Genomic DNA, 71,017 nt, shown 5'->3' with positions numbered 1-71,017 from the left:
TATCTTTTTACCTCCATCTTTCTTTTTGTTTTTATGTTCTGGGTATTTCTGACCCATCAAATTTTACCTACCACCTACATTTAGTGTGCCAAATAATAAATTTAAAAGCAAAAAGTATGATATAGTAGCTCTATCTAATTCAGTTCAATCAGTTTGAATTTGCTAATTTTATTTCTGCACGTTCCTTGAAATTCATCTGATTAGCAATCTTTAGTCACTTTAAATTGAATCCCTTGGAGGGATTCCCTTTAGAGTAACAATTATTTCAGTCAACCAGTTCCTTCGACATCAATTGAATGCCATTATTTAGCCTCACTCAAAAAATGCCCCATTCCCTAGAAACACACCCACATACACACAGATTTACCTTTAAATTCATCTGATTAGCAATCTTTAGTCACTTTAAATTGAATCCCTTGGAGGGATTCCCTTTAGAGTAACAATTATTTCAGTCAATCAGTTCCTTCGACATCAATTGAATGCCATTATTTAGCCTCACTCAAAAAATGCCCCATTCCCCAGAAACACACCCAAATACACACAGATTTACGCCACAGAAGGATCATCTTGTATCAAAATCTTATTGTAAATCCTTTGAATTCTTGTCGGGCTAAATATTCAAAATTATTCAGATCACATCTTTCTATCAAACAGCCGGGACTTCCCTCCTTTGACAGCCATGCAATCCTGAAAGCAGAACAGGGAAAAATGGGCATAGGATCAGTCTACAATAGTACACACGGCGAAATTCATCGCAAGAAAAAAATCGCTTGGTCGCCGCGCGGCAGCCGCAAAATAAAAACCGTGCGGTTTTGGTGTGTCTAGGCCTTAAAACACCTCATTTAAGTTCTTCCCATAGGTTAATATGCTTAAATAATACTAAGCATAATAATGAGTGTTAATACTTGTTGTAGTCTGGGAAAATAGACATGCGAAATTCATCGCAAGAAAAAAATCGCTTGGTCGCCGCGCGGCAGCCGCAAAATAAAAACCGTGCGGTTTTGGTGTGTCTAGGCCTTTACTCTATACTCTAAACTCAAGGCAAAAACCCCCAAAACTTGAAACTTCCAAACAAAAATTTGTTTACAAGTAAAAAAACCTCTTAAAAAAAGAAAACCTCTTAAAAAGTCCTGTCCCAGATTCATAAGAGGTTTTCTAAGGTAGGTCCTAAACTCCTACATCCAGATCGATGGATGAAGATTTTTTTTTAGTTTTTTATCCAGAACAGTTTCCTAACTGAAGAATTTAGGTTTAACAAAATCAGGGAATATTGCATTCCTGATTCCTGTATAATAAAAACAAATCTCTAAACACTTCCCATTTTTCTGGATAGCGTTCCCGTGACGTCACCAAAAAAGTTGACCTTGAACTTGACAAACATCAGAACAGCTGATTTTAATTTATTGTTTGGATGTTTTTTGGTGTTTTAACTTTTGAATGAAATTTTTGCGTTTTGTGCGGATGCGGAATTTTGCAAAATTACTACTCGTTCAATGAAAGTGTGACGTCACCAAAAAAGTTGACCTTGAACTTGACAAACATCAGAACAGCTGATTTTAATTTATTGTTTGGATGTTTTTTGGTGTTTTGACTTTTGAATGAAATTTTTGCGTTTTGTGCGGAATTTTGCAAAATTACTACTCGTTCAATGAAAGCATTTATTGTTTGGATGTTTTTTGGTGTTTTGACTTTTGAATGAAATTTTTGCGTTTTGTGCGGAATTTTGCAAAATTACTACTCGTTCCATGAATGTTTAAAAGTTTGATGTTTGAAGATCGTCATGGGAATTTACGTTGTACTCACCGCCTTTTCAAGTTTTAAATCTCGCCCGTGCTTTCATTATTAACATGTCAGTTGTGCTTTTCGTTTAGTTCTCCCTCAAAGTTTATACCTACAATATGGCGGGAATACAAAGTTTAGATAAGCGGCTCTTTCCCTTAAAGGACATCCCAAGTATAATTGAAGTTTTCAAGAGTCAAATGGAAGGCCTTAAAGAGCCCGACTTAGCTTTACTGTCCATAGTAGTGGGTGCTGTAGAGGTGACAGCTGGTGGTAAGAGAGCTATGGTCAAGGCAAGAAGTGATGAAGATCAACCTAGTTCTGCATTTGAATGTTTGATGGAAGTCTTGATTTGAATGTTTGATGGAAAATGTTTAATAATCATGCAAAACTTACACAAGACAAGAGAGATCCTGCAATTGATCAATGAAGTCAAAGAGCTGACTGATATCATATGTGATGGATGGGGTGTTGGGATTCAACCTTTTCAGATGTTCTTCATAGATTTTACACACACCCTCCATACCTGTTGAAATCGATCCCACGACCAACGACTTGCAAGTCACCGCTGCTCCCGTCAAGGTAAGGATCTACATAGTTTCTAGATTTTTGAAATCATGAGAGTGTGGTAGGTACTCTATTTGGAAACTTACCATGGTTGTGATTGATGAAGGTAGCTGAGATTGTACTTAATATAGGTGTTTAAACACTAAGCAAAAAAAGTAAATAGGGGCTAACAGTGATCCAAATTCCAGATACTAAAAATAATGTTTCCTAGAGCTATCAGAGACTTGTCCAAGACTTCTATCATAGAAAATTATCTCAGGCTGATGCGCTGATGGTAATAAAACTGTTGGAGTGTCGGCGAGTGATTTATTCTAGAGATGAAGCTAGACTTTCTTTAATGGACCAAAAGTAGTCGTTCTTCACTGAAAAAAGGACAATTTTTTGGATTTCTTTAAAAAAAAATGATGAACTCTAAACTCAAGGCAAAAACCCCCAAAAAATGAAGTCTTGAAACTTTCAAACAAAAATTTGTTTACAAGTAAAAAAAACCTCTTCAAAAAAGAAAACCTCTTAAAAAGTCCTGTCCCAGATTCATAAGAGGTTTTCTAATGTAGGTCCTAAACTCCTACATCCAGATTCCAGATCGATGGATGAAGATTTTTTTTCCAGTAACTGAAGAATAAATTCAGGTTTAACAAAATCAGGGAATATTGCATTCCTGATTCCTGTATAATAAAAACTTAAATCTCTAAACACTTCCCATTTTTCTGGATAGCGTTCCCGTGACGTCACCAAAAAAGTTGACCTTGAACTTGACAAACATCAGAACAGCTGATTTTAATTTATTGTTTGGATGTTTTTTGCCATCTCGTTGCAACTGACGGCACAATCTCAGGTACGAAATAAGTATAGTGATTCCCAAATTGCGGTCCGCGTCCGCGGCCCCCTGAGAGGGCCGTAAAAGACTTCACGATCACGGGAAGATCACATAAAATATAGCAAAGGGACCACGTAGAAAAAAAGTTTGGGAACCGCTGGTATAGACCATGTAATCGTGACTTTATGGCCAAAAACATTGGCTTAGTGAAAGATTTTTTTTTTTTTTTAGAGATTTGATAGAGTGAACTGTAACTGCTAAGGTCTTATCGTCTCGAAAGTGAAGAGAAAAGGAAGACAGGATAGGAGAAAGCCAACCGTTCCGAGAACGAACATTTTCCGTTTAGGATAAAATACGCTACGAACGGGAATCGAACCCACGGCCTAGCACTTACAAGGTAGACGCGCTACCAACCAAGCTAACTAGGCTGGCAAAGGTGGGTAAATACTCTCTATTTGGTTTTCAGGTACAAGTGGGTGGAAAGAAGCCTCACCCTCGCTCCAATGATTTTGAAACTCCCATGGGGCTTATTGGGTGCCGGTCGAAACGTTCCCGGAGGTCATTGGAGTAAGCATATCCTACAGGCTCTAGGTAGTCCTGATTCTTAAAACCAGCAAGAATGAAAAACTTGTTGGTTTTATAAGAACTAGGAGTCACCTTGGCTTGTTTCTCAAAAATGCGAGTCATCATGTGTGAATTCTACCATTTTGGTCCTTGTTCATCAGAGTTCAAAATAAGATTTGAATCATAAGTGTATTTAATGCATAGACATGGAAAAATTTGGTTGAACTTCAACCATTCTTATGTAAGAATACACTTTTAGTTCGATTTTTACTACTTTGACAAATGACTAACCTTACCATTGTGAACAAGTTGCACTTCAACCATTCTTATGTAAGAATACACTTTTAGTTCGATTTTTACTACTTTGACAAATGACTAACCTTACCATTGTGAACAGCAATCATTAGATCTAAAATTCTAAACTGAATGCCTGGGTCCCGGGTTATGGTAACTTCATGTTGGTTCAAATTTGAATGTTTTTTGTCCCTGCACTTGCAGAAGTTAACAGTAATATTTTAACATTGACAACGGGATTTAGTTTTGGCAGACCAACTTTTGAATTTCACCCATGATCGGACTGAGTTGATTTTTGAGAAACAAGTTTCCTCCCCTGCCTCTAGGCTGAGAGTTCACTGAAGAAGACTGCTTGATATCAGGTATTTTATTTTTTAAATTTATTTATTCTCTTACTTTTTAGACGTAAGTTCTAAAATAAGGGGCGGGAGTTTTTGGGGTTGTCATCTCAATAAATATTCATAGATGTTTTATCATCAACACAGTCATATAAAATCATGTCTTTAGGTATTACACCTCCATCTGTTTTATGTTAACTAAAAAACTCTACTCTGATGCTCTCTCGTGGGATTAATCCCTAAATATCAAACGAAAAATATTGGGTCCCTTTAGAACTACCTTTAGAAGCAATAAATTTGATTCTTGTGTGACAAATATTTTTTTATCGTTAGGTTAAATTATTTTCGTAGTCGATAATTTTGTTTCCTATACATATTTTATGATGAACTCCTGAATTTCTATGTATACGCGACGACTTCTTTGTTATATCTTGACCGACTAGCTGTTATTTTACTGTAGTTACCGACTCGAAAATGCCGATCAAAAGTGTATGTTTTTTCTTCTATTTTTGTCGCTTTTTATTATATCTTATCGATCGTGTTTACTTTTTACTTCCCCTAAATCGAGCATGATTTAGAGTTATGTTGTGATCCCGTCGTATTTTTTCGCAATTTTAATATTGGAATTTTTTCTCGATATACTTTTTTCCTGCAAATGTTTCTTCATTTTACATATTAAGCTCCAATCGTTGAACTTTCGTGTTTTTTTTTTTGTGTTCGTGCTAGAACCACACACTATAACATAAATACTCCTTTCATGGTTTTATTTACTGTCACTTTTTTATCGTATTTACACCCTAATTTCCATTGGCCATATCGTATTTATTTGGTTTCTAATGGCTTTATTCCGAAAATACTCGTTTCACAACTCTATTTACAGTCACTATAATCTTTTATTGTCTTGGTCCTTAAGCTATGCTGTACAACTTTGGTAGCTTTAATTTTCATCTGCAATTAAGCAAATTTTGATTTACATATTCTATCATAACTTGAAGATAATTATATTATATGAGCCTTTTTTTATGTTATGTTATGTTTTTTTATGTTATAGTTTCCCTGTGGGCCATAACAATTTCCCTATAGTAGTATGATTATTTACAAGTATTTACTTTATATCTACATCTCCCTTTTTAAAAGAATGTTTAATTTTTTTACCAAGTAGATAGGTGTTTTATTTAGATCCTATTGATTTTACCTAGTTTATTGCTTTTTTGTACACATTCCACTAGATTCTTATTAAGTTTTAGGTTACCTGTGTATTGATTTGGTATTTAGTACTACATTTTGATAGGTGTTATTACTGTTGTTTGAGACGTTTATTTTCGTTAAAAATGGTTTCTGTCGTGAGATTTTGTTAAATAAAATAACCTTGTGTAGATTTACGAAAGGTGGAAAAGTTAAATTTTATCACAAGTTGAACTTGGTTTCAACAAATTTTTAGATTTTGTTAAATAAAATAACCTTGTGTAGATTTACGAAAGGTGGAAAAGTTAAATTTTATCACAAGTTGAACTTGGTTTCAACAAAAAAATTTTTATCAAAAAAATCAATCGTAAAAAAAAGTTCATCTTTAGTTTAAGAAAATTATTCTGTACTTAAAAACAATCTACATGTCAGGTCTTAGTTTCTAGTTTTACTTTAAAAAAATGCACAGATATCTTTCATTTTAACATTTTTTCTGTTAATTAAATACCTATTAAGTCTAATAATATTTAGGTTTGAAACATCTCAGTATTTCATATGACTTTCATCTTTAGTTTAAGAAAATTATTCTGTACTTAAAAACAATCTACATGTCAGGTCTTAGTTTCTAGTTTTACTTTAAAAAAATGCAGTTCATCTTTAGTTTAAGAAAATTATTCTGTACTTAAAAACAATCTACATGTCAGGTCTTAGTTTCTAGTTTTACTTTAAAAAAATGAATAGATATCTTTCATTTTAACATTTTTTCTGTTAATTAAATATTAAGTCTAATAATATTTAGGTTTGAAACATCTCAGTATTTCATATGACTTTCATAGTTATGGGAATACGAGTCATCTTGTGTTGTATGGGGAAGTCTATGTGTGTTACATATATTTAATATTACCTATTAAGTTAAGTTTAAATGCATCAAATGCAATAGTATCTATTTTATTAGTGTTTTACATTATTTTGACGAAGATATTAGATTTAAGTTTGTTTGTTTACCCTTATGTTTGATTTAAGAGATTATAAAAATTATTTTTGTTTATGAACAATAAAAAAGAACTAAAATTATTAACCATAACTACATTGACAAGTCTATGTTTTTCTTGTAGAACGATTCCAAATTGCTAACTCCTTCCGATCATCTAAAATTTCTACCCTAAAGTCTACTCCAATAATGAAAGAATAACAACTCAAAAAGAACTAAAATTATTAACCATAACTACATTGACAAGTCTATGTTTTTCTTGTAGAACGATTCCAAATTGCTAACTCCTTCCGATGATCTAAAATTTCTACCCTAAAGTCTACTCCAATATTGAAAGAATAACAACTTAAATAATTCAATGTTTTATGTACAAAATAGTAATTATTAACGAAAAATAGGTAATTTAGGTTAAAACAATGTTTTTCAAAATGAAATGTATAAAAAAGGAAAATTCCATCTCAGAAGATGTTTTTTAGTAAAGGAACATGAACTTGATATTTTTCCCTTCTTATCAAGAATATTTAAATTCACTTCAACCATTCTTATGTAAGAATACACTTTTAGTTCGATTTTTACTACTTTGACAAATGACTAACCTTACCATTGTGAACAACAATCATTAGATCTAAAATTCTAAACTGAATGCCTGGGTCCCGGGTTATGGTAACTTCATGTTGGTTCAAATTTGAATGTTTTTTGTCCCTGCACTTGCAGAAGTTAACAGTAATATTTTAACATTGACAACGGGATTTAGTTTTGGCAGACCAACTTTTGAATTTCACCCATGATCGGACTGAGTTGATTTTTGAGAAACAAGTTTCCTCCCCTGCCTCTAGGCTGAGAGTTCACTGAAGAAGACTGCTTGATATCAGGTATTTTATTTTTTAAATTTATTTATTCTCTTACTTTTTAGACGTAAGTTCTAAAATAAGGGGCGGGAGTTTTTGGGGTTGTCATCTCAATAAATATTCATAGATGTTTTATCATCAACACAGTCATATAAAATCATGTCTTTAGGTATTACACCTCCATCTGTTTTATGTTAACTAAAAAACTCTACTCTGATGCTCTCTCGTGGGATTAATCCCTAAATATCAAACGAAAAATATTGGGTCCCTTTAGAACTACCTTTAGAAGCAATAAATTTGATTCTTGTGTGACAAATATTTTTTTATCGTTAGGTTAAATTATTTTCGTAGTCGATAATTTTGTTTCCTATACATATTTTATGATGAACTCCTGAATTTCTATGTATACGCGACGACTTCTTTGTTATATCTTGACCGACTAGCTGTTATTTTACTGTAGTTACCAACTCGAAAATGCCGATCAAAAGTGTATGTTTTTTCTTCTATTTTTGTCGCTTTTTATTACCTACATCTTATCGATCGTGTTTTTTTACTTCCCCCAACGTATTTTATTAAATATAGCTGAAATCATCATCGAGTAATAATTATGTAGGGATATGAATGTCCGATAATAATTTAATTATTATTAAGTAGGTCGGGTAATAATAATAATAAGTCAACGGTAGAACGAACCTTATCTGTTCATAGCCCCCACACACTATCAATATTAGGTATTTGTCAATATATATTATGTTACATGATGTTGAAAATATTGATGTACAGTAATACTTTTTCATGGGAATGATATGTATTATATACCAATACCATTATTTACCTAGTTCTATTTAATTTTGTTTTGTTAGATAGGTGGTAGGTACTATTAACAAAAGTCACTTAAAACTCAAAACTAAAAATGGATACGATATCCGTAAATGTAAACGAAAATATACCTATTGACATTTGCCATTATTGTCAATAGTATTGATAATGTGCGGGCGAGAGAAACAATCAATAAAATTTATTCATGGACTGCCCAAAGTTTGGGTTGTCAAAACGAAGAAGCCCCCGCCCAATAGCAACACAGCAAGTGAGGCAAACAACAACGATATAATACCCACAAAACCAGCCAGGAACCTTTCTGATGGCAACTCCCCCGCTGTGGTAGAGCCCCCAGTAGGTGAGGCACCACATCCAGGTATAGTGGCCCTCACTGCAGCATGTGGCGAGAGAATACTCAACCGAGAGTTCCTACTGCAGGGAGGTGGGGAACCTTTTGTTGGTGAGTGATTTTTGTTTACTCTAGTAGAATTGAACTTGATGTGTCTAAAAATAACGACCCCACTTGAGTGGGAAGATGAAGAAAAATATTGAACTTGATGTGAAAATGTGAATCACAAAATCAGAGATTTGAAATGTTCACAGAGTAGGAAATTACTTGGTGAGTGATTTTTGTTTACTCTAGTAGAATTGAACTTGATGTGTCTAAAAATAACGACCCCACTTGAGTGGGAAGATGAAGAAAAATTGAACTTGATGTGAAAATGTGAATCACAAAATCAGAGATTTGAAATGTTCACAGAGTAGAAAATTAAGTACTTACTTCCATTATTTGCGCTCGATAGCCAGTTGCCGGATCAGTTATAACTTACTTACTTTCTTTCCGCGTCCATCTTCAACATCACCATTAGATTTTGTCCTCTCAGAACTCTGCTGTGCATAATGCTGTTTCATTATCATTTATAAGGTCATCCCGGATGCATGTCTGATCTACGAGGCTTACTTATCTTGTAGTATGACGCTCGTATCCTATGACGGCCATAACTTATATTGTTTGACACTGAATAAAGAGAGCCCTTTTTGGTCAAACTATTCGACTAATCAGGGCTTTGAAATTCGCCTTTTCAGGTACAACCGACATTCTCCCGCAGAGCCCTTGTTGGTCAAACTATTCGACTAATCAGGGCTTTGAAATTCGCCTTTTCAGGTACAACCGATATTCTCCCGCCCTCCTCCACGGACGTGATCGACTCTCCCCTCCCTGGAGATTCTCCTCCTTCCCCTCTCCCCCCTCCCGCAGAGGAAGAATCTGTGGGTAATAATCACAACAATGGGCACCCAAGCACACCCAAGCTGATTCTGCACAGTCAGAAGATGCGAGGACTCAAAACTCTTCTGCTCAGTGAGAAGCTGAACACGAGTGCCATCTCGTTGCAACTGACGGCACAATCTCAGGTACGAAATAAGTTTCGAATAAGTATAGAATAGTGATTCCCAAATTGGGGTCCGCGGCCCCCTGAGAGGGCCGTAAAGGACTTCACGATCACGGGAAGATCACAAAAAATATAGCAAAGGGGCCACGTAGAAAAAAAGCTTGGGAAACCGCTGGTATAGACCATGTAATTGTGACTTTGCGACGTTGAAATGAAAATTGGACAATTTCCTCACATTTTTTGTTGTATTGACATATCTGCATCTGGTCGGTTTTGTTGCCAACAAATGGTAGAACTGTAGGAAGTATTTGTATTTTGACTTCCGAGGCGCCTCTTGTTTACAAGATTTGTTCCAAAATATTTTACCTATACCTAGAAGTGTAAAGTAGAACACTAGCTGGAATATTTTTTCTTTTTTTACGGTAAGCTGGGGCAATAATTGTCCATCCCCACATTTACCTGTCGTTAAATATAGGAACTGGGAACAGCGTATATTTTTTACATGGCTTTTCTCCTTTATCGAATCTCTCTAATTTTCGTTTTTCTTAAATAGCCCCCATTTTCAACCTTTCTTTGATGTTAAACATAATCATACTCGTACAGCGTAGGTATATATTTTATTTATTTTTTCTTCTTAAACCATCTTCTTAATTTGGCTTTTCTTATTTTCTTAAATAGTTAAGTTTAAACTGAATGCCTGGGTCCCGGGTTATGGTAACTTCATGTTGGTTCAAATTTGAATGTTTTTTGTCCCTGCACTTGCAGAAGTTAACAGTAATATTTTAACATTGACAACGGGATTTAGTTTTGGCAGACCAACTTTTGAATTTCACCCATGATCGGACTGAGTTGATTTTTGAGAAACAAGTTTCCTCCCCTGCCTCTAGGCTGAGAGTTCACTGAAGAAGACTGCTTGATATCAGGTATTTTATTTTTTAAATTTATTTATTCTCTTACTTTTTAGACGTAAGTTCTAAAATAAGGGGCGGGAGTTTTTGGGGTTGTCATCTCAATAAATATTCATAGATGTTTTATCATCAACACAGTCATATAAAATCATGTCTTTAGGTATTACACCTCCATCTGTTTTTGAGAGTTCACTGAAGAAGACTGCTTGATATCAGGTATTTTATTTTTTAAATTTATTTATTCTCTTACTTTTTAGACGTAAGTTCTAATGAGGGGCGGCATCAGGTATTTTATTTTTTAAATTTATTTATTCTCTTACTTTTTAGACGTAAGTTCTAATGGAGGGGCGGCAGTTTTTGGGGTTGTCATCTCAATAAATATTCATAGATGTTTTATCATCAACACAGTCATATGAAATCATGTCTTTAGGTATTACACCTCCATCTGTTTCTTATCAAAGGAAATGCTTATCAGCTATCAGCTTATCACATTTGTTGATTCAAATATGTTTATTGTATATATGTATGTGTTGCTAAATTGTATCGAAATAAAATAATAAATAGGTATGTATGTATGTATGTAAAAATGTATTAAGGTAAAATATACACAACATGGCATGCGACATGCAACATGCAGAGCGTTCAAGTTGAATATGTAAAAGGAAATTAAAACCATGCAAATTGTCGGTAGGTACATAATTAACGGCAACAGTGTAGGGAAAGATGGCAATGGTAATTTTATGGATGCCCAATCGAGTAACTGGGTTCTGGAACTCTAATATTATATGTAATATTAGTAATATAGTATTTCATCAAATAAATAAATAAAATAGCATTCCATCAGGGCATCAGGGGAAATAAGCCAATAATAATGGAGTTCTTAGAAGTTTTAGATATTTTCAACATTAGATCTTTTTCTCAGATTCCTGTGTTGTGGTACTTACATTTCTTCAACTTTCTCTTTCTCTCCCTGCATTTTCCCCAGAATGGTCCCCTTCTTGCTATTCTTAACCCAGCCTCCCAAACCCAACATATTGGCCCGCTCCCGGCAATATTTGGTGAAGTATACGCCTGAAATCAGACCAACAAATTCCTCGAATAAATCAAAAAAATACAAAATAATCACGAGATTTCATCCAAACATAAGTACCTTTATAATTACAATATACAAAGATCAGAGATCCAAAGTTAAGTATGTATAAAAAATAAAACCGTAAATTGTCTAAACATAAACAGAAATGGTGAAGAAGTGTTTTAAATTCCATCCAAAATATAATGAATATCTCAAACAAAATACAAACCAATTCGGCCACCCTCTCTCTAGCATTTTGTTGAAGAGATCTTGTAGCAGAGCAGAATTTAGCATAATAGACAACGTAGGAAAAGGAAGGGGGCTCTTTTTCAGATTTAATTATGAGTTAACTATAACTAATAAGGTTTTTTTTTTTTATCTGATATTTGAATTTACATTTATTTTACTGCAGTGTCTTATTTTAAATACTTTGCAAAAAAAAAAAAAAATAATAATAATAATAATTACATAATTATGCAGTACTTACCGTAACATCATTAAACTGATATGGGAAATTGTGCATGAAAACGTATTTTATTAAATATAGCTGAAATCATCATCGAGTAATAATTATGTAGGGATATGAATGTCCGATAATAATTTAATTATTATTAGGTCGGGTAATAATAATAATAAGCCAACCGTAGAACGAACCTTATCTGTTCATAGCCCCCACACACTATCAATATTAGGTATTTGTCAATATTATGTTACAAACATGATGTTGAAAATATTGATGTACAGTAATACTTTTTCATGGGAATGATATGTATTATATAGCAATATATTTATTTACCTAGTTCTATTTAATTTTGTTTTGTTAGATAGGTGGTACTATCCTAGATACGTAGGTGATCTTAGTTTGGTAGGGTTGTCCGCGTATTGTGTAAAATTAATAGAATGGAATTGTTTATTGTATATAATGCCCAAGGGCTTCATAACAAAAGTCACTTAAAACTAAAAATGGATACGATATCCGTAAATGTAAACGAAAATATACCTATTGACATTTGCCATTATTGTCACTAGTATTGATAATGTGCGGGCGAGAGAAACAATCAATAAAATTTATTGATGGACTGCCCAAAGTTTGGGTTGCCAAAACGGCACAGCATACTTGCATAGGATTATAATCTTCCTTACCTTGTACGTTTCCGAAAACTTCGAACTCCACAGACACGGTGGAATTATGATGTACGTGTTCTGTGTCCGTCCCCATTTTCTACTCTGCCGTTCCAATATGATAACTTCAGTGAGAAATTCGACAGAGTCGATCTATTTCGAGCGTTCGTTTTGGTGACATGTGCTGGCGGGCGCCCCTTGCCCCGTCAAAAATTCGATTGTTGTGAACACTTTGTTTCGATCTGAGATTTTTCGACCCAAGTGGATTATCAAATACATTTCATGTAGGAGCCCCTTGCCCCGTCAAAAATTCGATTGTTGTGAACACTTTGTTTCGATCTGAGATTTTTCGACCCAAGTGGATTATCAAATGCATTTGATGTAGGACAATATTGAGACATGATCGTGTGCATAATCCGTACCAATGTATACGGTGCATACTAGTAATGATGTAGGACAATATTGAGACATGATCGTGTGCATAATCCGTACCAATGTATACGGTGCATACTAGTAAATTACGATATATTGATATACATACCTATGATGTTTTGTACAATACCAATCTCTGGTAGGTATTGGTAAGGGTGTAGTGGTTAGCGCGGTAGACTCCGGATCTGGAGGTTGGTTTGTCAAGCCCAAGTCAAGTCATAGAAATTTATAATTTATCGAGATGGCTAAGTAAGTGTGGACCGACATTTTGTGACAAGCATTCAAGTACTTTAGTTTGTTTATTTAACTAATTACCTGGTCTTGTAATCTTTGAAGTCTTTTGTCTCGCGTGATTTTGATGAGTTGTATTTTGATATTCTTTTCAATGAAACCATTGCGTCTCTGCCTTCATTAAATCCTTTGAATTCTTGTCGGGCTAAATATTCAAAATTATTCAGATCACATCTTTCTATCGAACAGCCGGGACTTCCCTCCTTTGACAGCCATGCAATCCTGAAAGCAGAACAGGGTAAAATGAATAAATTTAAAAGCAAAAAGTATGATATAGTAGCTCTATCTAATTCAGTTCAATCAGTTTGAATTTGCTAATTTTATTTCTGCACGTCAGTGTATTGAAATTAAAATGTAAAAAAAATCGGAAATACACATTGCGCTTGCGTAACTAGGAGAAGTTTAGGATCCACTGTGCATATGAATTTTAGGAAAGCACTGAAAGGAATCCCTCATCATTAAGGTACGACTGTGCATTCGGCCCTTACTCTTCCTACACTAATAACCAAGCTATTCTGACCAAGTGTAGAAAAAGGATGTTTGGCGGATAACGTTCCCAGCCTGAGCGTGGATAGCCCAAGACATCAAAATTTTTAAAACTTAATGTAATGTTCAGGTTGCAATCTTGCCGGATCTGTCAGAGAAGCCCCCAAACAATAACTAATGCTGTACTTTTTTTTCGATTATCTACCTTATTTGATATATGCCGTTATGTCTTGTGTAGTTGACAAAATAATACCTACTTTACTTTTACTTGAAGATAATAATTCTGACAGGGTGGCATTCATGAAATACAATTTTGGAAAAGAAATCCTTCATAGGAGAAAAAATTCGAAGAAAACACTGAATACCGTACTCCTATGAGGGTGTGTTTCCCACGACTTTCGATTTTTTTCTGCATGGTGTCTTCTGCAAAATTGTCTTGCCATCCATTCGAACGAAATCTGAACATCGTAACCCTTTTCTGTTCTCACATTCGACACTGTCATGTCGATAGAAACATGAACGAACGTATTTCCATGAGACACATTACAGCGATGTTAAAATTCGAAATGGCTCTCGCCGAATGACATTTTCATTGTATCGACATTCCTACTCTACAGGGTGAACACGAAATCGTTTTGCTATTGCCCGGAATCGAAGATAACGTTGAAATTAATGTGATTTTATTGTACACCCTGTTTGAGATCATCCTAGACCTGCATTCCTGTAGCAACTATCACCTCTGTCGACACATTCATATGTCAAGGATAATACACAAAATTGTCTGAGAGATTTCCCGTCTCACGAAAAATTATTTTCGATCACTGCAGCATGTGGCGAGAGAATACTCAACCGAGAGTTCCTACTGCAGGGAGGTGGGGAACCTTTTGTTGGTGAGTGATTTTTGTTTACTCTAGTAGAATTGAACTTGATGTGTCTAAAAATAACGACCCCACTTGAGTGGGAAGATGAAGAAAAATATTGAACTTGATGTGAAATTGTGAATCACAAAATCAGAGATTTGAAATGTTCACAGAGTAGGAAATTACTCAGAAGCCCCCGCCCAATAGCAACACAGCAAGTGAGGCAAACAACAACGATATAATACCCACAAAACCAGCCAGGAACCTTTCTGATGGTAACTCCCCCACTGTGGTAGAGCCCCCAGTAGGTGAGGCACCACATCCAGGTATAGTGGCCCTCACTGCAGCAATACAATTTTGGAAAAGAAATCCTTCATAGGAGAAAAAATTCGAATAAAACACTGAATACTGTACTCCTATGAGGGTGTGTTTCCCACAACTTTCGATTTTCTTCTGCAGGGCAGGGTGTCTTCTGCAAAATTGTCTTGCCATCCATTCGAACGAAATCTGAACATCGTAACCCTTTTCTGTTCTCACATTCGACACTGTCAGAAATTACTCCCATTATTTGCGCTCGATAGCCAGTTGCCGGATCAGTTATAACTTACTTACTTTCCGCGTCCATCTTCAACATCACCATTAGATTTTGTCCTCCCAGAACTCTGCTGTGCATAATGCTGTTTCATTATCATTTATAAGGTCATCCCGGATGCATGTCTGATCTAGGAGGCTTACTTATCTTGTATGACGCTCGTACCGTATGACGGCCATAACTTATATTGTTTGACACTGAATAAAGAGAGCCTATTTTCGATGCTCTTGTGCACATTTTCTGTGTACGAAATTTTCTTCTTGTGTACATTTTCTATGTACAAATTTTCTTCTGGTGATGAAAAATTATGAATTTGTTGAATTGGCTCTACTAATGGTGATCTTTTTTACTCCAATAGGTACTCTAAAATCCGTCCACCTTTGTATGTCTTCGATATACGTGCCATTTGCCACACTCTTAAGAAATTACAATGCATTATTGCTTAAAGGAAACTACCTATTTGGTCTACTTTCGTCTAAATTTTAAATAAATCGCTTCTAAATATGCCCATACAAAATTGTCTATAGTGAGCCATAATTTGGCTACACGCTCTAATTTGTTTTTATGTGCTTGTCGGAATCTCGAATGAACAATTATCAGTAAAACTGTCGCTGCGGTGCGACGTTGAAATGAAAATTGGACAATTTCCTCACATTTTTTGTTGTATTGACATATCTGCATCTGGTCGGTTTTGTTGCCAACAAATTGTAGAACTGTAGGAAGTATTTGTATTTTGGCTTCCGAGGCGCCTCTTGTTTGTTCCAAAATATTTTACCTATACCTAGAAGTGTAAAGTAGAACACTAGCTGGAATATTTTTCTTTTTTTTTTACGGTAAGCTGGGGCAATAATTGTCCATCCCCACATTTACCTGTCGTTAAATATAGGAACTGGGAACAGTGTATGTTTTTTACATGGCTTTTCTCCTTTATCAAATCTCTCTAATTTTCGTTTTTCTTAAATAGCCCCCATTCTCAACCTTTCCTTGATGTTAAACATAATCATACAGCGTACATATTTTAGTTATTTTTATTTTTTTCTTCTTAAACCATCTTCTTAATTTGGCTTTTCTTATTTTCTTAAATTGTTAAGTTTGTTCAAAGGCTTTCCCCTCGTCTGGAAAGGTTTTTTATTGGTCCATTTGTAAAATTAGTCAGGGTCATCAAACCACGCCACTGTTGTTATACACCACGCTTATATTCTCAATGTTTGCAATTACATGATAAAATATAATCAATGCGAACCACTCAGGGTGCCAAAAACACAGAGATTCGTTATGATTGAAAGCGCCCATTGTTTATTGTACGTTATCGGATATATTTATACTTTTATAGGTATTTAGAGTTATTTTGCTATGTTCTGTGGTAAAATGTTCAAAGTGATTTAAAATGAAAATGGTAAAATGTTCAAAAAATGATTTAATATAAGAAAAGTGTGTTATGCTTTGTGAAACTTGCCACTTTGTGTCACCTGAACTTAATGGTGTTCTTTATTCTTACATTGTTTCCTTAATGAAATATGACAAGTAGTAAATTTATCAACTTATGCTGAGAATACGTATGAAAATGTTTGAGATATCTCCCTAAAACCTTACAAAAGAACAATCAGTCATGGTGTACCTTTTCCATATACGAAATCCCTGTTGGGTTTTCTCATGGTCTCTTATCAAAGGAAATGCTTATCAGCTATCAGCTTATCACATTTGTTGATTCAAATATGTTTATTGTATATATGTATGTGTTGCTAAATTGTATCGAAATAAAATAATAAATAGGTATGTATGTATGTATGTAAAAATGTATTAAGGTAAAATATACACAACATGGCATGCGACATGCAACATGCAGAGCGTTCAAGTTGAATATGTAAAAGGAAATTAAAACCATGCAAATTGTCGGTAGGTACATAATTAACGGCAACAGTGTAGGGAAAGATGGCAATGGTAATTTTATGGATGCCCAATCGAGTAACTGGGTTCTGGAACTCTAATATTATATGTAATATTAGTAATATAGTATTTCATCAAATAAATAAATAAAATAGCATTCCATCAGGGCATCAGGGGAAATAAGCCAATAATAATGGAGTTCTTAGAAGTTTTAGATATTTTCAACATTAGATCTTTTTCTCAGATTCCTGTGTTGTGGTACTTACATTTCTTCAACTTTCTCTTTCTCTCCCTGCATTTTCCCCAGAATGGTCCCCTTCTTGCTATTCTTCACCCAGCCTCCCAAACCCAACATATTGGCTCGCTCCCGGCAATATTTGGTGAAGTATACGCCTGAAATCAGACCAACAAATTCCTCGAATAAATCAAAAAAATACAAAATAATCACGAGATTTCATCCAAAAATAAGTACCTACATAATTACAATAAACAAAGATGAGAGATCCAAAGTTAAGTAGGTAGGTATGTATAAAAAATAAAACCGTAAATTGTCTAAACATAAACAAGAAATGGTGTAGAAAATGGTGAGAGAAATAATTTCTTTAAGAAAAGTATTACCTACAGTTTCAAAGAAAAAATGATTCTAGATTAGTAGAGAGAAGAGAGAGTTATAAACTGCATATATCCTAATTTGTAAAGAGGGAGAGGTTGGGTTTTTATTGGGTCTGAATGTCCTAGTATCCAGACATCAATCCCACACTCCCCACTGCAAATGTTTTGTGATGGGTGTCTTTAGAATTCTCCCTCCACAAAAAAAGGTAATTTTTACAAATACAAACATAAGCAAATAGTGGAAAATCAAATAGTATTTTTTTACATTGTCCAGATCTCACCAGTAGTAGAGTGGATAAGAAATGAAAAAATCTGACCACACAAAAAAAGGTAATTTTTACAAATACAAACATAAGCAAATAGTGGAAAATCAAATAGTATTTTTTTACATTGTCCAGATCTCACCAATAGTAGAGTGACTAAGAAATGAAAAAATCTGACCAACCATTCTACTCATCTACAGGTAAAGGCAATGAAGACAAAAGAGGTCAACCAATAGGAGCTGGTGTTGCATCCAAGTCCTGGTTGTATGTGAATGGATGTCCTGTGATATGTAACCGCTACACGGAGGTTGCCGCCCTAGTCTCTTCTATCAACCCAAGTCTGAGTGCCACATCTGAATCAGTGGAAGTTTCCCTGTTACAACAGCAGTTGCTGTGGCTTATGTATGACAACGGGTACATATTGAGATATCCCATGGCAATTGGTGAGTAACAAAGTCATAAGAAGAAGGAGAAAAAAAATCATAAGGGAAAAGAAAACACTTCATTTATTGAAGACAGCCTTAACAGACTGGAGAAATACTTACAGAGACTTTTCAGGTCTATCATTTCAGGAAATGTATATAGAAAAACCCTCTGAATTCATTTGTATAAATCATCTGTTTCATGTTAACTAAAAAACTCTACTCTGATGCTCTCTCGTGGGATTAATCCCTAAATATCAAACGAAAAATATTGGGTCCCTTTAGAACTACCTTTAGAAGCAATAAATTTGATTCTTGTGTGACAAATATTTTTTTATCGTTAGGTTAAATTATTTTCGTAGTCGATAATTTTGTTTCCTATACATATTTTATGATGAACTCCTGAATTTCTATGTATACGCGACGACTTCTTTGTTATATCTTGACCGACTAGCTGTTATTTTACTGTAGTTACCGACTCGAAAATGCCGATCAAAAGTGTATGTTTTTTCTTCTATTTTTGTCGCTTTTTATTATATCTTATCGATCGTGTTTACTTTTTACTTCCCCTAAATCGAGCATGATTTAGAGTTATGTTGTGATCCCGTCGTATTTTTTCGCAATTTTAATATTGGAATTTTTTCTCGATATACTTTTTTCCTGCAAATGTTTCTTCATTTTACATATTAAGCTCCAATCGTTGAACTTTCGTGTGGGTTTTCTCATGGTCTCTTATCAAAGGAAATGCTTATCAGCTATCAGCTTATCACATTTGTTGATTCAAATATGTTTATTGTATATAATTATGTATGTGTTGCTAAATTGTATCAAAATAAAATAATAAATAGGTTTGTATGTATGTAAAAATGTATACTTATGTTAAGGTAAAATATACACAACATACAGGCATGCAACATGCAGAGCGTTCAAGTTGAATACATATGTAAAAGGAAAGTAAAACCATTCAAATTGTCGGTACATAATTAACGACAACAGTGTAGGGAAAGATGGCAATGGTAATTTTATGGATGCCCAATCGAGTAACTGGGTTCTGGAACTCTAATATTATATGTAATATTAGTAATATAGTATTTCATCAAATAAATAAATAAAATAGCATTCCATCAGGGCATCAGGGGAAATAAGCCAATAATAATGGAGTTCTTAGAAGTTTTAGATATTTTCAACATTAGATCTTTTTCTCAGATTCCTGTGTTGTGGTACTTACATTTCTTCAACTTTCTCTTTCTCTCCCTGCATTTTCCCCAGAATGGTCCCCTTCTTGCTATTCTTAACCCAGCCTCCCAAACCCAACATATTGGCCCGCTCCCGGCAATATTTGGTGAAGTATACGCCTGAAATCAGACCAACAAATTCCTCGAATAAATCAAAAAAATACAAAATAATCACGAGATTTCATCCAAACATAAGTACCTTTATAATTACAATATACAAAGATCAGAGATCCAAAGTTAAGTATGTATAAAAAATAAAACCGTAAATTGTCTAAACATAAACAGAAATGGTGAAGAAGTGTTTTAAATTCCATCCAAAATATAATGAATATCTCAAACAAAATACAAACCAATTCGGCCACCCTCTCTCTAGCATTTTGTTGAAGAGATCTTGTAGCAGAGCAGAATTTAGCATAATAGACAACGTAGGAAAAGGAAGGGGGCTCTTTTTCAGATTTAATTATGAGTTAACTATAACTAATAAGGTTTTTACGTACATACATATTTTTTTCATCATTAATGCTCTGAGTTGTATTCGATTATGTGAAATTTAATTCAGTCAAACATGGCTGAACCAATGAGATTGTAAGATTTTTAGAGTTCGCTGTGTTTACGTCCAAAGCGTAATCTCATTGATTCAGCCATGTTTGACTGAATTAAATTTCACATAATCGAATACAACTCAGAGCATTAATGATGAAAAAAATATGTATGTACGTAGGCAGATGTTGAATCGATTAATCCGTCTTTGAATGTTAAATGGTAACTCCTATAACTTTTCATTAGGTGCCTGCATTTTAGACAACGTTCCTATTTTGGATACCATTTCTCCATCATGAAATAGTTCCAGATACACAAAGCTTCAACGGTAACTACTGGAAGTTTATGTCCCAAAAAACGTCATGGGCCATGGCCCATAAAGACCGCCTTTATATTGGTGGATTTTTTGGTAAGAACCAAGTATCTCCATCATGACCCCTGAGCACATTATGAGAATTCTGGAACGTTTCACAGCACAATTTTGCCGTCTAATTATCAATTTCCGAAAGCTTTTCAAAAAAAAAAAAATGACGGCGGTGATTGCAAAATGAAGTCCACAAAAAAGCTTTTGTTGTTCAATATAAAATGCTCATTCATTAAAATCCGGTGTATTCTTTTGAAACAAAATATGTTTACACTGGCAACTTCCTCGAATGCCCATTTCCGATAATCACATTCTGTTCATAATTTGTTGTTCCGAGTTTATTGACAATAATGTAGGTGACTTGGTACCTAATGCGTGACTCAAAGAATACTTTCCTTTCATTTATAGAAGAGCTTTGATCTCATATATTCTCTGATGACTAAGCAGGCTGTTATTCATTATTATTTTTCTGTTAAGGCGGTCTCTTCTTCATCCCTTGTGTACCGCGTTCATTTTTTTAGGACTATTGCACATTGCACTGCCTTTATTTGGTAGCAGGCTATTCTACCTATCTAGGGTATTAAAGGCTAATATTACATTACTAGCTTTAACGAAATCTCAAGAAAAGACATTCAACATCCTTGTAAAATAAAATAAAATGTATGTATCCGCATTCTGTATATTGACTAGAATCATAACTCAGATGAGTAAAAGCGCAAGTCCCCGTTTTCCAGACAATATAGTGTTGAGATGCAGAAATTCTACACTTCCAAGTAAACGAGGCACAACAAGAAGTATTGTACTAAATGAATGTGAAACGACGTCATCCGTAATGCCCATTTCCTTCATTATCTCTCAATTCTCCTGTCTCTCAGAATAAAAAGTCAGAGGCGATTTCTGAGGTATTCAGACGTGGACACACTCATTACTAACAGATTATATGCACATATGCACACACAAAAAGGCCAAAATATGCATGAAATATGAACCATAAAATGACCAAAAATCTACAGACAGATTATATGAAGTTCGGCCATGCCTTTTCCACAAGTTTGGCCATGCCTCGGGATGAACTAGAGGGATTCCGGAGCGAAGCGACGGAATTCAGCTAGTTACGATATATTGATATACATACCTATGTTTTTTTGTACAATACCAATCTCTGGTAGGTAATGGTTAGGTATTGGTAAGGGTGTAGTGGTTAGCGCGGTAGACTCCGGATTTGTCAAGCCCAAGTCAAGTCATAGAAATTTATAATCTATCGAGATGGCTATGTAAGTGTGGACCGACATTTTGTGACAAGCACTCAAGTACTTTAGTTTGTTTATTTAACTAATTACTTGGTCTTGTAATCTTTGAAGTCTTTTGTGTCGCGTGATTTTGATCAGTTGTATTTTGATATTCTTTTCAATGAAACCATTGCGTGTCTGCCTTCAATTCCTCATTTATCAAGTGTACATTGTTTTCGGTCAACTCTGATGATAATATACGTCACCTCGGCTGTCTTCAAATATTTTGTTTGTCTTTCAAAATTTTCAAACCATTCATTCTTTTATGAACAATGAAATGATCTTTCATACCTATTACTTCTGTACAGTTTTCATCATTTATTTCCGTTCTTTCTGAGGAGCCAATAAAATTTTCTCTGGTGTTTTTTAAACACTCCAATTTAACAGGTGCCCCCAACACTGCCGATTTTAAGCCGTGTCCACACATAGTCGACGCCGTCGATCGATGTCGAATGAGACCTTACATTGTCTCGACAACATAGATTCACCTCGTCGATCGACGGCGTCGACTATTTGTGGACGCAGCTTTAGATGGCACTTCCACAATCAACTTTGTTAATATCCTCCATTGTCTACTTTCGATTGTCCAGTCACTCTTAATCATGGCAAACTCTTTCACAATGAAGCTTTAATTCCTATTTCTGCTGTCTAGAAATAAAATGTGTTACATACGTTTTAATTCTTTTGGATTAAAAGTGACCAAATAAAAACAGTGATTATGTTTCGTGCTAACTACTGTAGTTACCTAATTGTAACAACGGTGAACACATGTAGCATTTAGTAGACATTTCTTTTGTCGTTATCCATTAGGCTGATAATCACTGGGGACGTTTGTGAAGTCGTAGGCAGCATCAGTGGAGGATATATGGCCAGGGCCACAATCAAATTGTAAACTCAGTTCAAGTTTAACTCACGGATCAGGCCATCTGATTTTATTGAAATTTTGAAGTCAACCTATTAGATTGCTTAAAGAGTTACACTTAAACCGAGTTCAAACTGGGGCATTATCTTTCTCTAGATTAGTCTAGATACCTAACTTGTGGCCCCGGCTAAATAGTTGATTTCATCATGCATATTTTGGCCGTCTTATGGTTCATATTTCATGCATATTTTGGCCTTTTGTTTGTGTATCTAATAGTACACACGTACCTATTTCATAAATTACAGACAAAGCAAAGTAAAGAAATGCCTAATAATTTATTAAAGAACACTGATGGTAAGGGGTAGAAACGTAGAAAAATTTCAAGGCGTTTTAAACAGATTTTCGTATCAATTTTGGCATTTACTAGTTTCTTTTTATATTAAATCGACTAAACAATAACTGTACTTTTTTTTCGATTATCTAGGTACCTAATTTGATATAATTATGCCGTTATGTCTTGTGTAGTTGACAAAATAATACTTTACTTTTACTTGAAGATAATAATTCTGACAGGGTGGCATTCATGAAAGACAATTTTGGAAAAGAAATCCTTCATAGGAGAAAAAATTCGAATAAAACACTGAATACTGTACTCCTATGAGGGTGTGTTTCCCACGACTTTCGATTTTTTTCTGCATGGTGTCTTCTGCAAAATTGTCTTGCCATCCATTCGAACGAAATCTGAACATCGTAACCCTTTTCTGTTCTCACATTCGACACTGACCTGTCGATAGAAACATGAACGAACGTATTTCCATGAGACACATTACAGCGATGTTAAAATTCGAAATGGCTCTCGCCGAATGACATTTTCATTGTATCGACATTCCTACTCTACAGGGTGAACACGAAATCGTTTTGTTATTGCCCGGAATCGAAGATAACGTTGAAATTAATGTGATTTTATTGTACACCCTGTTTGAGCTCATCCTAGACCTGCATTCCTGTAGCAACTATCACCTCTGTCGACACATTCATATGTCAAGGATAATACACAAAATGGTCTGAGAGTTTCCCGTCTCACGAAAAATTATTTTCGAGGGTCATTTTATGGTTCATATTTCATGCATATTTTGGCCTTTTTGTGTGTGCATATGTGCATATAATCTGTTAGTAATGAGTGTGTCCAAGTCTGAATACCTCAGAAATCGCCTCTGATTTTTTATTCTGAGAGACAGGAGAATTGAGAGATAATGAAGGAAATGGGCATTACGGATGACGTCGTTTCACATTCATTTAGTACAATACTTCTTGTTGTGCCTCGTTTACTTGGAAGTGTAGAATTTCTGCATCTCAACACTATATTGTCTGGAAAACGGGGACTTGCGCTTTTACTCATCTGAGTTATTATTCTAGTCAATATACAGAATGCGGATACATACATTTTATTTTATTTTACATGGATGTTGAATGTCTTTTCTTGGGATTTCGTTAAAGCTAGTAATGTAATATTAGCCTTTAATACCCTAGATAGGTAGAATAGCCTGCTACCAAATAAAGGCAGTGCAATGTGCAATAGTCCTAAAAAAATGAACGCGGTACACAAGGGATGAAGAAGAGACCGCCTTAACAGAAAAATAATAATGAATAACAGCCTGCTTAGTCATCAGAGAATATATGAGATCAAAGCTCTTCTATAAATGAAAGGAAAGTATTCTTTGAGTCACGCATTAGGTACCAAGTCACCTACATTATTGTCAATAAACTCGGAACAACAAATTATGAACAGAATGTGATTATCGGAAATGGGCATTCGAGGAAGTTGCCAGTGTAAACATATTTTGTTTCAAAAGAATACACCGGATTTTAATGAATGAGCATTTTATATTGAACAACAAAAGCTTTTTTGTGGACTTCATTTTGCAATCACCGCCGTCATTTTTTTTTTTTTGAAAAGCTTTCGGAAATTGATAATTAGACGGCAAAATTGTGCTGTGAAACGTTCCAGAATTCTCATAATGTGCTCAGGGGTCATGATGGAGATACTTGGTTCTTACCAAAAAATCCACCAATATAAAGGCGGTCTTTATGGGCCATGGCCCATGACGTTTTTTGGGACATAAACTTCCAGTAGTTACCGTTGAAGCTTTGTGTATCTGGAACTATTTCATGATGGAGAAATGGTATCCAAAATAGGAACGTTGTCTAAAATGCAGGCACCTAATGAAAAGTTATAGGAGTTACCATTTAACATTCAAAGACGGATTAATCGATTCAACATCTGCCTACGTACATACATATTTTTTTCATCATTAATGCTCTGAGTTGTATTCGATTATGTGAAATTTAATTCAGTCAAACATGGCTGAACCAATGAGATTGTAAGATTTTTAGAGTTCGCTGTGTTTACGTCCAAAGCGTAATCTCATTGATTCAGCCATGTTTGACTGAATTAAATTTCACATAATAAGCGAATACAACTCTGGTGACAGTAGGTACCTTGAGAAAACCCCCTTACAGTGAAACAATCTAGTCTGTGGAACAATCTAGACCTTATACAAAAGGCTCATTTCATCAATATTAGCTTTGTGACGCATTAGTTCACCATGTGACCCGCACGATGTTGTATCAGATTCCTTTTCCATTGATTTATGTTTGTTTACTCAGACGTTACGCCATATACCACCCTTCTCCCTCATGATCAAAATTAGTTCGATTAGTAAGGTAGATATGATTTTATTATAATTTGTAACACGATTTTTCCTTAGGAAACAACGGATTTTATCAACGAGGATAAATGGTCTTGTTGCGGCTTCAGATTTACGCTGCGACTACGGTCCGGCGCGCGACGATAGCGTCTAGCGAAACCTGACGGCCACAATGTGAAATCATCGATTTGAACTTCAGATTTCTGTCTTCAGTTTGAATTTAAACATGGATGGAAGAGGACGTGCTTTACTGATTGCTTTAACTGAAAAAAGTGCTTTTTTTAGATATTGGATTCTTTTGAAAAGGAAGAGAAACTTTGCAGTTCTTCCTAAGAATAAGGAAGGAATACAAAGTGAGTACAAGTATCACCACCTGTTTCCTCAATCAAGACTGGAAGACAATCGATTTTTGGACTCTACAAGGATGCCAATCAATACATGTGATTCTGCATTTTCATAATATCAATCATTGTGTGGATCATTCCAAAGACTTCGGGTTTGTGTCAACTTGCGATATCAATGCACCAGCGCGGTCCGGATTAACATTTCATCGGTAAAAGTATCTACACATTTGATTTCTTTTTCTTTCTTTGGATGTAAAGCCATTTCAGTTCCTATTTCTGTAAAGCACACTATTGACCATGTTTACCCAAATGTAATGTATTTACTTCTAGTTCAACGTAGAGCCTACATAAATAGGTAACAGTAAAATTTAATTTGTATTTATTTGGAAAATAAAAAATCGCACCATGTTTATGAAAAATCATAGTACAAATAAGATTTAAGTTCATGTTGAAATATAGACTTTTTTTTTCTTTTCTTCCAATCTTTTCAACTTGACTTTTTTTTCTGTTCATTAACATATTGTGGACTGTGTATATTCTATATTAAGTATGTATCGTAGACTATATAGGTAGATTACTGAGTTAAATTTAAACAGCACGTACTGTAGATTCGTACTTCGTAGAAGCTTAACCCATCCTTTAGGACTGTTTGCCCCTACACCTAAGCCTCAGGTGGAATTTTTGTGTATGAATACTTGAATAGCACTGTAGATGGTCCCCCAATAAATTCTACAAGAAAAGATCAGCAACAAGAGGAACTGGAAGAAAAAGATTTGGAAAATAAAAAATCGCACCATGTTTATGAAAAATCATAGTACAAATAAGATTTAAGTTCATGTTGAAATATAGACTTTTTTTTTTCTTCCAATCTTTTCAACTTGACTTTTTTTCTGTTCATTAACATATTGTGGACTGTATATATTCTATATTATGTATCTCTTGATAGTCTTGATATCACTATCAAGAGGAATATTAAACTGTTGAACTTGTTTCTAAACTCTTATCAGACAAACATGGAGGCTCCTAAAATAAAACTTTCAATAGATAAAACTTGGCTGTTATTTATGGCATGATTTTCCTCCTAAAATATTCCATTCTTTGGTGGAGGCCATAACAAGGCAGAGGAATATTAAACTGTTGAACTTGTTTCTAAACTCTTATCAGACAAACATGGAGGCTCCTAAAATAAAACTTTCAATAGATAAAACGTGGCTGTTATTTATGGCATGATTTGCCTCCTAAAATATTCCATTCTTTGGTGGAGGCCATAACAAGGGCTGGTTATATAGTCAATTTTCATTGATGATTAACATAGGTGGTAGACTATATAGGTAGATTACTGAGTTAAATTTAAACAGCACGTACTGTAGATTCGTACTTCGTAGAAGCTTAACCCATCCTTTAGGGCTGTTTGCCCCTACACTTAAGCCTCAGGTGGGATTTTTGTGTATGAATAGCACTGTAGATGGTCCCCCAATTAATTCTACAAGAAAAGATCAGCAACAAGAGGAACTGGAAGAAAAAGAAGAACATCTTGTCTCGCCAACCTGACACGCTGGTTCGATATGTCATCCGCCGAGGAGCTGTTACGCACTGCCACCCAGAAGATACGCATAGCCATGATGATTGCCAATGTCCGAAACCACCAAAATCAAAACGGAGAGGCACTCGAAGAAAAATTATAAATGACATCAACGATTACGTTTTTAATCTTAGACCTTCATTAGTTCAATGTGTACCTCGTTTGTTTGTTAGTTTGTTTATACTGCCAGCATAGGACTGAAAACTCCCTTTACCTATGAACATAATCAACTTTGTGTAGGCTCACCAACAGTAGATTCGACTAAATCGCTTGTCATTTGTTATCTTGGTACAAAAGGCAGATGAACAGAAGAGTACAGATCTAATTCCATTGGTCAAGTACCATTCAAGATGAACCCGATCCTTGCATGATGTATACTCGTATATCCTTTAAGCATTTCTAAGAGGTCAAGCAATGTCTCTTATGATTGAATCAAGCTCATCTTAATTGATAATTGAGGCTGTGGACCCCTTAATTTAATTCATTCATTAGGATTTGCTGCATTCATAACTTTTTATTAATTTGTACAGATTGGTCATCATGAAGTTCCCTTTCCTTCTTCGCCAATTTAAATGTTTAGGACCCCGCCAGATTTTGTAATCAATTGACATTCGGTCTGAACTCTGATGAAACCTGACACGCTGGTTCGATATGTCATCCGCCGAGGAGCTGTTACGCACTGCCACCCAGAAGATACGCATAGCCATGATGATTGCCAACGTCCGAAACCACCAAAATCAAAACGGATAGGCACTCGAAGAAGAATTGTAAATGACATCAACGATTACGTTTTTAATCTTAGACCTTCATTAGTTCAATGTTTACCTCGTTTGTTAGTTTGTTTATACTGCCAGCATAGGACTGAAAACTCCCTTTACAAAAGGCAGATGAACAGAAGAGTACAGATATCTAATTCCATTGGTCAAGTACCATTCAAGATGAACCCGATCCTTGCATGATGTATACTCGTATATCCTTTGAGCATTTCTAAGAGGTCAAGCAATGTCTCTTCTGATTAAATCAAGCTCATCTTAATTGATAATTGAGGCTGTGGACCCCTTAATTTAATTCATTCATTAGGATTTGCTGCATTTATAACTTTTTATTAATTTGTACAAATTGGTCATCATGAAGTACCCTTTCCTTCTTCGCCAATTTAAATGTTTAGGAATTAGGACCCCGCCAGATTTTGTAATCAATTGACATTCGGTCTGAACTCTGATGAAATTTTTGAAATCTAAATGAAAGGAAATATTACGAGATTTTTAATTTCAATTAGAATATAATCGAGTGATTTAAATTATACTGTTTGGAATATAGGAATAAGCATCAAGGAAAGTGGTAGCGCTGGGCAACGTCAAGTTAAAAAGTCAATGAGGTTTTAATACACTTACTTTGAAAGTATAGGTTTGAATTACATGGAATCCGTATTTGAAGAAGAAAAAAATAAGCAAGAACTTCTTGAAAATCAAGTTTTCTTCCTTTTTTTCCTTCTAAGTAAAATGAGAACACTCTTATTTACGTTCAATTATTGCTAGGTATATTCTAGATTTTTATTTACAAAATATTTACAATTTTTTATTATTAGTTTATTAGAAATAAATTTCAATAATTTTGAATAGTAAAATATATTAATTTTTCACTTAATATAGTTTCATTTCGATTTTCAAGTAACTATACTTAAATTACAAAATGCTCTGAAAGTATGACTTTCATTTTCAAAATCACCTCGTGGTAAAGTTATAAATAGAAGAAATAAAGTTATGGAAGACGGATTTCTTCAAATCTTTTAAAGAATTTTATACATTAGCTTGAAGAGAAAGCTAAAACTATCACTGAGCTTTTTATAAGATTATAAAAATAAACAAAACTTAAATAATATAAATTTGTGTAATACTGAACTACAAAAATTTCTTTTAAACAATTCAAAAACTGTTTTATTTGAACTAGTTTCGCCTTCAAGATTGTACCTATCCCTATAAGGGACAAAATGACGATTTTCGTCTAACTTCCTCAAAGGAATTAAAAAGGAAAGACAATGTACTTATCCTTTGATTTACGGGTATATTTATTTTCAAGGGGAACCTATTTTTAAGGGATTTCAATTTTTTGGCACTATCAGGGGCGGTCCCAGAGGGGTCAACTTTAAAATCTTGAATGGGAACTCCCTACTTGTGATACATCATATTAAAGGTCTTAAAGAACGTAGTACTTTAATACAAGTAAGAGCTCAATCAGACAATGTGTTTTTAAAAAAAAAAAAAAGTTGGCACCCCTGAAAACTCGAGAACCGTTTGGAATTTGCAAAAATCCGAAAACTCGTATTTCTTTATTCTCAAGGGGAACCTATTTTTTAAGGGATTTATATTTTTTGGCACTATCAGGGGCGGTCCCAGAGGGGTCATCTTTAAAATCTTAGTACTTTGGTACAAGTAAGAGCTCAATCAGACAATCAGGGATAGAGTTATGGCCTATTCAAATTTTCATTTTTCCATGTTCTCTCGCCAATAGGGGAAGCACCAAAAATGGGAAATTCATATTGATTGGTGATTTGGGCTTCAAATAGGTCCCACTAATGGGTCATATTGAAATTCGGACCCAAAAATGAAATTTAGACTTTCGGCCCTGATGGCCTCCGGGGCCCAAAATGGATATTTCAAATTTTTATTTTTTGGACTGAATTTCAGTATGAATCATTAGTGGGACCTATTTGAAGCACAAATCACCAATCAGTAAGACTTTCCGTGATTTGGGCTTCAAATAGGTCCCACTAATGGTTCATATTGAAATTCAGACCCAAAAATGAAATTTAGACTTTCGGCCCTGATGGCCTTCGGGGCCCAAAATGGATGTTTCAAATTTTTATTTTTTGGACTGAATTTCAGTATGAATCATTAGTGGGACCTATTTGAAGCACAAATCACCAATCAACAAGACTTTCCCGTTTTTGTTTCTTCCCCTATTTGCGAGAGAACATGGAAAAATTAAAATTTGAATAGGCCATAACTCCGGCCCTGAACTTGACTGAATCAGCATTGTACAAGTAAATGTCTAGAAGTCCCCACAAACCCCTCCAGACGAACACCACCAGGACTCAGTCCCGATGAAAATCCAAGTACAGACCAAAATCCTTTCTCTCTGCAACTAGTATAGACCCTTTTGACAGTAAATGCAGGGCCTCATTCATCCAGACTACCGTGCAACAAGATTTACATTGAAAACATACAGCGCAAAGAGTTGCGGATGACTTTGACGAATACACTGAAGAAGCTGTCCATCACATAGAGGAACATGTTCTGAGAGGCCTGCAATCACACAAACAGATTGAACATGAATGTGTGAGTTGATCGAAGAGGTAAAACTATGTTATCTAGGCAGTGTGGATGGTTCAGTCGACATCGATCGACGGCCCTTCAGCTATGTGCGGACACCTTGAGAAATGAACTTTTTGTGGGTGTGTGTGAGAGAGAGAGAGAGAGAGATTAGATTCGTGTAAGCTTAACCCAATCTCTTGGGGCAGTTGCCCCAAGTTTGAAAGTGGGTTTTTTGATGACTTTGTAGAGGAGGAATAGTGGTTCGATTCCAGTACCACACGTGAGTTCACAGTTCACATTGAAAGACGCATGTCTTGTAAACCGCAAGTCCTTTCAAACCACAGTATTGGTTTCTCGCGGAAGTGAAGGAAGTCCTTTCAGACCACCGTATTAGTTTCCTGCGGTAGTGAAGGAAGTCCTTTCAGACTACGGTTTTGGTTTCCCGCGGTACTGAAGGAAGAAGTCCTTTCACACCACCGTATTGGTTTCCCGTGGTAGTGTCGGGCTAGATGGACTAATGATGGACAGTCCTTTCAGACCACCGTATTGGTTTCCGCGGTAGTGAAGGAAGTCCTTTCAGACCATCGTATTGATTTCCCGCAGTAGTGAAAGAAGTCCTTTCAGACCACGGTTTTGGTTTCCCGCGGTACTGAAGGAAGAAGTCCTTTCACACCACCGTTTTGTTTTCCCGTGGTAGTGAAGGAAGTCCTTTCAGACCACCGTATTGGTTTCCCGTGGTAGTGTCGGGCTAGATGGACTAATGATGGAAGCTCGCTTGTGATGCAGATAGATGTGGTTGATGAGCGGATCCTGCTGACCGCTAGTCGGTACGAGGGTTTCACAGGAAATGTGGTTGTCCTCGCTTTTCCTCCTCGAAACTTCCTGTTTCTTCTGAAGCTGCTTCAAGAACTTTTTCCGTCGCTTGGACTAAAAAGAAACAGAACAGGATGGACGTCATTAGAAATTTCTCATATCTTCATCGTTGATTATGTATATTTGGATTATTTGGCCAGCCACTCATTATCAGGTAGACTTGACAGGTATGGCTGAAAAGGTCTACCTGATGCCTGATTAGAACACACACTATCAGGTAGATCTGACAGGTACACCTGATCAGGTCTACCTGATACCTGATGAGCACACACACACACACTATCAGGGAGATGTGACAGGTGGACCTGATTAGGTGTAACTGTCAGGTCTACCTAACAGTGAGTGGCTGGCCTAAATCAATCGCCTAACATGCTCATGATTAATCTTTCCCTATCATATGTATATCCCTACTATTCTGCTAATTTGATCAAGTATAACAACCCACATAAGGCGACAGGAAATGTGGTTGTCCTCGCTTTTCCTCCTCGAAACTTCCTGTTTCTTCTGAAGCTGCTTCAAGAACTTTTTCCGTCGCTTGGACTGAAAAGAAACAGAACACGATGGACGTCATTAAAGATTTCTCATATCTTCATCGTTGATTATGTATCTTTGGCCAGCCACTCATTATCAGGAAGACTTGACAGGTACGGCTGAAAAGGTCCACCTGTCAGGTCTACCTGATGCCTGATGAGCACACACACACACTATCAGGGAGACGTGACAGGCGGGCCTGATTAGGTGTAACTGTCAGGTCTACCTAACAGTGAGTGGCTGGCCTAAATCAGTCGCCTAACATGCTCATGAACTCATGATTAATCTTTCCCCTTCATATGTATATCCCTACTATTCTGCTAATTTGATCAAGTATAACAACCCACATAAGGCGGTTTGGATCACATGGGCAGACTCCAAGACCACCCCAATATGACTCGAACATTGAAACATTCCTATCAATGGTTTTCCAATCGAAATCAGGAACACCTAGAATGTTATTATCTGTCCATGTGAACTGTAGTAAACACTGATGTGTATTCACGCTTGAGATTAGAATGATAGGTCTGCCTTTGCATGTGTACCTAACATGTTAGACCTCATTACACGTAGAAAATGTACTTATTAATAGGTGTGTGCGAAATGGGTTTTGGTTTGTTAAACATCAATATGAAAAGTTTGTAAAGGCGTTACTTGGCGATTGATTAATATTCGGATGAAGACAGGAGAGGAGAAACTCAGCCGTTCCGAGAACGAACCCTGTATGTTTAGCCCCAGACGGCAATCGCACCCGTGACCTAGCGCTTACAAGGCAGGCATGCTACCTTCCAAGCTGACTAGGCTGGCGAAACTCGAGTCCTTAAGGTGTGCCCACACATAGTTGACGGCCGTCGATGTGGATCGACGCCGATCGCCGGTCAACTATGTGTGCACACACTTATTTATTTATCATAAATGATGGTCCAGTATTTTTGATAAAGTTGCTCTAGAAGTCTAGATGGATCTTTTTTTTATGGTCGAGGTGTAAAAATCTTCCTGTCTTTTTAAGATAACCTTCTGGTGAATAAGTTGGATTTGTAACATCTTTGTACCCACTAAAAACCACCTCACATTTGTTAATCAGCCTGGATCTGGGTGAGCTTTGCTACAGTACTGATTCCCTCCTGTCTTTTTCTGGCTTAAAGGTACCACACGTAATATTTATATTATACACTAGCCGAAACCCGTCGCTTTGCTCCGCATTTCTGCTAGTAAATCCTTAAGGCATGGCCGTTCATATCACTCATCCATTTAGTGGTCTTGCTCGGCGTAGCTTAACAAAAACGAACCGGAAAATAGCCTACAACCTTCACGGGAGTGCAAGCAATAAGTTGACAAAGTTTCATAGTAATCGGATGAGCGGTTTGGCCAGGCATAAAGTTCGAACAATAAATCCTTTGAATTCTTGTCGGGCTAAATATTCAAAATTATTCAGATCACATCTTTCTATCGAACAGCCGGGACTTCCCTCCTTTGAAAGCCATGCAATCCTGAAAGCAGAACAGGGAAAAATAGGCATAGGATCAGTCTACAATAGTACACACGTACCTATTTCATAAATTACAGACAAAGCAAAGTAAAGAAATGCCTAATAATTTATTAAAGAACACTGATGGTAAGAAGTAGAAATATAGAAAATTTTCAAGGCGTTTTGAACAGATTTTCGTATCAATTTTGGCATTTACCAGTTTCTTTTTATATTAAATCAACTAAACAATAACTAATGCTGTACTTTTTTTTCGATTATCTACCTTATTTGATATATGCCGTTATGTCTTGTGTAGTTGACAAAATAATACTTTACTTTTACTTGAAGATAATAATTTTGACAGGGTGGCATTCATGAAATAGTTTTTCATCTCGGAATTCAATGGAAAACCTGTTGTACGTCTCCACGGGTAGAAAACCAATCGAGTGTTGGGTGTGTAAACTGATAGGTGCACACCTAATTAATTATGTAGCGTCTTGGCACGAGTAAGGACATAATAATATGACAACAATACAAGGTGTAAACATGATGAGATATCCTGTTTCAAATTATTGAAAGTACCTACAACTTCAGTTCAAGTTCAGAGAGAATATACGAGTATTTATTTATTGAACAGACAATACGTACAGTTGTTGTGATAGGACCAAAAATAGGTACCTAACACAAAGTGTGTTCTCTGAAAGAGGGAAGAATTGAGCTAAGGTTCCCCGAATTTTTATACGAAAAATTTAGTAAACTTCGGTATTGATATAAAAGAGAGAGAGAGAGAGAGAGAGAAAACCTTTGTTCTTGGAAAACAAAATTGATATATTGACATAACAGAGGAATGGAACCAAGAAGTTCCTGTCAGTCGGACAAGTGACACCCTGTTAATTGATTTTCCTTAAGTATCCGGCTAAGTATCAATAATCAATACCTACAATGTATACGTTTGTACACATATTAATGCAGAGGTGGTAAATTGAGTATTTGCCAAGATATTACGCAATACGCATGCGTTGGTCAAACGTATAGCCATCATTAGATAATTTGATATTTTAGACCAATGACAGAAACAATAAAATTCATCTAGGTAGGTACCTATAGTAAATCCTATATCACTATTCTCTTCTTTTGAAGAAAAGTAATTTTGGCACATCCACCACTACAAATAAAATATTCAAGGAAAATTTGTCACATCCACTAATTTTACAATCTTTCTCAGCTTCCTCATCCTCCCCTTATTTGGTATTGGATTTTGAAAAGATAAGATAATTGAATATCCACCACTACAAACAAATATTCACGGAAAATGTGTAATTTTGGCACATCCACTAAAAGCTCTCCTATCCCTCCCGAATCTTGTATATTTGAAAATTATTGGTAAGTCTGGCTTATCCACTAATTACAGCAGATGTTAGCCATCCCCACTATCTTTGTAGGTACCTATGTATTTATAAAATATAGAAGTAATTTTGGCACATCCACTAACAATATGTTCATAATACATACCTATATCATGGCTCATCCACTATAAAAATATTAATGTAGGTATGTATTAATATTAATGTCTCGACCTGAGGATAAGGCTTCAACCATTATGGCAATGAATATTTTTGGCTTTTACGATACCGTTAACACTTACTCGGATTCTGAACAGCGTTGGTACATCAAAATAGCCCTTGTATCTATCCGTGACTATGGCGAACGGGGGTGCTGACAAATTCCTCAATGTTTTCATGGGGATAAGCAGTACGAAAGCAAAGAGAACGGACAGCGCTGTCCACCTGGGGTCATCTGTGCCCAGTACAATATCCAGAATATCCCATACACCACGCCATGAGTTGACACAGGCAATAGAGAATAGTTTGGTGTAAAGACGAGATAGCGTGTAGAAGAGAAGACGATGTATGTCCGGGTTAAGAGTTTCCCTGATTTTCTTTTGAAACAAGTTGAACACGAACAGAATGCCAGAATATCCCATACACCACGCCATGAGTTGACACAGGCAATAGAGAATAGTTTGGTGTAAAGACGAGATAGCGTGTAGAAGAGAAGGCGATGTATGTCCGGGTTTAGAGTTTCCCTGATTTTCTTTTGAAACAAGTTGAACACGAACAGAATAGAGAGAGAGAGAGAGAGAGAGAGAGAGAGAGAGAGAGAGAGAGAGAGAGAGAGACAAAAATCATACAATTCTGACTTTTTTAAAGAGTTTTGATTGACGTGACGGAAGGACGGAACTCTAACAACAAAGGTCTTGTCGTCCAAGGAAGACGGGATAGGAGAAAGTCAGTCGTTCAGAGAGAGAGAGAGAGAGAGACAAAAATCATACAATTCTGACTTTTTTTTTTAAAGAGTTTTGATTGACGTGACGGAAGGACGGAACTCTAACAACAAAGGTCTTGTCGTCCCGAAATCGAAGAAAAAAGGAAGACGGGATAGGAGAAAGCCAGTCGTTCGGAGAGTGAACCTTATCTGTTTAGGTTCTAGGATGAAGTTCGCCCCGGATGAAAATCAAATTCTTCACCCAGCATTTGTAAGGAAGGGCTAACTAGGCTGGCTAGTGGACATTTTTGAGAGAAACATAAAAAAACTAGGCTGGCTAGTGGACATTTTTGAGAGAAACATAAAAAATCTGCTTTTCAGGGAGAATCTTGAAGATACTTAGATTCTTGAGAGGAATGGCACAACCACAGATGTGTGACTGAATCCCATCAGTGAGGCCAAATTCCTGAAACTACATATATTTATTAAGGAGCGCGGTAGCGCTCCGCCCCGCCAAGTCAAGAAAGTTTGACCGCGCTACTAGATATATAGGAGATGACGGAGTAGGTATAGAAACGGAGAAGCCTCAACAATAACATGTCACTCTTGTTAGCTAGGTATTTTTTGGTCTGAGAACGTTATGTATGTAGGTACCTACTTCCTACTTTTATAGTGCATCAGTTCGTAAGTAAGTTCTTATCTATCTGTTTAGGATATACAATGTAGGTGCCTATATTTTTTTTTTTAATTCAAGCACACGTTTCTTTAATCAAATTTAAATCTACCTATCTACATAATTATGAACAAGTACTGTAAAAATTCAAAGTCACTGATGTTTTTCTCACTCCTAAAACTCATCCATCTCTTCTATAATCAAGTTTTTCATCTCGGAATTCAATGGAAAACCTGTTGTACGTCTCCACGGGTAGAAAACCAATCGAGTGTTGGGTGTGTAAACTGATAGTGCTATGTATGTATGTGTGTATGTGCTATGTATGAAAAAAAATAGATGCACACCTAATTAATTATGTAGCTTCTTGGCACGAGTAAGGACATAATAATATGACAACAATACAAGGTGTAAACATGATGAGATATCTATTATTGAAAGTACCTACAACTTCAGTTCAAGTTCATAGAGAATATACGAGTATTTATTTATTGAACAGACAATACGTATAGGTAGTTGTTGTGATGATAGGACCAAAGATAGGCACCTAACACAAAGTGTGTTCTCTGAAGGTTCATCGAATTTTTATACGAAAAATTTAGTAAACTTCGGTATTGATATAAAAGAGAGAGAGAGAGAGAGAGAGAGAGAGAGATAGAGAGAGAAAGGACATAATAATATGACAACAATACAAGGTGTAAACATGATGAGATATCTATTATTGAAAGTACCTACAACTTCAGTTCAAGTTCAGAGAAAATATACGAGTATTTATTTATTGAACAGACAATACGTATAGTTGTTGTGATAGGACCAAAGATAAGCACCTAACACAAAGTGTGTTCTCTGAAAGAGGGAAGAACTTGAGCTAAGGTTCATCGAATTTTTATACGAAAAATTTAGTAAACTTCGGTATTGATATAAAAGAGAGAGAGAGAGAGAGAGATAGAGAGAGTGGAAACCTTTGTTCTTGGGAAACAAAATTGACTACCTATATTGACATAACAGAGGAATGGAACCAAGAAGTTCCTAACTGTCAGTCGGACAAGTGACACGCTGTTAATTGATTTTCCTTAAGTATCCGGCTGAGTATCAATAATCAATACCTACAATGTATGCGTTTGTACACAAGTACGTATTAATGCAGAGGTGGTAAATTGAGTATTTGCCAAACCTACAATGTATACGTTTGTACACAAGTACCTATTAATGCAGAGGTGGTAAATTGAGTATTTGCCAAGATATTACGCAATACGCATGTGTTGGTCAAACGTATAGCCATGATTAGATAATTTGATATTTTAGACCAATGACAGAAACAATAAAATTCATCACATAACAGAGGAATGGAACCAAGAAGTTCCTAACTGTCAGTCGGACAAGTGACACCCTGTTAATTGATTTTCCTTAAGTATCCGGCTGAGTATCAATAATCAATACCTACAATGTATACGTTTGTACACAAGTACCTATTAATGCAGAGGTGGTAAATTGAGTATTTGCCAAGATATTACGCAATACGCATGCGTTGGTCAAATGTATAACCATCATTAGATAATTTGATATTTTAGACCACAATAAAATTCATCTAGGTAGGTACCTATAGTAAATCCTATATCACTATTCTCTTCTTTTGAAGAAAAGTAATTTTGGCACATCCACCACTACAAATAAAATATTCAAGGAAAATTTGTCACATCCACTAATTTTACAATCTTTCTCAGCTTCCTCATCCTCCTCTTATTTGGTATTGGATTTTGAAAAGATAAAATAATTGAATATCCACCACTACAAACAAATATTCACGGAAAATGTGTAATTTTGGCACATCCACTAAAAGCTCTCCCATCCCTCCCGAATCTTGTATATTTGAAAATTATTGGTAAGTCTGGCTTATCCACTAATTACAGATGTTAGCCATCCCACTATCTTTGTAGGTACCTATGTATTTATAAATGGAAGTAACCACTAAAAACCACCTCACATTTGTTAATCAGCCTGGATCTGGGTGAGCTTTGCTACAGTACTGATTCCCTCCTGTCTTTTTCTCTCTATTCATGCTTCTCTTCTTGCTAACTGTAGATGAATTTTTGGACTTACTTGGAAGAACAGTCTTAAGTAATAGCAGGGAAAGTCGACGCACTTGCCCCCATCCTCCTCTGCATCGATATATACACCTCTGACTAGGATGGAGTTGGATGAGTTGATAAACACCAGGATGAGAAAACACACGATGTGCGACAGCCAGAAACCCACCACCTTGTGTTTGGGGTTTTCTGAGGGAAAGCAAATTCGTAGGCATTAGAAAAATAATAAAGAAAAGACTTGTGCTTTGGGTTTTCTGAGGGAAAGCAAATTCGTAAGCATTAGAAATTGAAGAAGAACGAAAAGGCTTGTGTTTTGGGTTCGAACAGAATAGCGAAACTAATCCCAACAGATGTGAGGGCACTTGACAGCGGGTTGTCTGGAAACACATAGGTGTCAAACAGACCCCAGGTGGCTCTCCAGTAAGCTATGACCAGGGGAGTAATGACCAGAGTTCCTATGAGGATGTCCAGGATAGATAGCAACAAGTAGTGTGCCTTGGACTGTCCCTGCAAGCCATCTGTAATGCCCGCTGTACTACCTCGCATGGTTCAGCTGGAAATGTCACTCGAGACGTCTTGAGAATTTAGAAATGGCCAGACAAACAGCTATTGTCATTTTGGATGAGCTCTTGTGAAAATAGCTTCATTAGAAATTGAAGAAGAACGAAAAGGCTTGTGTTTTGGGTTCTCTGAGGGAAAGCAAGATCGTAAGGATTAGAAAAAGTAGAAGAACGAAAAGAATTTTCATTCTTCTTCATAGATTCATAGCCCAATAGAGGGGTGCGGTTAGCCCAGTGGCAACGCGCTTGTTTGCCATGCAGAAAGTCCCGGGTTCGAATCCCACCATCGACAAAAAAAATGCATACGGGATGGGCATATTGCAAGGCAAACCTCAAGCCTCAATGTAGCAGTTGTCTCATTGCTATAAAATAAAAACGGCGGTGAACCCTCATCATATTTTTTCATCAACTGTCTTGAACTTAAATGCTCATCAAGCTTATCATAAATGACGTTCCCCACTATCTCTATACTTGGCGGGGCGGGGCACTATCGCACTCCTCAATATAAAAGGGAAATATGGGGTATGTCTGTCCGAATCGTTTATCGAAATCTACAGGGTGTTTTTAAAAAAAGTTGCCACCCTTGAAAACTCGAGAACCGTTTGGAATTCGCAAAAATCAGAAAACACGTATTTCTTTATTTTAAAGCAACGCTAGTTACCTGTTTCAAAGTAGCAGTCGAGTGTAGCCCAAATCCCCCGCCATACATTGACGGTACCGCACAGGGAGAATAGCAAATAGACGTCCACTATGAACACTCTCCAGAAGCCGGAGATTTTGCTGACAACTCGTTTGACTAGCGGCTGCAGCAAGAACGTTGAGAAGACCAGCGTGTAGCCCATTGTCTGCAATGGAAAAATCAAATCAATCTCAAATTCTTTGTGGTAAAGCAGAGAGCTTTTTCACAACTTTTGTGGGTATCACAGCATTACTAAGTGCCTCCTTTGCAATCAATTTCCATATTTTACTAATCTTTTAACACTGGTAATGCGTTCACTGGTCGCTACTCGAATAAAGTAGTTACTACTTGTCCTCACGAGGCTGAATGCACCTAGAACACCAAGCACAGAGCCGGAAAAACTTCGACCCCGCCGGGAATCGAACCCTGGGCCTCCGGCGTACAAGTCTCGTGTAATACCCACTCGGCCACGGAATCTACTAACAAGGTTTTATTGTTGTCCCACCAACTAAAAAACTAAAAATTAGGATGAAAAAAGAATCAAGGCAGAGAGCTTTTTCACAACTTTTGTGGGTATCACAGCATTACTAAGTGCCTCCTTTGCAATCAATTTCCATATTTTACTAATCTTTTTAAACTGGTAATGCGTTCACTAGTCGCTACTCAAATAAAGTAGCTACTACTTGTCCTCACGAGGCTGAATGCACCTAGAACACCAAGCACAGAGCCGGAAAAACTTCGACCCCGCCGGGAATCGAACCCTGGGCCTCCGGCGTACAAGTCTCGTGTGATACTCACTCGGCCACGGAAGCTACTAACAAAATTTTATTGTTGTCCCACCAACTAAAAAACTAAAAATTAAGATGAAAAAAGAATCAAGAAAACTCACCAATGAGGCTGCTGCGGACTTGACTGAATCAGCATTGTACAAGTAAATGTCTAGAAGTCCCCACAAACCCCTCCAGACGAACACCACCAGAGAACCTATGACGAATACACTGAAGAAGCTGTCCATCACATAGAGGAACATGTTCTGAGAGGCCTGCAATCACACAAACAGATTGAACATGAATGTGTGTCAAAACATAGTTGAGCGAAGAGGAAAAGCTATGTTATCGAGGCAGTGTGGACGGTTCAGTCGACATCGATGGACGGCCGTTCAGCTATGTGCGGACACCTTGAGAAACGAACTTTTTGTGTGTGTGTGAGAGAGAGAGAGAGATTAGATTCGTGTAAGCTTAACGCAATCTTTTGGGGCAGCTCCAAGTTTGAAAGTGGATTTTTTGTGTATCTTTTGTGTATGACTAGATACGAGAGAGAGAGAGAGTGACAAAAATCATACAATTCTGACTTTTGTAAAGAGTTTTGATTGACGTGACGGAAGGACGGAACTCTAACAACGAAGGTCTTGTCGTCCCGAAATCGAAGAAAAAAGGAAGACGGGATAACAGAAAGCCAGTCGTTCCGAGAGTGAACCTTATCTGTTTAGGTTCTAGGATAAAGTTCGGCCCGGGTGAAAATCAAATTCTTGACCCAGCGTTTGTAAGGAAGGGGCGCTACCCACCAAGCTTACTAGGCTGGCTAGTGGACATTTTTGAGAGAAACATAAGAAAATCTGCTTTTCAGGGGGAATCTTGAAGATGCTTAGATTCTTGAGAGGAATGGCACAACCACAGATGTGTGACTGAATCTCATCAGTGAGGCCAAATTCCTGAAACTATAATATTTACATATAGGAGATGACGGAGTAGGCATAAGAACGGAGAAGCCTCAACAATAACATGTCACTCTTGTTAGCTAGGTATCTTTTGGTCTGAGAACGTTATGTATGTAGGTACCTACTTCCTACTTGTATAGTGCATCAGTTCGTAAGTAAGTTCTTATCATCTTTTGGTCTGAGAACGTTATGTATGTAGGTACCTACTTCCTACTTGTATAGTGCATCAGTTCGTAAGTAAGTTCTTATCTATCTATTTAGGATATACAATGTAGGTGCCTAGCCACTTTGAATGCACCAATTCCCGATGAACCCCTGAACGTTAGACGTTGTTGATATCGGTAAGTGTGACCATCTGGGGTATTTATTTCTTCTTCTTCTTTTGGTGCCATATTCTACAGAACGTTGGCAATCATGATAGCTAATTCATTCTTGTCGTGGGCTGCCATCTGGGGTATTTATTTAGTAAAGATTATTTTTCAACTTTTTGTTCCACTACAAATTTTCACCAGTAAATGGTTTCTTCGAATTAAATTGATCCCAAGGGCAAGGAAAACCTAGACTCTTGAAAAAATGGAGTGTGCCCTAATTCATGTGATGTGTTTCAACCCCGATATTGCTGGCTTTTCCGGCCCCACTCAGGCAACTACCAATTACACAGTGCCGTTACACTCCTATCATAGAAAATTTCCTGGGCAATACCTATACCTAGTAAATGCTTTATTCAATAAAATTCATAATACACCAAAGAGGTTGAGATAGATATTGCAAAAACTGACTTGTCCGATGCACCACATGATATAACTATAGGAATTGTAACCTGTGTATGTATCTTCTTCGAACATTTCGCGAGAGAAAATTTGCTACCAAGTCAAACATAAGTACCTATTTCTGAAAATGTTCAGTTTCACGAAGATCACTTGTGAAGAAGATAATAGAAAGTAAATGGAGCCAATTGATTCAAACTGCATAATATTTTGTGTACCTTGTACCTATAACCTACCTAATCAGTTAATACAAAGTTTTGCAAATTCTGATCTTATGGCAATTACTTAGATACTTCTTACTATGAAGAATACCTTCTATTCGTGCTAAAATTCACATTTTTACCTTCAATAACTGCATGCAGGATACCAAGAAAACACTTTTGGAGCAGCGTTCCTAGATGGCCTTCAGAAATGAGAAAGCACTTAAATGCATTTTTTCTACCTACTTGACGATTTGCAGTCCGGCTGTTGATTAAAATTATAGCCTGTATTTCCATCCAGAGTGATCCAGACAAACATTATAATGAGTTGAGTTCCAATTTCAACTCAACTATGCAGAACACAAGTAAAGAAACGTCACACATCACTCTATTACGAATTCATAACTGACATCTTCTTGACAGGAGTCATAACTGATGGCTTTTTGACATGGCGAATTAATAACTGACACAAAATTGTCGTTTCATTGAGTAGGTTTATAATTGTTTTTGTTAAAAAATCAAATATCTACTGCATTATTTTGTTTAAACAAGATAATCGATAAGGACTAAAGACCTAAGTACTTCTTCAGATAATAAGTTTAGTGTATACCTACTAGCCACATGCAAACTATCGCGACCTACTGTAAATCAATTGAGAATTTGAGTGCTCAAGAAATTGACAAGAGTTTACCTTTTAATCTTATCTATGTTACCTACTTTGCACGGAAAGCAAATCAACCTAGATTATTTTTAGATCTAACTAATAATTTTACTATTGCACAAATGACTACAAACTAATCATTCTAATTATTGAAATTTTTCCGCATTAACTGCACCGATTTTGATGGAAATTGGCAAAAATACACTTAAAGAGAACGTTCTTTATTTTGAGCCCGTCAAACCTAGTCGTTAGGGCCCATTTTCTGTCATGATTTACTAAACTAATAGTGAATATAGTATGTACCTACCTAATTATTAGGCAGTTACTTAAGAGTCTTTTACATTATTACCTATCGAATTATTGATTTCCTTAGATTAAAAGATATTACAGACACTAAATGCCTTTTTGCCTACGTCCCAACCTAATTATTATATGTAAGTAAACGCAATTAATTTGCTGTTTTCAACGCATTCTTTTTACGCTAAACATTACCTTCTGTTACCTGTTGTTAAGTTATAAACTTGTTGCTAAGTTGTAAACATTCGATTAATCCATGTTCTTGATGACCAGGTACAGTCTTATCAATAGCTGAGAAGCTACTTGCAATTGATACCCTAATAGGTTCTCTTATTGTCGAGTTTTTACTCCTAAATAACTCCAATCTCAGATGACATAGGTAGATACCTACTTACCTACCCTAACTCTTTTGGGGCTACCAAAAGGTAAAGTAACTCTTCTGGTAATTAGAACAGCAAATAAATGCAGATTTTACTTGTACATCTAGAAGAATGACTCTTTAGAAATGAGAAATTATATATTCAAAGACTCCTTTTTGAGCAGTTAAATTAAAAGTATCAGTGAAATCTCCGATTAATCACTAATAAAACCAGCATAGGAGTAACTATATCTGTAAGTAAATCTAAATAGATGAACACATAAATGTGTACTGACACGAGTACAAACGTAACGACACAAACCAGAAGGGGAAAACGGCGGAAAACGCATTTTCCTCCCCACCCCTATTACTCCAGTAGCTTTCTTGACTTGGCGGGGCGGGGAAAAAAAATCTTAAAACAAGTGTCAACCGCTTCTAAAAACAAATTCAACAGATATTTTGTGTCATCTATTACAACGTATGCTTCATCAACTTGGAAAATATCGGGGCATATACGGTTGGAGGGTTCCGCCTAGAGTCGTGTAGGTACTTTTCCTTTCGTAATTGGATGACCTCAACTATTTGGGAACTACCTTTTACGTGGGTGATAAATCCATCCTGTACCTCGGATCTAGAGGGCTTCCAATATTTACATATCTGCTTTCTTTGCCTTTGAAGGCGGAATGGCGATCAGTTGGGGAAGGAGGTAGATTGCAGCTACAGACTTTGGATCACTTCTGATTGAAACTGAAAGCAACAAAGTAGGTACAAGATAGAAAAAAATCTGGCGTCACCAATCGAAATGAATTTCCCATTTTTGGTGCTTCCCCTATTGGCGAAAGAACATGGAAAAATGAAAATTTTAAAAGGCCATAGCTCCGGCCCTGATTGAGCTCAAACTTGTACCAAAGTTCTACGTTTTGTAATACCTTTGTTTTGATGTATCAGAAGTAGAGGATTCTCATTTAAGATTTTAAAGTTGACCCCCCTGGGGCCGCCCCTGATAGTGCCGAAAAATTGAGATCCCCTTAAAATAGGTTCCCCTTGAAAATAAAGAAATACCTACGTGTTTTAGGATTTTTCCAAATTCTAAACGGTTCTCGAGTTTTCAGGGGTGGCAACTTTTTTTTAAACACTCTGTATGAGGGTATTAACTTAATAAGTATGCTTTTAACTTAAAAAGTAAAAAAAAAAAAAAATCAAATTGAAAGCTAGGTTGATGGTTAACACTTACCACATTCGATTCAGGTTCTGCTCCAAGTATAGTATAGGTACACGCCATGTCCAATTGTGGTATCACTTGCTGTTCCAATTGTAGCTTGGGTCTTGTATTCTTTGAATTTGTTTAAGAAGGGTCTCCTTGACCCGACCTTCGGGAAAATCTCGGTAAAATCTAATTCTTCTAGAACATTGAAGCTCTGTACTGTTAAGACCTCCTGTTCTGAAAGACTTTGAGTTTATTTTGTGAGCTATAAGAGCCAATAATAATAAAAATCCAAGCTATAAGAGCTGTTAAAGTACTGTGTCGTTATACAAGCAGACTGACCCCCGTATGTATGAAATCTTAAGATAAACTTAAGTTTAACTTGAAATGAAAATCTTGCCAAATTTCATGAAATCTAGCCAGTTATCTCAAGAAATGACATGAAATTGGCAACATTGTTCGTCTTAAGTTAAACTTAAGTTTATCTTTAGATTTCATACATACGGGGGTGAGACTGTCTGAATTCTATGGCACCCAAAATTTGTGAAATCCACTTGTAATGTTGCTTGCAGCAATGTTTTACTCATTCAGGTTGACTGTAGCACAGCTTAAAACCCCTTTCTGATTTATTTTTTTTTTTTTTTTTTTTTTTTTTTTTTGTAAGGTTAAATACTAGTTGGCGAGTTGGTTATCGCCGAATTGATTTTCGTTTTATCTAAAAAGGACCTACCTACATAAGTAGGTAATAGTTACTAGTTGGCGAGTTGTTTATCGCCGAATCGATTGTCGTTTTATCTAAAAAGGACCTACCTACATAAGTATATGCAGGTGTAAGCGCTTCTTGGATGGAAGTCTTCACGTATTTAATGTTCACCCGATTTGAGAGGGGTGTTTTGGTAAATGATGGGGTGGTTATTACAGGGACATAGCAGGAATGAGAGAGGGAGACAGAGAGTGTAGATTCGGAGAAATTTGAACATGGAAAGAGAGAGAGAGAGAGAGAGAGAGAGAGGGGGGGGAGAAAGTAGATTGTGAGAAATTTGGAGAGAGAGAGAGAGAGATAGAGAGATAAACGTTGTGTAGTGAAATATTGTGTTGTGTTCGAAAAGGGAGGAGGAAGAAGAGGAGAGTAAGAGAGAACGACAAGAATTTCGGAGAAACGAGAAGGAGAGAGAGAAAGGAAGGGAGAGAGGAAAGAGATTAACTGAGAGAGAGAGATTGTAGAGGCAGAGAGAGAGAGATTGTAGAGAGAGAGAGAAGGTAGGGAGGGAGAGAGAGAGAGAGAGGAATTGTAGGGAGGGAGGGAGAGCGTTAGCAAATGACGTCATACAACACCATTTTCACCCCTCACCGCATTTTTTGACCTGCATTTTTTCCCCCAAACTTTGGTATTATATTTTCGTGTATTACCTTTCCTTCCCATTTTATTTCTCTCACCCTCCTTCTCTTCTTCCAATCTCTCTCTCTCCTTTTAGTCTTCCTCTTTCTCTTCTTCCTCTTTCTCTTTTCGTAGAAATGAAGCACCTCTTTTTATGTGTGGTAGTAATGGGTACCTACTCCCCCAATAAAGTGCTAGGTCAACACGACACCTGTTGAAAAAAGTAAATTCTAGTTAAAAATTATTAGATATGTAGGTACTTGTAACAAACAGGAAGACAGAAAAAAAGACGGAAGACTTACAAAATTACAAATGGAAGGCTAAAGGCTCGAATCTCAACTGTGACCCAGAAATCCGTGGAAAAAGTCGTGATAATTTCAGCTCTTCATCTTGAATTCTAGTTAAAAGTGAATGAGAGAAATTTAGATATTCATATGTTGAAAGTTATTTCCCATTTATGTAATATTATGTACCTTAATAAAGTGATTACGCAATTATAATAATAATAATAAGAAGAAGAAGAAGAAAAAGAAGAAGAAGAAGAAGAAGAATAAAAGGAATAATGCGAAAAAGAAACTATGTAGTTTGAGGTAAAGAAGACACGAGAAACGAAATTCGGGTGATAAATGAAACGAGAATTTGAGGAATAGAGGAAAACTTCCAAGAGAGAAGAAAAAGAAAAGAAAGAAGAAGACCAGAGGTTTGGATAAGTCCTTCTATGGGGACAGAGTGACAGACAGACGACATCGAAGCGAATACAATAGCCCGTCCACTATACCTTTTGTTATTACTATCGTAATGATAAAGGAAGGACGGACTAAAAACTAAAAATTTCACAAATACCTAAGCAATATACAATTCATAGATAACTATATGTAAAAAGAAGTAGGTACATACTAACGAGAAGAAAAAAGCGAGAGAGAGAGAAAGAGAGAGAGAGAGGAAGAGAGAGAAGAGAGGGAGAGAGAGAGAGAGAGAGATCCAGGTCAATTTTTCATTTGAAAATATCTCTGCTATTTTGGCATTTTTTTCTTTTCTTGAGAAAAGTTTTTTTCTTTGTTCTCTTCTCTCTGTGAGAAACCTCCTCTCTCTCTCTCTGAGAAAAAACAAATTAAAACATGATTTGATGTAACAATACAATAGCCCGTCCACTATACCTTTTGTTATTACTATCGTAATGATAAAGGAAGGACGGACTAAAAACTAAAAATTTCACAAATAAGCAATATACAATTCATAGATAACTATAGGTAAGAAGAAGTAGGTACATACTAACGAGAAGAAAAAAGCGAGAGAAAGAGAAAGAGAGAGAATTGAATTGAATTGTTCATATTTATTTTTCTTAAAAAACTATACATGGTTTCATCCCCTAAGCTATTTCTCTAACTTTTTGGGGGATGGCTCTCTCCTATTAATTTGTATAATAGCTGTTTTACCTGGTATAGTGGTCGGAGGAGGTCGGAGAGAGAGGAAGAGAGAGAGAGAAGAGAGGGAGAGAGAGAGGAAGAGAGGGAGAGAGAGAGAGAAGAGAGGGAGAGAGAGAGAGGAAGAGAGGGAGAGAGAGAGAGAGGAAGAGAGAGGGAGAGAGAGAGGAAGAGAGGGAGAGAGAGAGAGGAAGAGAGAGAGAGAGATCCAGGTCAATTTTTCATTTGAAAATATCTCTGCTATTTTGGCATTTCTTTTCTTGAGAAAAGTTTTTTCTTCGTTCTCTTCTCTCTCTCTCTCTTCCTCTTTCTCTCTCTCTCCATCCTCTTTGTTCCCCCGCCCGGGGCGGATTTTATCCTAATGGGATAATGTTCGTTCTCGGAACGGCTGGCTTTCTCCTATCCTGTCTTCCTTCTCTCTTCGCTTTTGGAACGAAATACCTTAGCAGTTACAGCTCCCTCTGTCAAATCTATTGAAAAAGATTCCTACTCGGATGTTTCTTATAGCACACCCTGTACTATTCACTACGGTATTTGGTGTACACCCAATATAATTTACTACTTTGCCAGCAGCTCATTTATCTGATGAGTTCGCATTGTTACTCGAAACTTCTTTTCTGAAAGCTGCGAGTGTTTTGTGAGTGTTTGCTTCGATTTGTCATTCCCATTGGGTAGGTACGAGTATGTGTACGAGCTACGGTATTTGGTGTACACCCAATATAATTTACTACTTTGCCAGCAGCTCATTTATCTGATGAGTTCGCATTGTTACTCGAAACTTCCTTTTCTGAAAGCTGAGAGTGTTTTGTGAGTGTTTGCTTCGATTTGTCATTTCCATTGGGTAGGTATGTGTTGTATAACCTCCATTGGGTAGGTAGGTATACCTACTTGTATTGTATTACCAACTTCAGTAGGTAGGTATTTGGGAAGTGGTTAGCCCGGTGGACAATCTATTGGTATTGGTAGGTACTTATAAGTATAGGGACATCGACTTTAATAAACGCCCTCCACCTAGAGCTGTGAATAACTTGCTAGAAGGCAGTGTAACTTCTATCCAAATAACCAAAAAGGAATCTTCAAACCTAGGTATGATCAAAATGTAGGAGAAACCTCCCCTCAACCCCCTACATTTCCCCTGACCCCCTACTTTCATTAATGGTAGTAGGGGGTCAAGGGGAGGTTTCTTTAGACCTAGATTTTTGTCAGAGCTCATTCTCTCTTCTGATTTCAGATTGGAAGGTTCTCTCTTCCTGATCCCCCTCTACTATCGGTGTCTCCAAAGATTCCAACATGGTTTTTTGAAACCCAAGAGTGGTTTTTTGGCTTTATGGTTCTCTGGACAAAATTTGCACCACCACTTTCGTGTTCCTAGTAAAAAGACCTTTAATTTGATATATAGGTCGACCAGGTGTGGATAAGTCCTTCTAATGGGGACAGACAGACACCGAAGCGAATACAATAGCGCGTCCCTTATACCTTTTTTTTTATTACTATCGTAATAATAAAGGAAGGACGGGCTAAAAAGCACCGTTCGCACTTCAAAAGCTCAATTTAGACGCACAGACGGACGCTATACTACATACTCGCGAGCTAAGTAGTGAATTTTGCCTCAGTGTGCCAGCCTAGTTAGCTTGGTTGGTAGCGCGTTTGCCTTGTAAGCGCTAGGGCGCGTTGACAGACACCGAAGCGAATACAATAGCCCGTCCCTTATACCTTTTTTTTATTACTATCGTAATAATAAAGGAAGGACGGGCTAAAAAGCACCGTTCGCACTTCAAAAGCTCGATTTAGACGCACAGACGGACGCTATACTACTCGTACATACTCGCGAGCTAAGTAGTGGGACAGACACCGAAGCGAATACAATAGCCCGTCCCTTATACCTTTTTTTATTACTATCGTAATAATAAAGGAAGGACGGGCTAAAAAGCACCGTTCACACTTCAAAAGCTCGATTTAGACGCACAGACGGACGCTATACTACATACTCGCGAGCTAAGTAGTGAATTTTGCCTCGGTGTGCCAGCCTACTTAGCTTGGTTGGTAGCGCGTTTGCCTTGTAAGCGCTAGGGCGCGTGTTCGATTCCCGCCGGGGGCGGATTTTATCCTGAACGGATAATGTTCGTTCTCGGAAAGGCTGGCTTTCTCCTGTCTTCCTTCTCTATCCTGTCTTCCTTCTCTCTTCGCTTTCGGGACGATAAGACCTGTGCAGTTACAGTTCACTCTATATTCTTTTTCTTCTTAGTCTTCTCCTATTTGAATAGATTCCTTCTCTATCCTGTCTTCCTTCTCTCTTCGCTTTCGGGACGATAAGACCTGTGCAGTTACAGTTCACTCTATATTCTTTTTCTTCCTAGTCTTCTCCTATTTGAATAGGGTCGGCGTTTCTTGTCAGACTCTTCCAGGCAGCCCTTTTGTGTACTTCGTGTCCTGATAAACCTCATGTCTTGATAAATTCCCTCTATCAAACCTCTTAAAAGCCTCTGTGTGGCTTGCGGAAAATAAATTTGATACAGGAAACGAGTTTGATTCTCATAGCATGCCTCACGACTCACGAGCATGACTGCATGACTCTAAAAATTCTGAGGTTTGCCTTCAACACGCTGAGTCTTATCAGAGTTGACCTCCAAACGAAGTAGCATATACATGAGCCTTTGCCTAAGAACCTTCTTTATACCTGACTGCCCGTCACTCAGCGTTTGATTTGATCGAGGTCAGATGAAATTTTTCGACATGGAAAGGTTTTCTCAGAAAATCACGGAACTGTTTCCTGATTTCACTTTTGAGTAAATTTTGATGAGTAGGTTGAGGAATTCTTTGAAGGTGAAACATTGAAAAATTGTTCAAAGTCTACCTTTGGAGTTCTTTTTAGCAAACTATCCAGGGACCCTGGTGGAAAAATTGAACAGATTGTTACGTAGCTCAATCAGGTATTGTCTGATTTCACTTTTGAGTAAATTTTGATGAGTAGGTTGAGGAATTCTTTGAAGGTGAAACATTGAAAAATTGTTCAAAGTCTACCTTTGAAGTTCTTTTTAGCAAACTATCTAGGGACCCTGGTGGAAAAATTGAACAGATTGTTACGTAGCTCAATCAGGTATTGTCTTTCAAAATTAGCTACGTATCCCTATTTGGTTCCCTATCCCTAAGGTGCAGTTTTGTTTGAATATTCAAGGCCTAGCCAGGTCCGTATATAAGAAGGATTTTATCGAGGGCCCGAGATTCTAAACAGCGATGTACTATTTCTTGTGTTCTAATGTTCGCCACTTCCAGGTTCACCTGATTTATGTTAATGAAATGAATGTCTAGAACTTACCGGATAACTCCATAAAGTTCCAAAGTTAAACACATCCTCCACATTGTAATCCATCTCAATATAATAAGGAGGTGCCAGGACATTCTTGAACAATCTAAACGAGTAGAGGACGATCAGACTAGGCACCGTGTACATGATCAATGTCATGTGGTCACGTCCCAGGCATGTGTCAAGCAAGTTCCATATACACCGCCACTGTACAATGCAGCAGATGAGGAACAAATAGATATACACACGGGAGAACACATTGTACAAGAACTTGGACTTCTTCAGTAGATTCTTGCTGAAATCCAGGAGTTCACTACGGAACAAGGAAAACATGAAGTGGAAGAACGAAGCCCCCAAGAAGTAAATCCATTCAGGAAAATATTCGTGTTTGTGTTCAAGATATTCCCAGAGACCTCGCCAGGATGCTACTGTGCATGGTGCTACAACCAGGAATGAAATGAGCACATCTATCACTGTCAACAGGAAATACTCATAGTCTTTCAGTTTATCAGTGAGCGGCTCAGTATTCATGTTGGACGATGAGAGGTGTTGGAAATTCATTGGATCTGCTGATGACGAAACTTGAAAACGGTGTTTTATTTATCACAACACTTTTCAACTGACGTCCACTTCCTAGTCACTAATGATGAGTGTTTTCTTCATTTGAGTGTGACACATTTTAATCAATTCCTGATATTCTGTTATTTCTGGGCTTACGATTTTGGAAAAAGCACCTATTCTGTTTAGAATTTTTATTCCGAGTATTTAGTTATCACACGTGTTGCTCTTGAACGATGAAATTGTTATCTGAACCCTACTTATTCAATGACACTAGAAAAATATCTATGGTTATCTTTCAATGATGAAATTATCTAATTACTCCGTAAGATCGCAAATTAGTAAACAGTCTGTAGTTAGCGAGGTGAAAACTAATATCCGGGCATATAGTGCAGTTCTTGAATTCACAAAGGGAATATAGTGCAGTTCTTGAATTCACAAATAAGTGACGATTTATATTTATCCTAAATGATTTTATTGGACTGGAAGTTATTGTATAGATTATTACACTTTGTTTGTCATCTCCTTAACTCCCCTGTTCAAAATGAGGTAGGTAAAGATGATCGATCAAATTCCTTTTCAAATCAGTCAATAATCCCGTGTCAATCAATGATTACAAAATCAACAGGGGTGTTTTTCTTGAGTATTTTCAAAATAATTCTCTTCGTTTTCTGAACTAATTCGAGCGGCCACTGTCTGGGTCCTGGTTTCTCCAATCGAAGCCTCCTCAAAGGTTTTGCTTTCAGCAGAAAGAAACTTTTGCTGAATTCTCGACAGGCCGTTGTCACCGAGTTCGCTTCATGCTTATGAGCAAGATGAAAACTAGAGTCGGAAAGGGGGCAGTCAGTTCAGATGTTGAAGAGAATATTGATCAACAGCGTGTAACATAGAGCTTGCGGTAACATCAGTAGGGCCTTTCAAATAATCCTAAAACAGAGGAAAATGTGCACAAATTAGACGTTTTGCGGTTGTTAGGTACCTATCTACTATTCTTAGGGGCTATCACAGAGGAAAATATTGAAAGAAATTAGGCAAAGGTCTATGAAAAGAAGTTATTTCAAATAAAGTTCTTAAATCACCTCAGAGGAAAACGTTCAAAAAGTCTGTCTCGGTAGCGTAACCTGAAAATTTTCTAATGTGCCTAAAAAAGCAGGAGGTTCCAGGTTCCATTATGGAAACATTGGTATGAGGATCGATGGTCTCGGTGGGGGTAGGTATATGGTCTTAAGGGGCTTGGGTAGGGTCTATGGCCTTTGTTGCGAACGCGCACTAAGGCACTTGTCTAGTAAGCAGAGGAGCACCGCAATACTATGTGTGGGTATTTTTTGGGTTCATCCTCTTGAGATACTCTACATTACATTGAAATGGGGGTCTTTTCTGACGAAATTCCTGTGTGCTGAGCTACTCCAAAAGTTTGGGAAGTGTGCAAGGAAGAGAAGTAGATGTTTGATATTTTGATCATACACAGAATTTAGGTACCTACTGATATAGTGATACATGTCTAGATAAAGCAGCGATTCCCAACCGGGGGTACGCGTATCCTTGGGGGTACGTGAGAGACCTTCCGCGGGTACGCGAGAAAAAATTGTGTAATGGCGGACTAAGGCAAATTTTGAATTTTGAAGGGTTATCAAAGCAGTACAGTCCAGAAAAGTACTGAACTTTGACCTCGAGATACTGAAGTACTGATTTTTTTCAAAAGGTACTGAGAGTGTTTAGAACTTAGTAGTAATGGTACACAATACACATCAACCTAGGTATGTGTAACCGGTACTTATTATGATGGTGGCGGGGGTACGTGAGATTAAATCCGGGTACCCAAGGCGTATGCGGGCGAAAAAAAGGTTGGAAACCACTGAGATAAAGTGAACCTCATTGAAGTTAAGTCTTCCCTGGAGTTCATTATCTACCTATTTCAGGAGGAATTATCAAAACAAATAGAACACATACATACGTAAATATTATGTAGGTATGTATATCTAGAAGCCTGGTACTTGCTTGGATTGAACATTCAAAATGCTAGGTAGGTATGAAATTAACTTGAACTTTTGATAACCTTAGTCCCGATTATGTATTGTTTTATCAGTGCTAGGTACGGGACGTGTCGAGCTGCATCCACACCCATATTTAATGATGTATATCTAGAAGCCTGGTACTTGCTTCCAAAACGCTAGATAGGTATGAAATTAACTTGAACTTTTGATAACCTTAGTCCTGATTACCTATGTATTGTTTTATCAGTGAGACTCACAAAGAGATATGAAATTTTGTTTTTGTTTTAGGTTTCGGGTTCTATTCCCGCCCGGGGCAAACTTTATAGAACAGATAACGTTCGTTCTCGGAAAGTCCAGCTTTCTAATATCATGTCCTGCTTCTCTCTGCGGTTTCGGATTTACCCAACTTAAACGCAAAAACCCTAGGTCCTTTATGAACTTGACAAACTGCTTATGTATTACTCAGTATAACTGTATAATGTGTATTTCGGTAGCTGTAGGTATTTTCTCAAAGAGTGTTCTTATATATGCATGTGACCTCGTGGCACAGGCCAGCGAGAAAAAAATACTCCTGTTTGACGAGAAACAATAACTTCCTCTGAAATAACTACGATCTTTGTTCATTCTGTAATACAAGCCTCCCCCAGTGGCACACTTTATAGGTAGGTACTTCGCGATTTATGGTTAGTTAACTACGATCTTTGTTCATTCTGTAATACAAGCCTCCCCAAGTGGCACACTTTATAGGTAGGTACTTCGCGATTTATGGTTAGTTTAGGTACTTACTTAAATTCACCAGTAATCTCATCTTTTGATCGCTTTTGAATCAAATGAACTGTGAACACCTGACTCAAATCAATGAAACTGTATTACTAATCACTTGTAAAACAATAAAACTAATCATGGTGGTACAAAATGTAGGTACTGAGTAATTAAAACTAGCTAATCTAAGCTAGCAATCAGTAAAGAGACAACCGAATTCAAAATTCAAACAATGCTACTTACTTCAATTATTTTCATAGCTGGGTTTCAATTGTCTCGGACTATATAACACTATTAATGGGTTTTCCGGGTTTTATGGTTGAAAAGGTTTATTTTTAAACGAACAGAAATTCACAAGTTTTGGTAAAAACACTAAAAACCGATAGATTTAAAACTATAGTTACGTGCAATAGATAAAGTGGGTTGAATTTAAATCACCAGGGGCGCAAAAACCTGGCACTTTTATTTCCCGAACTTATTTTAAAATCTCGATTGATTTCCTTCGCAAAGAATTAAAACTGTTTGCAATAGAATTGATTATCGAACTCAGACTGTTGTTTTTGTTACGAATGCCTTCTTTGATGATAAAAAAAAAAAAAAAAAATAAATAATATTGTGGAGAGAGAATTCGAAAAAATATTGAACTTTGATATCAATACGATTGGATTGATTGGCAAGTTGAAGTAGGTATTTGTGGCCTATTACAAATGGAATATACTGATAAGATCATTATTTTTGTTTGCACAAGACTAAACAGCTATTTTTGTCTCCTTTTGGTAGATATAGGATCCAACTACCTACCTATTATGATACCAAAGGTAGGTAGGTATTTGATGAGGAATAAAATATTGGTCGCCCATATTTTGTAGGTTTGTTCTTTAGAATCATTGGTTTTCTTTTGGATTGCCTAGTTTACGTGACTTGTTGGTACTCAAATATTAACGTGCGTACAGTATGAAAATCAGCGACAGAGATGCCGCAAATCTGTTGAAATTTACTGTGCTATTGCTGGCGGAGGTTTAAATTATTTGTGACGAGTACAAAGTGCAAGCACCCAATTCTGCTGGAGCGCTGCCATAACGCGCAAGAATGTACGCACTTATGTACATTTGTACTTTATACTTACGTACAATGTACTTATCTACATACTTTCATACTTATATGCATTCTAATCATTGACAGTACGCGAGGTATGTATAATGAAATCATTGAAATCAACTATGATTTCATTTACATACGGATTGAAGCAAATAGTTTTTCTCGGTGTTTCCAAGCAGTTTGTTGGGTTTCAGTTTCTGGCATACCTGTAATTTTGACAGTTCATTTCATGTAGATTCATAGGTGCATATTAGATCCAAATAAGTAATCGTCAGGTGTGAATGACCTACCTTAATGTAATAAAATTATTCTCACCTGGCATATTGGCGAGCAGACTAGCGTCTGGCTGTGGGACTATTAACAGGGAGGAGAACAGCTAACCCTAACCCTAACCAGCCTAGCTAGCTGTCAATTCTTCCAAGGGTTCTCTCTGATTTTAAAGACCAATCAGAAGTCCTCACGTTGGTTGACTGCGGTTCAGGACGAGCCAATTAAACATGGCTAGAGCCAGAAGCCATCATTCCGGTGTATGGCAGATAAATTTTGACAGTTCATTTCATGTAGATTCATAGGTGCATATTAGATCCAAATAAGTAATCGTCAGGTGTGAATGACCTACCTTAATGTTGCAATTATTCTCACCTGGCATATTGGTGAGCAGACTAGCGTCTGGCTGTGGGACTATTAACAGGGAGAACAGCTAACCCTAACCAGCCTAGCTAGCTGTCAGTTCTTCCAAGGGTTCTCTCTGAATTTAAAGACCGATCAGAAGTCCTGACGTTGGTTGACTGCGGTTCAGGACGAGCCAATTAAACATGGCAAGAGCTAGAGACCATCATTCCGGTGTATGGCAGATAAAAATAGAGAACTTCTCAGCCATGACTAGACTCGATCAGAACAGGTACGGATTCTACAGGTGACACACTACTATCACGTCACGTGAACTCATGGAGAGTCAGAAAGATATTTTTTGAAGTTTTTCCATAATAATGTTGATTTGTGTTCAATCATCTCGTTCAGAATAGCCACACTACTATTACGTCACTTGTGCTGACTTGACAGCATCACTAGGAGGTATCACAACGGCAAGAGGTATTCTCAAGGTAGATTTATTCTATTTTATTTACCCTTGACAAATGAAATATGCCCAAAGGCATATGTTGTGTTCCAATTCCATTTGAAAGAACTTCTCAGCCATGACTAGACTCGATCAGAACAGGTACGGATTCTACAGGTGACACACTACTATCACGTCACGTGAACTCATGGACAGTCAGAAAGATATTGTTTGAAGTTTTTCCATAATATTGTTGATTTGTTTTTAATCATCTCGTTCAGAATAGCCACACTACTATTACGTCACTTGTGCTTACTTGACAGCATCACTAGGAGGTGTCACAACGGCAAGAGGTATTCTCAAGGTAGATTTATTCTATTTTATTTACCCTTGACAAATGAAATATGCCCAAAGACATATGTTGTGTTCCAATTCCATTTGACCACGAAAGTTTTGAATAAAAACTTCTTCTTTGCCTTCTCCCGTGATCAGGCGGGATTGCTTGGGATTATTGAGATATTGGGAAAAATCCTACAATGCTGCAGTGAGCACCAAAGTTGTGATATAATAACACAAAGAACTGCATTTACATTTACATTTTACATATGTTGTGTTCCAATTCCATTTGAACACGAAAGTTTTGAATAAAAACTTCTTCTTCTTTGCCTACTCCCGTGATCAGGCGGGATTGGCGTCTTTCGTTAGCCTCTCAATCAGCCCTAGCTAGGGTGATTGCTTTGGACTGACATTTGGTTTTGACTGCAAATTTTTTACGAGTGGATGCCCTTTGCATTCAACCTTTGCTATTTCTTTAGCAAGGGGGGGAAAAAACTACCTCTAAAATATTTTTTATTTATTTATTTTGCAATTTTAACAAATTCACAGTTTACAACATGTTACAATAACAGATTATACACATAATAATAATACCTACAGTTTAAGCTTATAAATATATAACATCATAGAATAATCTATTATTTTGTTTTCTGTGTTTTTTGCTTTTCTTTACCTTCCTACTTTGGACTGACATTTGGTTTTGACTGCAAATTTTTTACGAGTGGATGCCCTTTGCATTCAACCTTTGCTATTTCTTTAGCAAGGGGGAAAAAAACTACCTCTAAAATATTTTCTTTACCTTCCTGTTGCAGAGCTCAGGCTCACATTGCTGCCAAGCTGGGCATTCCAGTGAGTCAGGTGAAGAATGTGATCATCTGGGGCAACCACTCCAAGACTCAATATCCGGATGTGAGAAATGCCACTGTGGTGATGCCCAATGGTGCCACCATGAGTGTACATGATGCCATCAAGGATGAAGAGTACCTGAAGAACGCTTTTGTTGAGGTATGTAAGGCCAGCCACTCACTATCAGGTAGACCTGACACCTGCTCAGGTCTACCTGATATTGTGTGGATGGCCTAAGCATGGTAAAAGACCTACTACTGGTCCTAGGAATATTCATAATCAAGTCACTACCATTCATGTAAATCAGCAAAGTAAAAGAACTCAATACACTAGAAATAATCATCCTGTTACCAGAAGGACTACTCCTCATTCCAAAGCGGTAAATGCACCAAAAATGAAGAATGGTGAAACACCGATTGTCCAGAGTTCAAACGTACCTGACAAACCTAGAAACCCATGCAACAAGCCCACCAACATTCCAAAACTTCCGCCCAACACTTTACCTAGAACTTACCAAAACCCGTGCGAGAAACAGCAAATTTACGTGAGTCAATATCAAAACTCCAGTCCAATGTAATAAGAAATGTCCTCTGATTGGAATACTGAAGGTAAGTTTAACACACTAGGTGTATTCTAGTGTTTCTTTTAGCTTAACTCCACACACAAAACGACCACTCCAAAGGCGTGGATATACCTGTTTCGGTCATTATTCGATTAATCAATTTCATTACATTTGAATTTCATATTATTTTATTATTTGGAATTAGAATAAGTTTTTAAGTTTAAAAATTTTGGGAATGAAAAAGGTCCAATGTATGCGAAACAAAACCTGCCCGTGAGTACAGCAAGCCGTTACCAGGATATTATTGAACAGTGCCGAAGCAGCTACAACACACCAAACCATTCCTTCGAGTTGTACAATAAACTTCTCGATCATTTCTACAAATTCTGTGACACGGTACTCGCTAAGCACGGGTTAGATAAAACCACCCCATTGCAGAAAAGACAAGTTGAACAAAATGAGCTTGTCGTACGAAATGCGACCATGGATGCTCTTAGGGACATTCTTGAACAATCTAAACGAGTAGAGGACGATCAGACTAGGCACCGTGTACATGATCAATGTCATGTGGGGACATTCTTGAACAATCTAAACGAGTAGAGGACGATCAGACTAGGCACCGTGTACATGATCAATGTCATGTGATCACGTCCCAGGTATGTGTCAAGCAAGTTCCATATACACCGCCACTGTACAATGCAGCAGATGAGGAACAAATAGATATACACACGGGAGAACACATTGTACAAGAACTTGGACTTCTTCAGTAGATTCTTGCTGAAATCCAGGAGTTCACTACGGAACAAGGAAAACATGAAGTGGAAGAACGAAGCCCCCAAGAAGTAAATCCATTCAGGAAAATATTCGTGTTTGTGTTCAAGATATTCCCAGAGACCTCGCCAGGATGCTACTGTGCATGGTGCTACAACCAGGAATGAAATGAGCACATCTATCACTGTCAACAGGAAATACTCATAGTCTTTCAGTTGTCTTTTGTGTTGGGCACTTTTGGGTACAAACATTAAATGTTTCGTCCCCGGAAGTGCTTATAAACATACAACATAGGTACAAGGGACCAAATTTATATTTGAAAGAGAAGATGACACCTCAACCTAACCTTATCAGTCCTAATATATGCATCTTATTTCAAGCAGTACATGACTTATTTATCTCATCAATGTAAGAAGCAGAACATACATTATTTACCTGTATATAGTGATAATTACAGTATGATTAGTGATATTAGTTTGGACTTGTTATTGTAACATTCCATGGGTTTGTGTGCTTCAAGAACCGTATTGAATGTGGTTCATTGTTCCTATTATAAGGTAATGTTTTCATGTGTTTTGTTTTGAAAAGGAAAGAGGAAATTTTCAGCTAAATTACCTTAGCAGACCTAATTTAAATCTCAAGTAAGTACTTGAGTGTTTTGGGGACATACCTGTTTATTTTATTCATCATCCTTACACAATGATGTGCAATACCTACCCCTACCTACTTTACTTGATGTATACAACTGTGTCTTAGCTATTGGTAGATATGTAGGTAGATAATTATGAATTTAATTAATTTGACTACTGGGTATGTGTATGAAGTACCTACCTAGGCACTCTCCCAACTCTCATAATAACAAACTATAGGTACTGTTCTAATTCCTCTGATTTATTAGTCTAATATGGTAAAAGATCTATATAGATGTAGATCTGTCCTAGGACAGGTTTCAACACGACGTTCTCCACTTTTCTCGATCTTGGGCGTCCTCCTTCATTTGTTCAAACGTTCTTCCATTCAGCACATCTCTCAGCATTCCAAACCTCTTTCTTCCTATTGATCTCTTTCCTTTCAGCTCTCCTTCCATGATTCTTCTCTGCAGACAATTTCTTCTCAGGATGTGACCCAGCCAACTTCTTTTCCTGTTCACTATGGTTCTCAGTATTTCTCTTCTCTCATCAACTCTTCTCAGCACTTCTTTATTCCTGACTCTATCTGACCACTTGATTCCTTCTAGCCTTCTCCACATCCACATCTTCGAGATGTGTAAAAGATCTAAAGCAATTTATTTGTAAAGGGAGGTACCTACATAACTGTGACCGTGTTTCTTTCTCTTTATACTTATTTGAATTGACCAACCTCAGTGGTTAGCACGGTGGACTTTGAATCTGGAGGTTGGTGGTTCGAGTCCAAGTAAAGCCTAGGTATTAAGCGGGGAACGACATTTGTGACAAGCATATTTACATATGATTAATACAATTAAAATTCATTTTCCTTTTTTTTATTGTTTCTTGAGAGAGAAGCTCATTTTTGTACGTTTATTCCCAATGTCCTACAGAGCTTTTCAAGAACGGGTCGGGTTGTTAATAGTGGCATCATTCTGGATCATTTGAAAACGTCTCTCAACTATGCAAATGGACCGCCCACCTTATCTGCTTTAGCTTTCGCTTGTTTCCCTCCGATAAGACTCGATAGGTACCATCCACTGTTCAAATCTTCAAGTAGGTACATAGATTCGTAGAAGCTTAACCCATCCTTTAGGGCTGTTTGCCCCTACAACCAAGCCTCAGGTGGACTTTTTTTTACTTTTTGTGTATGGAGTTAAGCTAAAGATAATAGATCACGAAAGTGTGACTTGAAAGGTTTAATCTAAAGAAAGTTGCCAATGGACTTTGCATTTAACATAATATTTGTGAACAATTTTACGCTATGACTTAAGTAAGCAATTTCACGCTATTACTTAAGCAGGCTATGCGATACTACATCTTGATTTTCATTACAGGGTGACGCACTCGATAAGTTCGCCAAGAAAACTGTCAAGGTCCTGGTCGTGGGAAATCCAGCCAATACGAACGCTCTGATTTGTTCCAAATATGCACCCAGTATACCCAAGGAGAACTTCTCAGCCATGACTAGACTCGATCAGAACAGGTACGGATTCTACAGGTGACACACTACTATCACGTTACGTGAACTCATGGACAGTCAGAAAGATATTGTTGGAAGTTTTTCCATAATATTGTTGATTTGTTTTTAATCATCTCGTTCAGAATAGCTTGTAAGAAGCAGAACATACATTATTTACCTGTATATAGTGATAATTACAGTATGATTAGTGATATTAGTTTGGACTTGTTATTGTAACATTCCATGGGTTTGTGTGCTTCAAGAACCGTATTGAATGTGGTTCGGTGTTATCTCTGAGCATTGTTATCGTACTATGTACACAGCTAAAGGTTACTTTTGTTTTTCACCTGTTGTGTACTCTGCGCAGACTGATTGTGACGAAGTTGCCAGGCTCCCAGGTCGTGGGTAGTATTGTTTCAGAAAAGATTAATTTTATCGGATACATTGGCAATTAGAATGGGTACTTAAAGCACCATAGATTCCAGAAAAACCATCACACCCTAGGGACAGTGTTTTGGGGGTTCTATTATGGGTTTCCGAAAATGAAATTTCTTTTCTAGGATAAAAACAGTCTAATATTAGAATGACAAAGTGGGCTTGCCAATAGTTAAATTGGAGGGTAGGATGCCTGCCTTGAAAGCGGTAGAACGCCTGCCTGGGTCACGGGTTCAATTCCCGCTCGGGGCGAACTTTAACCGAATCAGATAAATTTCTTTCTTAGATCGACTGGCTATCACCTATCCTGTCCTCCTCTCTTCGATTCCGGGACGAAGACCTCCCTTGTTACAGCTCCCTCCATTGTAATATCTAAAAGCTACCATCTAAGTACCTAATTCTAATGAATTAGTGAATTTAGATTTTTCTTTGAGATTAGATTAGAGATTAGTGACTTTAGATTTAGATTAGAATCAGAAGAAAAAAAAAGAACCTAATGAATAACAGAAACTGACGAAAATTGGTTCTTCCCTTTTCAGAGGTTGTGCCCACGGACAAGGCGGAAGTAGCGTTCAAAGATGTGGAAGCTGCCTTTATGGTGGGAGCCATGCCCAGAAAAGAAGGCATGGAAAGAAAAGACCTGCTGTCGGCCAACATCAAGATTTTCAAAGTCCAAGTAAGATTAGCAGATGCTTCGGAAGATTTCTGAACAATTAGGCCTGACGTACAATTCTGTGTTTATTTGTTGTTATAGGTAATTTGGAACTCTCAAAATTTCCCAAACTTCTCAAAACTCGTTTTTGTGTTCCGTATATTCTTAGCCTTGCATTGAGTAACGAGTTCCTATGGAGGTTGTTTCAGTAATGAAGTACATAATATGCGGAAGATTTCTGAACAATTAGGCCTGACGTACAATTCTGTGTTTATTTGTTGTTATAGGTAATTTGGAACTCTCAAAATTTCCCAAACATCTCAAAACTCGTTTTTGTGTTCCGTATATTCTTAGCCTTGCATTGAGTAACGAGTTCCTATGGAGGTTCTTTCAGTAATGAAGTACATAATATGATGATATATTGAGATAGGTACCATCCACTGTTCAAATCTTCAAGTAGGTACATAGATTCGTAGAAGCTTAACCCATCCTTTAGGGCTGTTTGCCCCTACACCTAAGCCTCAGGTGGGCTTTTTTTTTACTTTTTGTGCATGGAGTTAAGCTAAAGCTAATAGATCACGAAAGTGTGACTTGAAATTAAGGTTTAATCTAAAGAAAGTTGCCAATGGACTTTGTAATGATATATTGAGATAGGTACCATCCACTGTTCAAATCTTCAAGTAGGTACATAGATTCGTAGAAGCTTAACCCATCCTTTAGGGCTGATTGCCCCTACAACTAAGCCTCAGGTGGCTTTTTTATACTTTTTGTGTATGGAGTTAAGCTAAAGCTAATAGATCACGAAAGTGTGACTTGAAATTAAGATTTAATCTAAAGAAAGTTGCCAATGGACTTTGTGTTTAACATAATATTTGTGAACAATATTACGCTATGACTTAAGCAGCCTATGCGATACTACATCTTGATTTTCATTACAGGGTGACGCACTCGACAAGTTCGCCAAGAAAACTGTCAAGGTCCTGGTCGTACTCTCCCAATTTGTGTTGTGTCCCAATTTCATGTTTCCTCAAAGATGTTGCTATGTCTAGTAGTATTAGATGGTCTCTTAGATTAGATACAATGCAGACTGATGAAGTACCGTTGTTTATGTGGCGATCAAATTGCTCTTTCCATAGAATTATTGCATTTGTTGTTATAAGCAATACGAATCTGAATCTGTTAATACATTTTACTGACTCCAGTATTCTTTTTCTCTATCATATATTTATTTATTGTAGGTACTATTTGTTAAAAAGCATAGTTTTTATCTTGCCTTATTTTGTCCCAAACAAAAAGAAAACTAAAAAGATATTTATAATCATTTAATTTTCGTTTTAATTTGTTACTGTTTTTTGATGCAGCTTCAGGAGATCTTTAATTTTGGACCTTTGAAAGATACCTGGATTAAACACCTCCTAGGTGTTCCCTGAGATTTCAATCATCTCCCCTTTTGCGGAAATCAGATAATTCCTATTTAGATTTAACACTCCTTGTTTAGACTGCGGGAGTAAAGGGACTTTTCAGTCTCATTCTGGCAGGATAAACAAGGTATATTCTATTCTATTCTATTCTATTATGTATATTTGTTCGCAAATTACATTAAAGTCTCCTCTTTGCTTCTCACTTGCAGGGTCTGAAAATCGACGAGTTCGCCCAGAAGAAGCTGGACCTGACCGCTCAAGAACTGCTGGAAGAGAAACAAGAGGCGCTCTCGGTGTGCTCAGACTGACGTGTTCCCAGCCCAACCACATACGAACCTGTAGGAGCAGTGAAGAAAAGCAAGCTATAATATCAACCTTCGTGTCTTCTCTGATCAGCGTCAACTTCATCATCTGTCCATTCAACGTAGAAAAAATATACATTTCGTTAGATTTGCTGGGGTAAGGCTTCAAAGTCTTATTCCAGCAGGCTAGCAAGGTATTATATTTCGTTAGATTGCTGGGGTAAAGGCTTTGAAGTCTTTGTGGGATTGCAAACATGTCCTTCATAAATTCCAGCAGGCTAGCAAGGTATTATATTTCGTTAGATTGCTGGGGTAAAGGCTTTGAAGTCTTTGTGGGATTGCAAACATGTCCTTCTTCATATAGTTCAAAAATTCAAACTATGAATAATACCAGATAGTAACTACATTATATCACTATTCATTATTATTCAGCATTTAGCTTGGTTGAGAAAGAATAGTCATTGTGTTAGTAGATAATTTTGTAGTAATACATGGTCTTTTGTGGGCTAGCAAGGTATTATATTTCGTTAGATTGCTGGGGTAAAGGCTTTGAAGTCTTTGTGGGATTGCAAACATGTCCTTCATAAAGTTCGAAAATTCAAACTATGAATAATACCAGATAGTAACTACATTATATCACTATTCATTATTATTCAGCATTTAGCTTGGTCGAGAAAGAATAGTCATTGTGTTAGTAGATAATTTTGTAGTAATACATGGTCTTTTGTGTTGGGCACTTTTGGGGACAAACATTAAATGTTTTGTCCCCGGAAGTGCTTATAAACATACAACATAGGTACAAGGGACCAAATTTATATTTGAAGAAGTAGATCACATTATGATGAAATTGAAACAAAAACTGAGATTTGAAAGTTGGCCTTTGCATACAAATTGCACGTCTTTTGTGTTGGGCACTTTTGGGTACAAACATTAAATGTTTCGTCCCCGGAAGTGCTTATAAACATACAACATAGGTACAAGGGACTAAATTTATATTTGAAAGAGAAGATGACATTTAGATGAAATTGAAACAAAAACTGAGATTTGAAAGTTGGCCTTTGCATACAAATTGCAGAAGTTTGCCGAAAAAGTTGAACCTTTAAAGAACGAAATCGGCTATACATTGAAAATATTGCGACTATATTATTAGATCTATTCTGAACATCCCCATATCTCTCTACAGTATCAATGGGAAAAGTTGAATCTTTACATTGAAAGAAAAGACTTGAAAATTTATTTTGCTATGTCTTCTATGGTTGGGCTATATTGAAAACTCTTCTTGAAGATTTTACCTTTGAAATCAATTTGTTTAGCTCTACTATGTACACAGCTAAAGGTTACTTTTGTTTTTCACCTGTTGTGTACTCTGCGCAGACTGATTGTGACGAAGTTGCCAGGCTCCCAGGTCGTGGGTAGTATTGTTTCAGAAAAGATTAATTTTATCGGATACATTGGCAATTAGAATGGGTACTTAAAGCACCATAGATTCCAGAAAAACCATCACACCCTAGGGACAGTGTTTTGGGGGTTCTATTATGGGTTTCCGAAAATGAAATTTCTTTTCTAGGATAAAAACAGTCTAATATTATAATGACAAAGTGGGCTTGCCAATAGTTAAATTGGAGGATAGGATGCTTGCCTTGAAAGCGGTAGAACGCCTGCCTGGGTCACGGGTTCAATTCCCGCTTGGGGCGAACTTTAACCGAATCAGATAAATTTCTTTCTTAGATTGACTGGCTATCTCCTATCCTGTCCTCCTCTCTTCGATTTCGGGACGAAGACCTCCCTTGTTACAGTTCCCTCTATTGTAATATCTAAAAGCTACCATCTACATAATTCTAATGAATTAGTGAATTTAGATTTTTCTTTGACATTAGATTAGAGATTAGTGACTTTAGATTTAGATTAGAATCAGAAGAAAAAAACCTAATGAATAACAGAAACTGACGAAAATTCGCTATGTCTTCTATGGTTGGGCTATATTGAAAACTCTTCTTGAAGATTTACCTTTGAAATCAATTTGTTTAGCTCTAAGTCGTTGTAAGCATTATCGCATAAAATGTAGGTATGGTTAAATTTAATAATGTTTGGTTGTGGGATTCTTGTACTTTTAGTTTTAACATTCCTCTGGGTGACGATTTTAGGTATTAAGCTACGAATTAGTCAAATTGTTAGCTATTAATGGTTATTTAAAGAAAAAAGTATATCTTCATCAATACCAATAGAAATAGCTATTATTAGTCTGTTATGTAATTCTTATACTGCTCTGGATATTATTTAATTCAGGAGCTATTATGTGATCTTTGTTACTGTTTTATTGATCTTCATTCATATTTTGGGGTTGTATTGTAAACTGTTGTGGGATTCTTGTACTTTTAGTTTTAACATTCCTCTGGGTGACGATTTTAGGTATTAAGCTACGAATTAGTCAAATTGTTAGCTATAATTGGCTATTTAAAGAAAAAAGTATATCTTCATCAATACCAATAGAAATAGCTATTATTAGTCTGTTATTTAATTCTTATACTGCTCTGGATATTATTTAGTTCAGGAGCTATTATGTGATCTTTGTTACTGTTTTATTGATCTTCATTCATATTTTAGGGTTGTATTGTAAACTAAACATTCCAAACTGTGTATATGGTGAAATATTTGTTGAATATTATTACGTTTGTTGGTCCATTCTCCATCCCGATATCCAATATTACCGTTTCTGATAAGTTTCCAATCCCAGTTTCCACCCGTGTGTCTTGTCCACCCAGTTTTGTTATATCCAAAGTCCCCATGGTTTTATTCCAGTATCAACCCTGTTTCCAACTCTATGTAGATGCCACAGTTCCCAATACTGTGTGGTTTAATATAGCGATGTTGAATGGAATGCTGTTCTCTATCCCACCCAGTTGTGAATGTGATTGTTTTATTTCCACGTCCTGTTCTACCCCTTTCTGTTTTGTCATCCCAGTTTCCAGTAGAGTTTTTTGGTTTGTACTCTCCCAATTTGTGTTGTATCCCAATTTCATGTTTCCCCAAAGATGTTGCTATGTCTAGTAGTATTAGATAGTCTCTTAGATTAGATACAATGCAGACTGATGAAGTACCGTTGTTTATATGGCGATCAAATTTCTCTTTCCATAGAATTATTGCATTTGTTGTTATCTCTCCCAATTTGTGTTGTGTCCCAATTTCATGTTTCCTCAAAGATGTTGCTATGTCTAGTAGTATTAGATGGTCTCTTAGATTAGATGCAATGCAGACTGATGAAGTACCGTTGTTTATGTGGCGATCAAATTGCTCTTTCCATAGAATTATTGCATTTGTTGTTAAAAGCAATACGAATCTGTTAATACATTTTACTGACTCCAGTATTCTTTTTCTCTATCATATATTTATTTATTGTAGGTACTGTTTGTTAAAAAGCATAGTTTTTATCTTGCCTTATTTTGTCCCAAACAAAAAGAAAACTAAAAAGATATTTATAATCATTTGATTTTCGTTTTAATTTGTTACTGTTTTTTTGATGCAGCTTCAGGAGATCTTTAATTTTGGACCTTTGAAAGATACCTGGATTAAAACCTCCTAGGTGTTCCCTGAGATTTCAATCATCTCCCCTTTTGCGGAAATCAGATAATTCCTATTTAGATTTAACACTTTGATCGGATCTACATTTGTTAATGTTGGTTGGAACATGACATGAGCTTGGTGTTAGTATTTTAGCGTGGTTATTAAGGATGTACTATTGTTCCCTGTGATAGCCCCATACTAAATACTTACGTCAAGCTAATGGTTAGCGTATTACTTCTTTCTAGATTATGGTGTTTAGGCCTCGTTTATTGAGATCATCTCTTCTGCTGGTAGGTATAGTGATTGTGTTCTTAAGTTGGAGTCGAGACTATTGAAATCGAAAGCTTTCACATTGCCTGGTAATCTGGTTTGAATTTTTCTGTCATGTTTTAAATTTCAAGCTTGAAAACTGAGATGCTGTAAAGGTGAAAAATTCTCTGTATTTTGTGAAAATTCGTTGATCGTTCTGTGAACAATTCGTTATTCGATTAATTTGTGCCTTTTCTGTCATGTTTTAAATTTCAAGCTTGAAAACTGAGATGCTGTAAAGGTGAAAAATTCTCTGTATTTTGTGAAAATTCGTTGATCTTTCTGTGAACAATTCGTTATTCGATTAATTTGTGCTTCGTCTGCTTAGGTTCTTAACAAAATCATATAATCTTCATTTCGGACGTTCGAACAATATTTCCAAAAGAAACACTATTAAATAAGCTTAAATAACGGATGACCTTAAATTAGGCTCCATGTTGGGACTCAATCCATATTTCTGCAACGAAACGTACAAGACGATTCTACCGAACCCTCTGAGAAGAATACTCAACATTAGAGAACTCCCTGTGCTATCCAGACTAGCTGGTGACATCAAACCTGAAGCAGATGCAAGTGACCAAGCATTCAAAGCAGATGGAGACAATATGAACAGCATGCAGACAGAACAATTAGGGCAACAAGAATTTCTCCCTGGAAACACTTGGAAAACCAATGAAAATCGTGTACAATTTCACTTGAATCCGGAAGCTAATTGCCCCTTTCACAACATGAATGGAATCCCTCAGAACCAACATGTTACTCAGCACACCAACAGACTTGCTTATCACCAAGGAACCATTCTCGCTAAATCCCGTCTTACCAACAAATCTGGTGTTCAGTGTAGAAAAACAATGCCTCATCCATTACGTCATACTGCAAATAGACCTCCTAATGCATGTGGCAGGCTACCTGTTCCCCGAGCAGCTAAAACTCATGCCAAAAGTCCAGTTAGTCAGCGTAATCAAAACCCCACCAATGATCCAAAAAATACAACATGTAATCGCCTTCCTAACAGACCTGTTACCCCCTATAGTAACGCAGCTGCTTGTCATTTACCTGATGAATTCACTCAATGCCACGGCACCAACAGAACTGGAATACAGCATGGTAAAAGACCTACTACTGGTCCTAGGAATATTCATAATCAAGTCACTACCATTCATGTAAATCAGCAAAGTAAAAGAACTCAATACACTAGAAATAATCATCCTGTTACCAGAAGGACTACTCCTCATTCCAAAGCGGTAAATGCACCAAAAATGAAGAATGGTGAAACACCGATTGTCCAGAGTTCAAACGTACCTGACAAACCTAGAAACCCATGCAACAAGCCCACCAACATTCCAAAACTTCCGCCCAACACTTTACCTAGAACTTACCAAAACCCGTGCGAGAAACAGCAAATTTACGTGAGTCAATATCAAAACTCCAGTCCAATGTATGCGAAACAAAACCTGCCCGTGAGTACAGCAAGCCGTTACCAGGATATTATTGAACAGTGCCGAAGCAGCTACAACACACCAAACCATTCCTTCGAGTTGTACAATAAACTTCTCGATCATTTCTACAAATTCTGTGACACGGTACTCGCTAAGCATGGGTTAGATAAAACCACCCCATTGCAGAAAAGACAAGTTGAACAAAATGAGCTTGTACGAAATGCGACCATGGATACTCTTAATGACGAAGTGGAGTGTAGATTGTGTAGGAGCCCAAGAGGTTTTTTAAAGCCACATCCAATGAGATCATCTAACTATCAGAATCAATTTGGAAAATGTAAGTACCTACTTGAACATTTTTGTAAGATAATGGTGAAAGGGTTTTCTCTAGTCTACGTATAAGATCAAGGGATGAAGACCCTTGGTTAGAGTTGTGCTACTCATATGTGAGTTGGTATACCCATTAGCCGAGCTTGTGTTCCAACAGAACTAGCTGCCTAGTACAGGATAGGTACTTTCATATGGATCGGTAGGTACACGAATAAACCACGTACCTATCTAAATCAATATCCGAACGTTCTTGGAACATTTTCTTCTAGGTATTAGAGAAATGAAAGACAAGGAACTTGTCGATTTCATGACGTCAGGGAATGTTAGAACGACGCAAAATAGAAGCAGAAAACGTCGAAAATTCCCTCCACAAAAATCGAGTATCATTGTAAAAGTGAACTGCCAAGATGGGGTCCTGAAATTGAAAAAGTGAGAGAATTCAACTACCTCTCTAGTTTAGGACTTGCTGTCTAGGTACTAAATATGAGGGTACGGGTTCGAATCCCAGTCGAAGTACGGAACTTTACCCTCACTAATTTGAGAAATTGGACTCATCCCTACTCTATTGAGCGGGTGTTGGGGACTGAAATAACCGAGCTAGGTGGTTTACCTTCAAGCCAAAGGAAGTAGGTTTGAACTATTGGCTAAAACTACAATGTCCCATTTTGATAACAAAGCTGGTACACACGTACATAGTACGTACTCGTACTGATATGTAGCAACAAAATATATTTGGAATATAGACAGGAGCTGGAGTGTCAGATAGGTAAATAAATGCTAGACTAAGCCTATATTTGAAAAAGAGGTTTCCCACCCTAAAAATGCTCCTTTTCTCCATTTCCAGGTTGAAATCGAGCGTCAAGAAGAATCTACGGACCACACGATTTCATACTGTTTCTACACAAACTTTCTCCGTAAGATGTCTTCGGCCATGTCCGCTGCTAAGGCTGCCGGGGACCACATGAGGGATCTATGGCAGGGGACCCCAGCTAATGAGTTTGTGTCCATGGCAGTGCTGAGCGATGGATCCTATGGCGTGCCCAGGGATCTGATGTTCTCCTTTCCGGTCCAAATCAAAGACAAGAAGTGGTCCATTGTTCAAGTAAGCGCCATCTCCAGAGTATTTATTATTTTAAGATATAAGGGTGTTACTCATACTGAATGTGAGTGTAATTGTGTGTATGTGGAAGACACCCCTATCCCTCTCCTAATCCTAATCACATATTTTTGTATTTT

At 36.9% G+C, this 71,017-nt stretch overlaps 6 protein-coding genes, 3 long non-coding RNA genes and 1 pseudogene across 12 annotated transcripts in view; 7 read left to right on the top strand and 3 right to left on the bottom strand.

Annotated features, from left to right (window-relative positions):
- Positions 1-15,143, top strand: part of LOC103509318 (menin) — an 18,699-nt gene extending 3,556 nt beyond the window's left edge. Inside the window, exons 7-8 of the mRNA XM_026823696.1 lie at positions 14,035-14,059; positions 14,953-15,143. Coding sequence (XP_026679497.1) covers positions 14,035-14,059; positions 14,953-15,143 — 216 coding nt within the window. The remainder of the gene's footprint in view (positions 1-14,034; positions 14,060-14,952) is intronic.
- On the bottom strand, positions 192-12,911 carry LOC113467491 (acylphosphatase-2). Of its 2 annotated transcripts, XM_026823703.1 has the most exons (4): positions 12,717-12,911; positions 11,446-11,572; positions 551-687; positions 192-367 (listed from the first exon to the last, which is right to left on the bottom strand). In XM_026823703.1, the coding sequence occupies exons 1-3, from the start codon at positions 12,790-12,792 to the stop codon at positions 573-575; spliced, it is 318 nt and encodes a 105-aa protein (XP_026679504.1). In that variant the 5' UTR covers positions 12,793-12,911; the 3' UTR covers positions 192-367; positions 551-572. The 2 variants fall into 2 exon arrangements, with proteins under 2 accessions (XP_026679504.1, XP_026679502.1); XM_026823701.1 differs by lacking the exon at positions 192-367 and having other exon boundaries at positions 375-687; positions 12,717-12,909.
- A 16,174-nt stretch (positions 15,144-31,317) lies between the features above and the next one.
- On the bottom strand, positions 31,318-51,813 carry LOC103509314. Of its 2 annotated transcripts, XM_026823699.1 has the most exons (6): positions 51,234-51,813; positions 40,801-40,953; positions 39,894-40,077; positions 38,686-38,861; positions 32,114-32,191; positions 31,318-31,627 (listed from the first exon to the last, which is right to left on the bottom strand). In XM_026823699.1, the coding sequence occupies exons 1-6, from the start codon at positions 51,780-51,782 to the stop codon at positions 31,490-31,492; spliced, it is 1,278 nt and encodes a 425-aa protein (XP_026679500.1). In that variant the 5' UTR covers positions 51,783-51,813; the 3' UTR covers positions 31,318-31,489. The 2 variants fall into 2 exon arrangements, with proteins under 2 accessions (XP_026679500.1, XP_026679499.1); XM_026823698.1 differs by lacking the exon at positions 32,114-32,191 and having other exon boundaries at positions 31,318-31,705.
- LOC113467489 lies at positions 44,311-45,354 on the bottom strand. Its single transcript, XR_003391552.1, has 2 exons — positions 45,146-45,354; positions 44,311-44,658 (listed from the first exon to the last, which is right to left on the bottom strand). It is a non-coding gene; the product is annotated as an uncharacterized LOC113467489 (long non-coding RNA).
- A 378-nt stretch (positions 51,814-52,191) lies between the features above and the next one.
- Positions 52,192-54,562, top strand: LOC113467490. Its single transcript, XR_003391553.1, has 3 exons — positions 52,192-52,328; positions 54,062-54,435; positions 54,521-54,562. It is a non-coding gene; the product is annotated as an uncharacterized LOC113467490 (long non-coding RNA).
- Positions 54,563-56,800: 2,238 nt separating this feature from the next.
- Positions 56,801-58,109, top strand: LOC103509317 (annotated as a pseudogene).
- A 13-nt stretch (positions 58,110-58,122) lies between these two features.
- On the top strand, positions 58,123-61,390 carry LOC113467487. Its single transcript, XM_026823695.1, has 4 exons — positions 58,123-58,438; positions 58,679-58,976; positions 59,316-59,391; positions 61,196-61,390. Exons 1-4 carry the CDS (start codon positions 58,267-58,269, stop codon positions 61,373-61,375), a joined length of 726 nt encoding a protein of 241 aa, XP_026679496.1. The 5' UTR covers positions 58,123-58,266; the 3' UTR covers positions 61,376-61,390.
- An 884-nt stretch (positions 61,391-62,274) lies between these two features.
- On the top strand, positions 62,275-63,745 carry LOC108252409 (malate dehydrogenase, cytoplasmic-like). The gene is made up of 2 exons (XM_026823700.1): positions 62,275-62,443; positions 63,358-63,745. Exons 1-2 carry the CDS (start codon positions 62,363-62,365, stop codon positions 63,466-63,468), a joined length of 192 nt encoding a protein of 63 aa, XP_026679501.1. The 5' UTR covers positions 62,275-62,362; the 3' UTR covers positions 63,469-63,745.
- A 275-nt stretch (positions 63,746-64,020) lies between these two features.
- On the top strand, positions 64,021-65,421 carry LOC108252410. 2 transcript variants are annotated; one of them, XR_001809507.2, is made up of 3 exons: positions 64,021-64,336; positions 64,657-65,039; positions 65,218-65,421. It is a non-coding gene; the product is annotated as an uncharacterized LOC108252410 (long non-coding RNA). The 2 variants fall into 2 exon arrangements; XR_003391551.1 differs by lacking the exon at positions 64,021-64,336 and adding an exon at positions 64,410-64,428.
- Positions 65,422-68,222: 2,801 nt separating this feature from the next.
- On the top strand, positions 68,223-70,746 carry LOC103509315. The gene is made up of 3 exons (XM_008473925.2): positions 68,223-69,788; positions 70,051-70,210; positions 70,626-70,746. The coding sequence occupies exons 1-3, from the start codon at positions 68,447-68,449 to the stop codon at positions 70,744-70,746; spliced, it is 1,623 nt and encodes a 540-aa protein (XP_008472147.1). The 5' UTR covers positions 68,223-68,446.
- Positions 70,747-71,017: the final 271 nt, after the last annotated feature.

The sequence above is a fragment of the Diaphorina citri genome, unplaced genomic scaffold, assembly GCF_000475195.1.
Source record: "Diaphorina citri unplaced genomic scaffold, Diaci psyllid genome assembly version 1.1 scaffold487, whole genome shotgun sequence".
Classification (NCBI taxonomy): domain Eukaryota; kingdom Metazoa; phylum Arthropoda; class Insecta; order Hemiptera; family Psyllidae; genus Diaphorina; species Diaphorina citri.
The sequence above is the reverse complement of the archived record's forward strand: the minus strand, read 5'-3'. Positions and strand labels throughout refer to the sequence as shown.

Bases quoted from the DNA above. Each gene is read 5' to 3' on its own strand.
- LOC113467491 (XM_026823703.1), bottom strand. From the start codon at position 12,792: ATGGGGACGGACACAGAACACGTACATCATAATTCCACCGTGTCTGTG. The intron at 11,573-12,716 runs GTAAGGAAGATT...GTCTGATTTCAG, and splicing joins AGTTTTCGGAAACGTACAAG to GCGTATACTTCACCAAATAT. The intron at 688-11,445 runs GTAAGTACCACA...TTCTGCTTTCAG, and splicing joins AAAGAGAAAGTTGAAGAAAT to GATTGCATGGCTGTCAAAGG.
- LOC103509314 (XM_026823699.1), bottom strand. From the start codon at position 51,782: ATGAATTTCCAACACCTCTCATCGTCCAACATGAATACTGAGCCGCTC. The intron at 40,954-51,233 runs GTAAGTTCTAGA...GTGTGATTGCAG, and splicing joins GAACTTTATGGAGTTATCCG to GCCTCTCAGAACATGTTCCT. The intron at 38,862-39,893 runs GTAACTAGCGTT...GCTTTCCCTCAG, and splicing joins CGACTGCTACTTTGAAACAG to AAAACCCCAAACACAAGGTG.
- LOC113467487 (XM_026823695.1), top strand. From the start codon at position 58,267: ATGAAGAATGGTGAAACACCGATTGTCCAGAGTTCAAACGTACCTGAC. The intron at 58,977-59,315 runs GCACCGTGTACA...TTTGTGTTCAAG, and splicing joins GTAGAGGACGATCAGACTAG to ATATTCCCAGAGACCTCGCC. The intron at 59,392-61,195 runs GTCAACAGGAAA...ACTACATCTTGA, and splicing joins AAATGAGCACATCTATCACT to TTTTCATTACAGGGTGACGC.
- LOC108252409 (XM_026823700.1), top strand. From the start codon at position 62,363: ATGGTGGGAGCCATGCCCAGAAAAGAAGGCATGGAAAGAAAAGACCTG. The intron at 62,444-63,357 runs GTAAGATTAGCA...TTTTCATTACAG, and splicing joins TCAAGATTTTCAAAGTCCAA to GGTGACGCACTCGACAAGTT.
- LOC103509315 (XM_008473925.2), top strand. From the start codon at position 68,447: ATGTTGGGACTCAATCCATATTTCTGCAACGAAACGTACAAGACGATT. The intron at 69,789-70,050 runs GTAAGTACCTAC...ATTTTCTTCTAG, and splicing joins TCAGAATCAATTTGGAAAAT to GTATTAGAGAAATGAAAGAC. The intron at 70,211-70,625 runs GTGAGAGAATTC...CTCCATTTCCAG, and splicing joins GGGGTCCTGAAATTGAAAAA to GTTGAAATCGAGCGTCAAGA.